We start from the raw sequence: 72,089 nt of genomic DNA on the forward strand, positions 1-72,089 counted from the left end.
TCCAACTTGAAAGGCAAAGGGGTCGGTATTGTCCTTATTTCACCTTGAGATGAGCACATACCAATCTCTATCAAATTAGACTTTGACTGCACCAACAATGTGGCTGAGTATGAAGCCTATATAGCCAGTACATGGACCCTGTACTTTGATGGAGCATCCAACTCGAAAGGCAAAGGGGTCGGTATTGTCCTTATTTGACCTCGAGATGAGCACATACCAATCTCTATCAAATTAGACTTTGACTGCACCAACAATGTGGCTGAGTACGAAGCCTGTATAACCAGTCTGGAAGCCGCCCAATCCTTGGAGATACAAGACCTTGATGTATACGGAGATTCTCTGTTAATCATCTGTCAAACAAATGGAAAATGGCTCACCAAAGAGGATAAGTTGGTTCCATATCACACTTACCTTACGAGCCTGATGAAGAGTTTCCACAATATCAGCTTCACTTACATCTCTAGATTGAGAAACAGGTTCGTTGATGCACTAGCCACTCTTGCGTCTATGGTTGATATCCCGGTTAGGGTTAAGGTTCATCCTTTGGCAATAAAATGACATGTCGTCCCGACATGCATACACATGGTTCAGATAGCAGCCAAATGTCCAGATGAGAAACCTTGGTATTTCGATATCAAAAATCTTATCTCAGGTAGGGGACACCCCCTAGAAGCCTCTTTAAAGGAAAGAAGAGCGTTACAGAAACTGGCGTCCAGGTATGTCATTTGTGGAGGAGACCTATACCGGAGGTCATTCAATGGAGTCCAGCTCCTTTGTGTTGATGAAGATAGAGCCACAAAAATCTTAGAACATGTTCACTTTGGTGTCTTTGGTCCTCATATGAATGACAAAATGTTAGCACGGAAGATCCTTCGTCTTGGTTACTTCTGGACTACCCTTGAAGCAGATTGCTTTTCATTTGTCAAAACATGTCACTTATGTCAGATCCATGATAATCTGATATATGTGCCACCGTCAGAGCTTCATTCGCTCGCATCTCCGTGGCCATTCTCAGTCTGGGGTATTGACATCAGTGGTAAGATCTTGCCCAAGTCATCTAGTGGGCACGAATACATACTTGTCGCAATCGATTACTTCATTAAATGGATCGAAGCACAGTCGTACACTTCAATATCATCTTCACCAGTTGTAAAATTCATCAGCGCCAACATCATCTGTAGATACAGAGTCCCTCACGAGAAGATATCAGATAATGGTTCGCATTTCAAGAAAGAAGTAGCATCGTTGTGTACAGAATTCAGAATCAAACACCATAAGTCTTCTTCATATAGACCTCAGACTAATGGTGCTGTCGAAGCAGCTAACAAGAATATCAAAACTAATCTTCGAAAAATGACCCGTTAATACAAATATTGGTCGAGTAAACTCTTGTTTGCACTTTGGGCATACAGAACGTCTGTCCGCACATCTACTGGAGCCACTCCTTATTCACTCACATATGGCATGGAAGCTGTCCTGGCCATTGAGTTGAAAATAACGTCACTCAGAATCCTGATGGAAAGCGATCTACCAGAATCTGAATGGGCTCGTATTCGTCATCAAGAGTTGTGTATGATGGATGAGAAAAGGTTGAAAGCAACTTACCATTTACAAGGCTATCAGTACAGATTAGAAAGAGCTTTCAATCAGAAGGTTCGAATCCGTGAACTCAGAGAAGGAGATATGGTGCTTAAGGAATGTCTAGCTTCTATTGATCGGAATGAGAAAGGAATGAGAAAAAAACCTTACCCCTTCTCCCCTATTTATAGGGGAGGGGTAAAAAATATCTAGTCGACGGACGAATTTGAGGGTGAATCACCATCATAAAGTTAGGTGATGTCATCCTCGGTCTCCGTGATAGTTCGTCTCTTCCCCGGTCAGTTTAAAACGTGCATAATTTCTTCGTTTGAACTCAGATTTATGAGCGGTCAGGTGCGTTGGATTCGTCATTTCGCATACTTTCCAATGAACCTAATATTGCTTGGTTTTGGGGAGACAAAGTGCCCTTTGGTTGCCAGAAAAAGGCGGGTGCTGTGTTAAAAACAGGCATTTTGGTTGCCGAAAAAGGCGGGTGCTATAAAAACAAGCTTTCTGGTTGTTTCTCCGGGATAACAAAGTTTTTCAAAAATCATTCTCTTTTGTAAATACCCTAAAGAGAGATTGAGAGAAACACAACTAGTGCTCTGAGACTCGTCATAAGGTTTGTAAGCCCAAGGGCTCCCATGGGTTAAAAAACTCACCTTACCTTCTTGTTTTGATGCTAGCAAACCCAAATTGATTAACATTTAGGGACTAATGTGTTGCTTTGAGGTGTTGTGCTCTATACAGGAATTTGATATGTCATATCGCCATTACACAACTCATTATAACACATGGCTTACGGATCCAGAGACAAATGATCAAGGAGCTTGCACCCACATTGGAGACATCACCATTTGGAGATGTTCAAGACAAGAAGCTCAAGATGAAGATCCCTCAAGCATACCTAGCAAGTGTCAAGAAGAAGCTTGGAGATGAACCAACATGGTGACACCTCATGTACCTCTCAACATGTCTTGAAGAGTGGAGGGAGTCACAAGAGCCAAATCAAGTTCAAGATGTTCACTCGCAAGTTGAAGAAGTCCAAGGAAGTGCGAAGGAGCCGATACATTCAAAGAAGACTCAATGGTATCATTTTTAGAATGTATTTAGAGTCCTCTTGATTTTATGAAGAATACACTTTCAAAGGTTTTCAAATGGTTTTCATAAATAACTTTTTGCATCTTTGGAAACCATACACACATTCAAAAATATGTTTGAAACCCCAGGACTAAAGCCCAAAGACCATGGCCCAAAGCCCCTGATTTTATATGTTAAAATGGATTTTCAAACAAGGCCGGTCGACAGGGGTGTCCCGGACGACCGCGAAAGCAAGGCTGGAAATCCAGCACTTGGCTTCAAATAGCGGGCCGGTCGACCTGGGTGATCCGCGCGACCGCAGAAATGGTTCTGTTGAAACAGAACCATTCCAGCATGGTTTGGGCGGGCGACCGCCATGGGCCGGTCGACTGCGGATAGGTTTTTGAGCGAAAATTTTAATCAACCAGGTAGCCCTTGCCAGGCGACCGTCATAGGCCGGTCGACCTCGACGGTAAAAATTTGAAAATAAAAAAAGGTGACCCAGATCAGGGCGGGCGACCACCACTATCTGGCAAACTAGCCGTTGGGGCCTGCGCATGTTGCTTTTTCTCAACCAGTTAATTACTGTTTTGCCCCCAAACGGTCATATTTGTGTATGGACTATATATACCCTATCTAAACCTTTCTAAATAACCTTTTGCAAGATTAAATCTTATCCTTTTGAACCTAAACTTTCACATCAAAGGTTTTATCCTCTTCTATGCTTTGAACTTGTGATTCTACATTTATCAAGAGGAACTCCATAGGGCTTTTACATTTTATCTATTCCTTAGAGTGTTTGTGAGCTTAAGAGTTTATAATCCGCCTATCAAGAGGCAAAGAGAGTTTTTATTATAGTTCTTCATTTGTATTGAGGGTCTACGATTCGGCCCGGTAACAAAGGTGAATCCATTGTAAGAGGGAGTGTCCCCTCGCAAGGCTTTGTGCAGAAAGGGTTTGTCACCTTTGGAGATTGGAGAACTTGGTGTACGACTTGAAGATTCGCCATTGAAGAATCTCCTCTTTTAGTGGAGTCCCCAAGGAGGTAAAACTTGGAAGAGTGGAGTAGGTCTTGTGATAGACCGAACCACTATAAATCTTGTGGCTTGTGGTTGCTTCTTCTTCTCCTTTCCTTTGCACATTGGTGATTGGTAATCTCTACCCTTAGTTGTGTTTATGTTTTGTTGAACAAGGGTTAGAGAACATAAATGATAAAGTAATATCTAAACCCTAACTTTCATTATCTTGCTCATTGTAACAAGGGTTAGATTAATCATTGCTTAATTAGTGAATTAATTTTTAACACCACATCTAATTAAGCCAAGAATTTTTAATTGACCAATTCACCCCCCCTCTTGGGTTGTCACACTTGTATTTCAAGGTTCTTCATCGCGACACCTATCATTAATACTGCCTTGACAAAATTGGGTGTCTACAACCACCATCTCAGATTACTTCGCAGTTATCGGCGTATCACTCCACGTCGAACAGGAATCTTTCTTGGACAATCTTGCTACTCCCAAAGATCCAACCACAATACTTACAATCTCTCCACCTGGCATCGACGATCGCTCCAACCACGGCTCTGATACCACTTGTTGAGAATCCGTTTAGCACATCAATCTGATCATGCACAGATTAGACGGAAAAGTAGAAGTAAACAAAAAAGCCATAAGATGAACACCAAGATTTTATGTGGTTCGGCCAAACCTACTCCACGGGCGAGAAACACGATCTTCCACTATGAGAAAAACAATATAAAAGGATTACATAGGATTTAACCCAAAACCCACAACTCGCAACCCTTTCCTTCCTTCTCAAACCCAAGATCGTACCCACGAGATAACTCGAAAAGATCCCAAGAGAAAGCCCCAAGAAGAAACCCTAAGAGGAATCTAAGAAGAAACCCAAAGAGAAAAACCTTATTTCTCGTCAATATCTCTATCTCCCTCTTCCTTTCTTTCTCTCTCCTCTCTTTCTCTTTTGCTTTCGCTCTCTTGATTTTGTAGCCACACTCCCACGAGAGCCTCTCGTTTTTATTTTCTTTTTATGTATCCTATAGGTGTGTAGAAAGCCTAAAAGAATACACTTTCTATATTGCCTTGCCTTCCCACCCATGCAACGGTGGTGGGAAGTAAGGCAACTTTCCACAACATGCATGAACTTAATTAAAGAGGAAAGTGTGTTGAGAGAGAAAGAATAGAATGACTCACTTATCAAGATTCAAAATCATTCCAAATCTTAAGTTCCATAGGGTAAATGATTACATGGTAATTAGTTCAACATGTTTTGGTTTACCCTTGAATTAATTTCAGTTCTTGCTGATTAGGGGTTGGAAAACCGAACTCTGTTGAGAAAATAAAGGCGAAAGTGACCAAGCATGTGGTCAGTTTTACCTTTTTCTTCCTGTGGTGGGGATTCGAGCTCTCTTCCTTTCTTAATTTACCACGAGATTTCAGTTTTGTCCACAGCCCTGTTTTTTTAAGTATTCTCTTAACTAAAATTGTATTTCATTGACCAAATTTCTCATAGAATTCTTCTCCCTATCTTGCCTTTTTTCCAATTGCATTACATTTTTTGCTCACCAATCTTCATAATTTGCTTACAGAAATCTTTCTTCTTCATGACTTTTTCGAATGTATTCAACCTAACTTGCTACCATTCAAAAAATATAAAAATGCAACCTCACTTGCTAAGAATGCGACCTGTTTCCATCCGACTCAATGGTATCAGGCAAGAACCATCTATCTAGACGTGCCTTTGCTTTCTCTACCTGCATAAAGAAGCAAGATTGAAATGAAAGACTCTACTTCAGACACGAAATGAAGTGCAGTTAAATAAACAAGACTCCCTCTTTCTATTTCTCTGTTCATTGAAAAAAACCTTTGATTTAATTAACACATAATTCAGTGCAAATTATTGTCTCAGATATTTTAGTATCCCTGTCCTAGACAGCCATCTAATGGTTATGTAAATATCCCATGCTGTAATTTGGTCTGGGAATTTTATATGGTTTTACTTCACTAGAAATAGCATACTATATTCAACTGCACTGGAATTTTGGTGGAAGTGATTAATAGAAAATATCACAGTCAAAAGCTCAAAAACTCTGACTTGCAAAGCCGATAAGCTCATGACTAAATAAAGAACTCAAGGGCATTCTTCAATTGAAATCAGTAAATTGCAGATGTCAAATGGGGAGAACACAATTCTGAAACTGATGTGAGACCCAACTCAGATTCACTTTTAGATAATAGGCTTTTCTCTCTTACCTGAAGATCCCAATCTGTTCTCCTAGTTATGCAAATAAGCACAAATGTTTGTGCTGCAATTCCACATATCATGCCAATCCAAATACCCTGAAAAGAAACAAAAAACTGGAATGAGAGAGAGAGAGAGGGTAAATGAACTGTAGGAGAGAGAGAGAGTAAATGAAATGTAGTCTCTTACTCTAACTTGTAGAGAGGTAAGATATCCAAGCAACAGTCCTAGAGGAATCCCTATCACATAGTAGCAACCAATGTTTACATATGCTACAATACTTTGCCAACCAGCCCCCAAAGCTACCCCTGCTCGTTACACGACAAAGACAAGTTTTATTATTGAAAGTGATATTGACAATGCATCAGTTTATAAACCCAGAACCTTCTTTCCTTTGGACCTCTTAACTTGGTTGCTATACTCGGGAGTTAGGAATTGTAAAAACCATTGAAAAAGAAGCTGGAAATAAAGAAGTGGGTGTATGTATTAAAATGAGTGTCAATTAAGCTTCCTTTGTACTAGGATGTTGCCGAGTGAGATGCACGAGACTGAACAATGTATTTTAGCCTACAAGTATACCAATTGAAAAACTGATTTTGAAACAAACAACTATATATATATATATATATATATATATATATATATATATATATATATAGAGGAAATGCTTTGTGTGCAGCTGCACAGATAGCTTATCTGTGCATGGCTGCCACAAACCATGGGGGCCCATCTTTTTGGAGGGATCTAAAGCATTCATTTGGAAGGCCCTTCCATGGTTAGGGTGTGTACCAAAAATCAGCCCTATAGGATCATCCTAACCTTGCCATTTGTGGAGGGCAAAAAGGCAAAAACAGGTTTGTCCATTTTCCCCTTCAACTTTGATTGGGTTAGGATGATCCTATAGGGCTGATTTTTGGTACACCCCCTATCCATGGAAGGGCCTTCCAAATGAATGCTTTGGATCCCTCCAAAAATGTGGGCTTCCCATGGTTTGTGGCAGCCATGCACAGATAGCTTTAAGCTATCTGTGCAGCTGCACACAAACCATTTCCTCATATATATATATATATATATATATATATATATATATATAGGAATACACAATTTTTTTGGTGCGCTTAAGTGGTTATAACGCCTCCCATTCGTTTAAATGTTTGGGTCCCGCTTAAGTGAACTAATGGAAGGCGTTATAACCACTTAAGTGCACCAAAAAAATGGTGCGCTTAAGCGCATCAACACTTTTCTCATATATATATATATATATATATATATATATATATATATGGGGGTGAGGTTTCTGAGCTATAGCTCAGGCTAAGCAAGCCACTATAAATACACCATCTCATGTTGTTTCACTCATCCTACGCATTCATTCTATAGCACCTCACACAGATAGGGTCTTCCTAACAAGCCATCCCCATACCATAATCCTAACCATTCAATCTATAGGAGCCTAATTTATAGCCATCCATTTTAAACCTCCACAAATCATAACACTAACCATAACCCATAATCATAACCATAACCATAACTATAATCCTACCTATAACCTACAGAATGAATGGTTGGATGAGTCAAACAACTATGGGAGATGGTGTATTTAGAGGGCTGCTCAGGCTGCGCGATACCACAGAAACCTTTTCCTGTGTGTGTGTGTGTGTGTGTGTGTGTGTGTGTGTGAGAAATATCTTAGCAGAGCTCACAAACCATAAGGGAGGGAGGGAAAATTATTTGGATGATCCAAAGCATTCATTTGATAGGCCCTCATATTGATAGGGTGTGCCAAAAAAATCAGCTCCATAAGATCATCCTAACCCTTCAAACTGTGGAGGCAAAATATGCACAAATTTGTAAACGTTTATACACGTCCATTTTTAACTCCACAAATCGTAGGGTTAGGATGATCCTATGGAACTGATTTTTTGGGCACACCCTATCTATATGAGGTCCTATCAAATGAATTCTTTGGATCATCCAAACAATGCCACTCCCCCCCCCCCCCCCCTCCATGGTTCTTGAGCTCTCCTCAGATAAGCTTATCTGAGCAACTGCTCACAAACCATGTCCTCTCTCTCTCTCTCTCTCTCTCTCTCTCTATATATATATATATATATATATATATATATATATATAGAACATTTCCTACACACTTGTGTAGGTAAGTTACCTACACACTACCTTAAAATACAGTGGGGGCCCACATTGTTTGGGTGATCCAAACAATTCATTTGAATGATCCTCACATAGATAGGGTGTCCACAAAAAATCAGATCCATAGGATCATCCTAACCATTCAAACTATGGAGGCAAAAAATGGACTAATTTGTGAAGGTTTATACACGTCCATTTTACCTCCACAAATCGTAGGGTTGGGATGATCCTATGGATCTGATTTTTTGTGGACACCCTATCTATGTGAGGACCATTCAAATGAATTGTTTGGATCACCCAAACAATGTGGGCCCCCACTGTATTTTAAGGTAGTGTGTAGGTAACTTACCTACACAAGTGTGTAGGAAATGTTCTCTCATATATATATATATATATATATATTGAAGGTAGACTGTGCATTTTAGTCTATGAGAGAGAGAGAGATCCCTCAGATGAAAATGTTTATGAATGAAGTGCAATACTTAGAAGACTAGATGATGATGTGTCAGAGAGAGGGAGAGAGAGAGAGAGAGAGAGAGAGAGAGAGCTAACCAATAAAAAGGCCCTAGAAAATCAAAGAAAAGATCGAAAAACTATAGGGAGAAGCCATTTAAAAAAAAAAACAAATGAAGTATCTGGTGCACCCTGTTTCATCTTCTTTTGTAGTTCATTTATATAGCAAAGAAAATGTATAGCTTGCCTGAAAGTACTGGTTGAATGCTGTTGAGCAAGACTGAGAATGCTACATAAACCCTGAGGCTTGCCACTTCTTTAGCCACCTCTTCACTGCTGCTGAAAGCATAAGAAATGGCCTTCCCAAAAACCAGAAACAAAACGAAAAACACCACACCAATAGCTAACGAAGTGCTCAACACCACTTTAACTGCAAATTTCGCAGCTTTTGCATCTCCTCTCCCCAATTCGTTTGCCACCCGCACACTATGAAAAATGAGAGGAGCAAATAAACGACGCAAAAAGACCATAAAAAATAAACACATATTATACGAGGAACACAATGGCATATGCACCAAACTTTTGGTGTATACGCCATTCCCCACAATTTGACCCTCCCAAGCAGGGAGTTATTTTTTGAACAGGTGAAGTGCTCTAATACTTGTGGCCAACATCTGAAAAGAATATGCACCTAATTGAGGCAGTAGGGATCAGTTTCATATAGGCACCCAAAAGAGAGAGCTGTTCTACAGGTAGTAAATAAAAGCATACCAAGTTGCTGACAGAAAGCCGAAATGGATCATGAGTTCCCAAGTAGTGATGCTGAGGCTGCCAATATATGCTTAGTTAGTAGTGTTATTAGTTTTTTTACCCATGAAATTGAAGAAAAATATGGTTGAAAAGGGTAAGTCATTCCCTCTTACCAGATAGAGAAAGCAGATAAGGATACCTCTGCATTTTTCATGTACCCCACTACTAAAATCAACACCGAATTGTACCATAGCTCTACGCTGTTACAAACACCCAAAACCATCTTAAACATAAAAATTCTACCAGTCCAAATATATCAACGTATAAACTTGAGTTAGAAACCTCCAATTGTGTTCTTGTCACAGCCTAATATGCATCCATTAGCTAGCTGACTACCCTAACTTAGCAAGATCTTATTTATTGTTTAGATTATAATTGAATGAATCTTTCATACTGTAGCTTAGGAAGCTTTTATTTTTGTCGTAAATATGCTAGAATGACAGGCACCCTTGCAAAAAATGGGGCAAAGGGCGCCCCCATTGGTCAAAATCCATTAGTGACAGTTATGATTGTGATTTTTTGTGCCAACATTAGTGGATTTTGACCAATGGGGGTGCCCTTTCACCCAATTTTTGCAAGTGCGCCTGTCATTTTAGCATTCCTCAATATAAAATGACAGGCGCACTTGCAAAATGTGTAGCGTATTGGGGTTATGGCCTATGGCCATATTTATTCTTTACATTTACTACTTGACCGTACGCTATCTTGGAACTTCCTACATGCATGGAGATTGTCGTGCCCCTTGTCCATTCAATGATGCTACATTTGGACTCACTACGTTGAGACATGGTTCATTGACTACTACATTGGAAGCTTGCTACTTTGAATTTGCTTATTGGAAATTTACTCTCTAAAGTGTTTAAATCATAGTTGTCGGAAACTCCTTGGTGGGTGGGAAACCCGTTTCCCCTAAAATGCGTTTCTCGTGGGTGGGAAACTCGTTTCTCCTAAAACGAGAAAAACACGTTTCGGAAACGTCTCCAAAATATGATACAAAATTGGAGAAATGTTTCTGAAACACATAGGAAACATATGGAAAACTTATGTAAATAATGTGTAAACACGTGATAAATGTATGCAACACTCATAGAAAACAAATATGAAACGTGTAGGAAACATGTATGGAACTTAAAAAATTCATTTTGGAAAAAACACATCATTTCCTAAGACATTTCTCGTACGATTTTCTATTGTTTCTCGTTTCTCGTTTCCCCTATATTTTTTTTCATGCGTTTCCCGTTTCCATTTCACGTTTCGTTTCCCGAATTCTTTTCCCACCCTAGTAACCATGGTTTAAATACTTAGGACTTAGTGTTTTGTTTTGGAATTGTATAAGTTATTTACTTTTATTATGTTTTGAAGGATTTAAAACTCACAAGCGCCCTCGTAGAAATGGTGGAGAAGGGTGCCACCATTGAATCCACACCATAGTTATTGTTAGGCCTAAAATCGGTAACAGATACGGCAGTGACGTAAGAGCTGAGCTGGAGGACCTGAGGAGCTGAAGTGAAGGAACTGAGTCCTGCACAAGAGCGCACGAGGTCAGGAGACCAACCCGGAGTCGTTGCTCCGGACGGGCCCTTCGACACTCAAGTCAGTATGAGCACGAGTCCAAAGCCAAAAATTTAAGAGTGGTGGTTCAGAAGGTATTACCCCTTCCTTTGAGCCTTGAGAGGCCTTTTATAGAGGGAGGCATGGGGTGGTTGAATTACCTACCCCAGGACAGGTGTGGGCCCTTCTGTGGGTTTAGGTTTACCTACTCTCAGGTAATTACCGCCTTACCCCTGGGCCAGTGTTGAATTCGAGGTAAGCCCCTTAAGGGCCAAGTGTCGATAGCTAATTGGTCGCTGCTTTTCATACCCTATCAGTTGCCCCCCAGTTCTCCAAGTCATTGAACAGATTTGGGGAAGTAGGAGGCTATGCCCCGGAGCGACTAGAAAAATGAAGCGAAAGGATCTGTCCGGCCAAGCCATCTGGGCAGCCTGGGACGGGCAGAAACTTGGAGTGAAATCTGTCCGGAAAAGTCATCTGGGCGGCCTGGGACGGGCAGAAACTAGGAGTGAAATCTGTTCGGCCAAATCATCTTGGCGGCCTGGGACGGGCATAAACTTGGGGTGAAATCTGTCCAGATAAACCATCTGGGTGGCCTGGGACGGGCAGAAACTTGGAGTGAAATCTGTCCGGCCAAGTCATCTGGGCGGCCTGGGACGGGCAGAAACTTGGAGTGAAATCTCTCCGGATAAACCATCTGGGGGGCCTGGGACGGGCAAAAACTTGGAGAGAAATCTGTCCGGCCAAGTCATCTGGGCGGCCTGGGAAGGGCAGAAACTTTGAGTGAAATCTGTCAGGCCAAGTCATCTGGGCGGCTTGGGACAGGCATAACCTTGGAGTGAAATCTGTTCGGCCAAGTCATCTGGGCGGCCTGGGACGGGCATAAACTTGGAGTGAAATCTGTCCGACCAAGTCATCTGTCCGGCTTGGCCCGGACAAAATTTTGTCTTTTAGCTGACGCGTCATATTCTGTCCGGCTTGGGCCAGGCAGATTTTTGTCATTTAGCGAATGCATCATATTTTGTCCGGCTTGGGTCGGGCAGATTTTTGTCTTGTAGCGGACGCGTCATATTCTGTTCGGCTTTGGACGGACACATTTTTCTCGTTTAGCGAATGCGTCATATTCTGTCCGGCTTGGGCCGGGCAAATTTTTGTCTTTTAGCGGACGCGTCATATTCTGTCCGGCTTTGGACAGACACATCTTTGTCGTTTAGCGAATGCGTCATATTCTTTCAGGCTTGGGCCGGGCAGATTTTTGTCTTGTAACGGATGCGTCATATTCTGTCCGGCTTTGGACGGACACATTTTATAGACGAGCACAGTTACTTACAAGGTATCCCGTACTCAAGCACTTCGTTGGTCAATCCTTAACCCCTTGGAGATTTTTCCCGCACCCGTATCGTACGCGCGTAGTCTATACGGGCGCATTTACTCATGCCCTCGCCTCGAAGTGTGTGCCCTTCATTAATGAGGAACACATGGCGCTTCCAGGACCGCGAATGCGAACCGCCTCAAGCTTCAAGCATATAAAAGGAGGTTTTCACCTTTCACACTTTCATTTTCACTTTTTACTTTCGCCTCTTTGCTTTCTTTTATCTCTTCTGCTCTACCTGTTCGGTTCGGGTAGCTTGTGGTTGTGGCCATCTGCGAGCTAGGAGTGTTTCTCTTCAGACCGGTAATCTTCTTTCAGCGCGTCTTTATTTCATTCTTTTCCTGTGTCCCTTATGTCCGGTAGTACCTCTAGTTCGGAGTCCGGTTCTGAGTCCGGTTCTAGGTCCTCTTCAGGGGAGTCCGCCTCTTCTAGTAGTTCAGGGTCTAGCTCGTCAGAGAGGACTCAAACTAATCCGACCAGGATTCCCGGCCAGTATATAGCGAGTCTTGATGTTAGCATAGAGGTCGTAGATAGTGGGGACGAGGTGATTTTGGATCTGAATACCACACCACCCCCAACTGATAGTTATTTCCGGGCAGAGGTGAGTGCGGGTAGTGACGCCGCCGAGGCGTCCACCACATTTCTTCCGGGCCAGGCCGTCGAGGTCACTGCTAGGGCTCGGATGGACGCCGATCCCAAATATAATATTCAGGCTCTTTACGAGGAGAACATCCTTGATGAGTCTAGACTAGGGGACATCTATATAGGTATTGTGTTCCCCAAAGGTTCAGGCTGAGGGCTGCGACATAGGAAGACAGGGCTTGCAACGACAGTAGCGACGTCTGTATATATGATGAGTCGTTAAGAGCCGGGCTCAGGTTCCCTTTGCATCCATTCTTTACCGCAGTCCTTCGATATTACGGCATGGCTCCGGCTCAGGTCGCGCCGAACTCATGGATGACGCTGATCGGGTTCATATACCTCGTCCAGGGTCGGCTTCGAAGGACTTGTCCGTACCACTATTTCGGATGTGTGCGCACCTAAAGAGGCATAAGGACGGAGGTTGGATTTACATCAGCCAACGCCCCAAGGTGAAAATGATTACTGGCATTCCATCCTCCATACACCTATGCAAGAACAGGTTCTTTTATGTCGAGGACGTCGAGCCCACTGAGCCCTGGCCAGTTCCTTTGAAGTGGGACACCCCTGACACACTTGTGCTGAGCCGCAAGCCGCTCTTGGAGGGCAAGGATGTGAGAACGTTCGCCCTAGTCTGTGAGGAGTTACACCGAGAGGGCCTCATTCACTGTGCGGACTTCTCTACGGAAGAGGTTCTGGTCGGGCTTGGCATTAGTACTGCGACTCCGGCACGTATGTGGCTAGTCTTGCTCTTGAGCTCCTCTTTTCTCTTCTTTGTCCCTGACCGGTTTTTGTTTGTCCTGTTGAATTTCAGAAATGCAGACGCAGTCCCAGCTGGATAAGGTGAGGCAAGGGGCCTTTGGTAGGGGCCAGGGCCAGCAAGGCCAGAAAAGGAAAGCCCCTGAGATTTCAAGTCCAGCACCTACTAAGGACACACCGCCCCCCAAGGGGAAGCCCACAGTGAAGCTGGTCGGCTCCTTCGGCCGGGGAGCGGGGACTCCCAAGCCAGGGGACGCGGCTGCCGGAGCCCGTCCCACCCCCGCGAGGTCCGGGGACAACGTTTTCCGGCCTAACTGGGCCGTTCAGAAGAGTGACACCGGCCTGAGTGATAGCCGGGTGGCTAGGGAGATCATCACCAAAGGCCAACTGAACCAGGATCAGCTCCAGGTTCTAAACGAGCCTCCAGATGCGGCCGACGAGGCCATCTTCTCCTCGCTTTATCAGATCGGTGTGTATTATCATGACTTCTGCGAGAAGAGTCGGAAGTTCTCTGCCGCGATCACCAAGTCCGAGGAGGAGAACGACAAGCTAATACGTGAGGCAGCCGAGCTCCATAGGTCCATTAAGGAGAGGGACGAGGAGATAAGGAGGCTTAAGTCTGAAAATGCCACCCAGAAGCAGAAGGCCACTGAGGCCCTCGAATCGCAGAGAGGGAGAGCCCGGGAGAGGCAGATAGCGGCCGTGGCAGAGGCCGTGCAGAAGAAGGAGGACGAGCTAATTAGCTTGTCCACGGAATCATACAAGCTGGGGTTCATTGATCTGGTGGGCCTTATTCTTCCTGACCCACCAGTGGCCGACGACGACGAGCAGGACGCCACCGCAGCAGCTGAGGCCCTGGCGCTAGACCCTCCGCGGAACGGTGGTCATGGGGTGTCTTGAATCCCCCCTCCCCCTTGTTTCCTTTTTGGCACCGCTTACAGATTCTTTGTAATAGGCCTTGGAGGCCCCACTTTTTGTAATGGCCCTTAGAGGCCCTACTTTTTGTAATGGCCCTTAGAGGCCCTACTTTTTATGAATAGAAATTACCTTTTGCTGTCCACTGTCTCCGCTCATGTCTGCCTCTGGCTAATATTAATTAACTCAACATTGGGCCAATAATAGTTGTAAAACAGTTTGTTTCCGAACAGAACGGCACTCTAGGCAGGCATTCAAGTTTTCATTGACTCGGGTCTTTTAGAGACGAACCGGTCCTGTTCCTGACCAAGAGTGCGCTCCTAGTCTTTGTGGAGACGAGCCGAGGTGAACCAAGCAGCGAGTACCCAAGTTTTAGCGAACTGGGTTTCTGAGTAGGGTTGGTTTTTCTGTCCGAGCCCATTCTTGACCAGGAGTGCTCTCCCGGTCTTTGTGGAGATGAGCCGAGGCGAACAAAGCAGCGAGTACCCAAGTTTTAGTGAACTGGGTTTCCGAGTATGGTTGGTTTTTCTGTCAGGGCCCGTTCCTGACCAGGAGTGCACTCCCGGTCTTTGTGGAGACGACCTGAGGCGAACCAAGCAGCGAGTACCCAAGTTTTAGCGAACTGGGTTTCCGAGTAAGGCTGGTTTTTTTGTCCGGGCCCGTTCCTGACCAGGAGTGCGCTCCCGGTCTTTGTGGAGACGAGCCGAGGCGAACCAAGCAGGGAGTACCCAAGTTTTAGTGAACTGGGTTTCCGAGTAGGGTTGGTTTTTCTGTCCAGGCCCGTTCCTGACCAGGAGTGCGCTCCCAGTCTTTGTGGAGACGAGCCGAGGCGAACCAAGCAGCGAGTACCCAAGTTTTAGTGAACTGGGTTTCCGAGTAGGGTTGGTTTTTCTGTCCGGACCCGTTCCTGACCAGGAGTGCGCTCCCGGTCTTTGTGGAGACGAGCCGAGGCGAACCAAGCAGCAAGTACCCAAGTTCTAGTGAACTGGGTTTCCGAGGCGGAGTGCTAGGAGATTTACAAAGAAACAGTATCCTTCATCATTCACATTCAAAATTTTACAACGGTATTTGCTCTCACGCCAAGCTGTCAGCTATTGATAGTATTCTCGGAGGTTCCTTGAATTCCAGGCGTGGGGTAGTTGGTGCTCCCCAAGTGTCTCCAGTTTGTAACTGCCCGGGCGAATTGTCTCTTACACTCGGTACGGCCCCTCCCAGGTCGGGGAGAGTTTGCCTACCTATTTCGGTTGGGAGATAGCAGCCTTTCTCAGGACTAGGTCTCCTGCTTGGAATTCTCTTGGGTGTATCTTCAGGTCGTGATAGTGGGATACATTCTGTTTGTAGGTCGCGACCCTGATTCAGGATTCTTCTCGGGCTTCCTCTAGCAAGTAGAGGTTTGCGCGGAGCCCATCTCCATTGGTCTGCTCATTGAAGTTGGTGATTCTGGGAGACGGGACGCCAACATCGACGGGTATTACGGCCTCAGTTCCAAAAGACAAGTTGAATGGCGATTCCCCCGTAGCGGTGCGCGGGGTGGTACGATACGCCCAGAGGAGGTGATAAAGTTCATCTGCCCATCGGCCTGCCTTCTCGTTCAGCCTCTTTTTGATTCCCTAGAGTAGGATTTTGTTCGTTACTTCGGGTTGCCCATTCGTCTAAGGGTGTGCCACTGAAGTGAATCTCTGCTCGATCTTAAAGTCAGAGCAGAATTTCCGAAAGTTCCGGCAGTCGAACTGTCTGCCGTTGTCCGTTATCAAGACGCAGGGTATCCCAAATTTGTAAACGACTGACTTCCAGAAGAAGGTTTGCACGTTTTGCTCTGTGATCTGGGCCAGAGGTTCAGCCTCCATCCACTTGGTAAAATAGTCAATGGCTACCACGACGAACTCACGTCTCCCGGAGGCGGGCGGAAAGGGGCCCAAGATGTCCATCCCCCATACTGCGAAAGGGAGCGGGCTGATGATCGGGGCCATGGACACAGCAGGTTGATGGATGGTGGGAGAGAACTTTTGGCATCTCTCGCACCTTTTGACCAGGTCCAGAGCGTCTTGCCTCAAGGTTGGCCAGTACAGGCCTCTTAGCAGTACTTTGATGGCCAAGGCCTTGCCCCTCAGGTGTTCTCTGCAAATTCCTTCGTGCGTCTCTTGCAGAGTGTATGCGGCGTTGCTTGGCCGGAGGCATTTTAGGTATGAAAGGGTGTACGACCTTTTGTACAGACTCTCACCATCTAAGGAAAATCGGGCTGCTCTCTGTATCACTTTGCGGGCTTCCTTCTTAGCTTCGGGAAGCTTCCCACTACACAGGTACTCAATGATTTCGTCCATCCAGCACGGCTCGTGCTCGACCTGCATCACTTCGACAGCCTCATTTTCGATACGGGATTTCTTTAGAAATTCCATACATATACTCCCAAGAGTGGTGTAACCGGATGCTGCCAGCTTAGACAGCACATCCGCTTTTGTGTTCTCTGTTCTAAGGATTCTGATGACCTCGAAGTTTTTGAACTTGCCGGCCAACTGGCGCACCTTGGAGAGGTACTTGATCATGTGCTCGTCGCGGGCCTCATAGACTCCTTGGATCTGGTTTGCGACCAGCTGGGAGTCGCAATACGCCTTCAGCCTTTGGGCACTGGTCTGGACTGCTAGGTTCATTCCGGCGATGAGAGCCTCGTATTCTGCCTCATTGTTGGACGCACGGAACCCGAACCTCAGCGCATAATCCAGAACAAAGTTATCGAGCCCAGTGAGAACCAAACCGGCTCCACAACCAACCTTGTTTGAAGATCCGTCCACATATACTTCCCAGAGCGGTTCGTTGGAAGATGGATCCTGTTCTGCCGGTACAGGGATGTTTTCCGTTCTCATTGGTCCAGTCTCAGCTTCTGTCCGTTCCCCAGTTGTAGTTGCATTCTCTACAAACGGGGTTTGGACAACTTCGGATTCGATGCTTCGCTGGTGGATGGTGCACTCGGCCACGAAATCTGCCAGCACTTGGGCCTTTATCGCCGGCCTAGGCAGGTACTGGATATCAAATTCGCTCAGCTCCACGGCCCATTTCACAAGTCGCCCTGAGATGTTTGGTCTGTGGAGAACCTGCCTGAGCGGCTGATCTGTCAGGACCTTTATTGTGTGGGCTTGAAAGTACAGCCTCAATTTTCTGGCTGCCATGATCAGGGCGTACGCCAATTTCTCGACCCGCTGGTACCTGATCTCGGCATCATGCAGGACCTTGCTGACATAGTAGATCGGTTTCTGTTGGTTATGCTCTTCTCGAACCAGCACGGCTGCCAATGCCATGGGGCTTACGGACAGGTACAGGAGCAGCTCCTCCCCCGGCTCTGGCTTTGTCAACAGTGGTGGGGAGGACAAGTACTGCTTCAACTCCTCGAACGCGATCTGGCACTCCTCTATCCAGGGTGCTGTCTTAATTCCTTTGACAGCGTTGACGAAAGGCAGGCATCTCTCTGCAGACTTTGAGATGAAGCACCCCAGTGCGGCCACCATACCGGTTAGACGCTATACTTCTCTAATGGTTTTTGGTGGAGTGAGCTCCACCACGGCCTTGATCTTCTCTGGATTGGCCACTATCCCTCTTCGGCTTACCATAAATCCTAAGAATTTTCCCGAGCTGACACCGAAAGTGCACTTGGTGGGGTTGAGCTTCATGTTGTGTTCCCTTAGGACCTAGAACGTCTCTTGCAGGTCAGAGACATGATCTTGTGCGCTTCGGATTTTGACCAACATGTCATCTACATAGACCTCCATGTTGTGGCCGATTTGCTTTTCGAAGAGCTTGTTTACGAGTCTCTGATATGTTGCCCCGGCATTCTTCAGGCCGAAAAGCATGACGCGGTAGCAATACGTCCCCTGGTCTATTATGAAGGAAGTCTTTGGTATATCTGATTCATACATTCTGATCTGGTTGTACCTGGAGAAGGCGTCCATGAAGCTCAGCAGTTCATGACCTGCGATGGCATCTATAAGCTGGTTGATTTTTGGGAGCGGGTAGCTGTCCTTGGGACAAGCTTTGTTCAGGTCGGTAAAATCAACACAGGTCCTCCACTTCCCATTGGCTTTCTTTACCAAGACCATGTTCGCCAGCTAGTCCGGATATTGAATTTCTTGAATGAAGTCAGCTCTCAAGAGCCTCTCCACTTCTTCCTTGATCGTCTGCCTTCTTTCCAGGGCAAAATGTCTTCTTTTTTGTTTCACCGGCCTGCAGGTTGGATCAACACCGAGTCTGTGCGTGCTGACCTTCGGGTCTATGCCGGGCATGTCTGCGGGAGCCCATGCAAAGACGTCTACATTGTCTTGAACAAACTGGGTAAGGCTCTGCCGGGTGCTACTGCCTAGAGAGGAGCCGATTTGAATGACCTTCTCACTATCGCCTTCGCACAGAGGGATGGAGATGAGGTCTTCGGCGGGCTGATTCACCTGGGCTTCATCTCTCAGATCAAGAAGCTCCATCGACAGCGACTCTGAGGCATTCTTGCCTTTGAGTGCCATAGCATAACACTCCCTGGACTATGGTTGATCTCCTCTGACTTCACCCACGCCGTTTGGTGTTATAAACTTCATTTTCTGGTGATATGCTGAGGAGACGGCGCAGATGAGGTTCTGGCCAGGTCGTCCTAAGATAGCGTTGTAGACCAAGGTGGCCCGTACTACCAAGAAGTTGACCATCGCGAAGGCTTGACAGGGCGGCTCCCCGACGAGGACTGGGAGTTCAATCTGTCCTTCTACTTTCACGATCTCTCCTGAGAAACCGAACAGATCGGAGTTCGCCGGCCTTAAGCGGTCGTCTTCTATCATCATTTGCTTAAAAGCATGATAGTACAAGATGTCAGCCGAACTCCCATTGTCGACAAGGATTTTCTTCAACTCCTAGTTTGCGACGAGCATGCTTGGGACCAGTGCGTCGTCGTGAGGTAGTATCAAGTTGTCGAGATCCGCATCTGAAAAGGCGATTTCCTTCTCGGTCTTCATCTTTTTGCTGCATGTGTGCACGACATTGACTCGGTGTGCGTAGGCTTTTCGAGCAGCAGATGATGTGCCCCCGGCTGCCGGTCCGCCCATAATTGTGTTGATGACCCCCTTGGGCTGGGATCGGTGTATCTCCGGCCGTGGACTCCATGGTGGGGGAGATTGATTCCGCGCAGGGGGCGGCTGTGACCGCCGGGGGCTCTGGCCCTGGAGACTCTTCTCCCTGCATTCTCTTCTGTGGCCGTCATTTTTGACATATTTTTTCAAGTATCCCCGACCGATCAGCAGCTCGATTTCTTCCTTGAGCTGCTAGCATTCTTCTGTGTCGTGCCCGTGGTCCCTGTGAAACCTACAATACTTTGACTTGTCCCTCTTGTTTCTCTTGGAGATCATCCTGGTCGGCCACCTTACGAATTCTTCTCCTTTGATCGCGACCAATATGTGTCTCCGGGAGGTGTTGATAGGGGTAAAGTTTTCCTCCCTCCTCTGGGGAGACCTTTCTCTTCTAGGGGCCTTATCATCCCTATGCTGCTTGGTAGGGTTCTTTTCTTCAGAGGTTCTCCTCCGGTTTGAGTCTAAGGCCGCCAGAGTCTGCTCAACGGTTATGAACTCCTCGGCTCCAGCCATCAGATCCGCCAGTGAGCGCGGGTTTTGGCGAGCCACTGATCGGCAGAAATCATTGGATTTGGCCCCTGCGAGAAGTGCGTTCATGGCGGCTGAAGGATCCAAATTTGGAACTTGGAGAGCCTCTCTGTTGAAATGGCTGACGAATGTTTTCAGAGGTTCATTATCCTCCTGCCGCAAGGCCATCAAGGATGTTGTCGTTTTCCTTGGCCTCCGTCTGCTCATAAAATGGCGGACCAGGTCGTCCCCAAAGTCCTCAAAGTTGCTAATGGAGTTCGGCTTGATCCTCGAGTACCAGTCCCGGGCTGCACTGGTCAGTGTGGTCAGGAATGCTCTGCAGAGGAACCCGTCAGAGGAGCCGTGGAGGAGCATCATAGTCCTGAACATCTCTAGGTGGTCCACAGGGTCGGTGGTTCCGTCATATTGTGGAACCGTCGGCATTTTGAACCCCCTGGGTGCTGGCGTGTTCATAACATCGCCTGTAAACGGCGGTCTGCTTGAGAATGCCCTTGCAGCAGGCCGGCCTTGATCCTTTGCCAGCTCTTTCATACGGTGGTCTATCTCTTCTATCCTCCGCAGCATTGGATCAGCCCTCCTGTCTGCTCGGTCCACTGATCTGTTTCTCTCCATAGAGGGACTGGGTGCGGAGTCGGAGTGACTTTCCGAGCCTTTTTTACGATGTCTGGGCCTCTCTAAGGGTGCACGGTCCTCCTGAGCTCGGTGCCTCTACACTGAGCGAGAACGTGACCTGTGGTGGTGGTGAGGTTCCGTGTGGGCATGCCTGTCCTAGAATGATGAACTCTCCTCGTAGAGTGGTGGGTCCGATCTCTACTGAGAGGTGCGGGCTCCCTCCTGTGGGCGTCCGACCTTTCCTGCGCAGGCCTTGAGGCTGCTGGGTGATGCTGGGGAGGCACTTGGATCAGATTCTGGTATTGACCAACAAGAGTGGTCATTTGTTGAAAGAGAGCTTGAACTTGCTCCGGAGTGGGAGCAGGGTTGAGGTGTTCCGAATGAGCCGTGCTCTACTCCGCTATTGCTGAAGGAGCCACTATCTGTGAGGCCACTCGTTCGCTCTGAGTCCTGCGAGGCACTTCAGCTTGGGCTGTCCGAGCAGTCGGTACCCGGGCGCTCCTCCGTCCTGCCATTTTATAAACGGGATTTGAACAGCTTTTAGTTCGTGGTCCCACGGATGGCGCCAATCTGTTAGGCCTAAATTCGGTAACAGATACGGCAGTGACGTAAGAGCTGAGCTGGAGGACCTGAGGAGCTGAAGTGAAGGAACTGAGTCCTGCACAAGAGCGCACGAGGTCAGGAGACCAACCCGGAGTCGTTGCTCCGGATGGGCCCTTCGACACTCAAGTCAGTATGAGCAGGAGTGCAGAGCCAAAAATTTAAGAGTGGTGGTTCAGAAGTTATTACCCCTTGTTTTGAGCCTTGAGAGGCCTTTTATAAAGGGAGGCCTGGGGTGATTGAATTACCTACCCCAGGACAGGTGTCGGCCCTTATGTGGGTTTAGGTTTACCTACTCTCAGGTAATTACCGGATTACCCCTGGCCAGTGCTGAATTCGCGGTGGGCCCCTTAAGGGCCACGTGTCGATAGCTAATTGGTCGTTGCTTTTTATACCCCATCAGTTAGTGCATTTATTGTGGCTCTAAAAACGATAGATGCAATGATGTGGATCCAATAATGCCGCCCTTGTCCACCTTTTCTACAAGGGCTCATGTGAGTTTAGCATCCCTCATGTTTTACATTTGATAGTGTGTGTGATTTCTTAGGAAAGCTAAGTATGCTTAAGTAGTGTTAATCTCTTATTTGACATGTAGCCTATATTTTGGGCCTTGTATCTTCTACTACAAGCCATTTTAGTGAAATTCGAAGTCTTTTGACTAGTACAACAACTTGGCTTTCATTCTTTGTGTGTTTGGTATCAAGAGAACATGTTTCTTCTAATCTCATCTTCTCCGTCCATCTAATCGGTTTCATTAGAATCACCTTATGGGTGTGTTTTCTTTATGTAGCTCATTCATATTGAGGCTCAATATTTAGCACCATGATAGTAGCCATTTTAAATTGGAGATAAGCTCATTTATTTTCCATTATAGTTAAAAATCTAGTGAACATAAAAGGGAAAATCAGGAGTCAAAGTTTACCATATCATGACACCAGAAGATACAGAGAGCTTTGCCACTGGCCAGAGATCATAAAATGCACTCTTAGAGAATCCTCTCCATGTTTCGGGGCACCATCCTCCGAAAACATACACGAATTCTCCTATGAGTGTGAGCCAATTTGCAAAAACCATCGAACCCATGGCACCAGAAATTCCCAAGTTTAACCTGTAAACAGCCACCCACGAAAGGAGTAGCTGGAGCGCAAACGAGGTACTCGCTAGCCATGCAATGATCATGTTCTTTTGTTGGGCTTGCAGAAACATTTGCAAAGTGAAGTAAAACGCAAAGTAGAATATAATGGGGATCAACCATAGGGAGATAGCATTAGCGGCTTCTGCTATTTTTGTGTCCTCGCCAAGAATAAAAAGAATTGGGGTTGCAAAGATGTAGAGAGGTAGCATAAGGGTCGCGACAGCAAGCAAAAAAATCCACGACCTCTGCATATAGATTCCCAGCATGTGGTATTGTCGTGCTCCATATGCCTGGCCACACAAAGTCTGAAGCGCACTCGCCATTCCCAACTGCAAAGAAAATAAATGTGTAGATTGTTACGTGACTAGATGGGTCCCGCTTAAGGTGAAATAAATTAGTTTAGATATTTGTTATTCTTAGATTTTGCTCTCTAGTTGTTTAGTATAGGTAGGAGTCTTAGAGATAAGGGTTATCTATATTAGGGATTTTCTATAAATAACATGTACGTAGCCTTAAATGAATGAAGAATTTTAACCCCGAAATTGTGTTTTTGCATAAGGAGGAACCAATTGTTCCCTCGAAGTGGGTCAAGAGACCGATCTTCCCTATAAGAAGACCAATCATGTTGCGAACCAATTCGGGTTCATAACAATTGGTATCAAATCAATCAATCCTGTGTCCTGGCTGCATCTTGGGAGATTTTGGATTTTGTACATGATGATTTTTGAAAGATCAATGCACTTGTTTTGGAATTGATGGGAGGGTATCGATGTATTGTGGAAGGCTTGAACAAAATCAACATATCGATAATCTTGACAATGTTAATGTTCGGTTAGAGAAAAGTGCAAGAATTGATGGTGAAAAGGATGGATTAGATGAACACATTATCGAAGAGTATATTGATTTTATTCAACTATTCGATCATTCTGCCATTTCGATGCTACTCCATGAAAAATCGTATTTCTTTCCAACTTGGAATATAAGAGATTTTGAAGGCGGGGTTCGAATGATTGCAACTCCTATTTTTGAAGAACTTGAAAGGCTAATATCAACTATGTTTTTCAACAAGATTATATCCAATAAGATTTGGGACCCCGGTGGAATAAATTAGTTTCTCTAATAATCCAACCTTGAGGGCAAGGTTGATTTCAAGGTTGATGGAATTTTATGTGACTAGATGGGTCCCGCTTATGGTGAAATAAATTAGTTTAGATATTTGTTATTTTAGATTTTTCTTTGGGGAGTGATAAATCGACTCCCCATGTGTCTTTCTCTCTCCTCTAGGTTAGAGAGAGAAAGAGGAGAGAGATAGACACATGGGGAGTCGATTTATCCATTAGGGGAGTCGATTTATCACTGCCCTTTTCTTTCTAGTTGTTTAGTACAGGTAGGAGTCTTGGAGACGAGAGTTATCAAGATTACGGATTTTCTATCAGTAACATATGCATAGAGCCTTAAATGAATGAATAATTTTATCCCAAAAAGTTTGTTTTCTGCACAAGCAGGACTGAACCGTCCCTCGAAGTGGGTCAAGAGGCTGATCTTCCCTCTAAGAAGAACAATCAAGTTGTGAACCAATTCGGGTTCGTAACATCCATAAAAGGCCAAGACCAGCCACCACGATTGCTACCTTAAAAGTACGAGAATTTGTATGTAATATATAGTTTTTGGTTATAAGTCGGTGGGAAAGTGATGCCCTTAAAAAGCAATGGATACATGACGTGCACAAAGAAGACAATCAGTAATATCCGAAATTGTCAGGCCGGATTCTCTTCGGGCACCGGTTTATGGGTCGCATCTTTTAAGTAGATAGACTCTCTACCGGGCCTCTTCGGGCACCGGTTTATGGGTCGTATCTTTTAAGTAGATAGACTCTCTACCGAGCCTCTTTGGGCATCGGTTTATGGGTCGTATCTTTCAAATAGATGGACTCTATACCTGGCCTCTTCGGGCACCGGTTTATAGGTCGTATCTTTTAAGTAAACAGACTCTCTACCGAGCCTCTTTGGGCACCGGTTTATGGGTCGTATCTTTCAAATAGATAAACTCTCTACCGGGCCTTTTCGGGCACCGGTTTATGGGTCGTATCTTTTAAGTAAACAGACTCTCTACCTAGCCTCTTTGGGGGCACCGGTTTATGGGTCGTATCTTTTATCCTTCGTTCGTAGCTTGTTTGATTTGGAGATTTATTAATGCTGGGGAGTAATTGCTTTTGTGGATGGATAATCGAAAAGGAGATTTCATTACTTGGGGAGAATGATCACATTTCTACAATATCACAAAGACAAAGAACAAACACATATTTATTGGAAATAAGAAAATTGAAACGAACTACATTACTGGTAAAACTCTTTCAGATTCGAAATGTGCCAAGTGCGGGGAATGGGGTTGCCCTCTAAGTCTTCCAATTGATACGATCCTGGCTGGAAAGTACGGGATACGGGGTAGGGTCCCTCCCAGGTGGGAGCCAATTTTCCTGAGCTACGAGAGTCGGAGACTTCGGATTGTCGTAGCACCAAGTCGCCCGTCCTTATCGCTCTTTCCTTCATCCTAGAGTTGTAGTATCAGGTGACTCTGTGCTGATACACGGCCATCCTGACTCGGGCTTTTCCTCTAGTTTCTTCGACGAGGTCGAGGCTACCCCTTAGGTGGTTGGGATTAGCCCTCTAGTTGTAAGCCTCAAGCTTTGGAGAGTGGGCTCCAATCTCAACGAGTATGACCGCATCTACCCCGAAGGCGAGGCTGAATGGAGACTCTCCTGTCGCGGTTCGATAGGCCCAGAGGAGATTCGGTAATTCTTCTGCCCATAAGCCCCGGTTATTTTCTGCGCGTTTCTTCAATCCCTGTAAGAGAGTTCGATTGGTTACTTCCACTTCTCCGTTAGCTTGCAGATGGCCGACTTAGGTGAACCGTTGTTCGATACCGAGTTTTTCGCAAAAGTCTTTGAACCGCCTGCTCGTAAATTGGGTTCCGTTGTCAGTTACAAGGACCCGTGGAATACCGAACCTACAAATGATATCATGATAGAAGAAGTTTTCTGTTTCTTTGGAAGTAATTTTCTTCACTGCCTTGGCTTCAACCCTTTTAGGGAAGTAGTCAATGGCGACATACATCATTTGGTGCCCCTTGGTCGAGTTTGGAAAAGGCCCTAACAAATCCATTCCTCACATAGCAAATGGGACTGGATTTGAGATGGGTTTGTAGGGAATTACAGGGAGACGAGGTACGGTAGCGAACTTCTGGCATTGCTCGCATTTTCTGACGAAATCAGATGTGTCTTGGTGAAGGGTTGGCCAGAAAAAACCTCGGCGAAGGATCTTGTGAGCTAACACCTTTCCTCCCGAGTGATTGCCACAGATTCCTTCGCGGACTTCTCTCGTGGCGAGTTCTGCAGTGGAGGGTGGGACGCATTTCAATAAAGGCCATGAAAAGGACCGCTTGTACAGCTCCTGTCCATCGAAGATGTAATCGGCCTTGGCAACCAGGCGTCGAGCTTCCTTTCTATCCGAGGGTACGACACCGTCTTTTAAGTATCGTACTATAGGATCCATCCAACTAGGTTCCTCGTTGAGTTGTAGGATTTCTTCTCTCTCAATGCTAGGTTGAGGGAGGATCTCGGTATAGATGTTTCCTAGTTCAAACATTCCGGACGAGGCCATCTTGGAGAGAGCGTCAGCGCGGGTATTTAAGGTCCGGGGAACGTGTACTATCTAGAATTCTTCAAAGGTGGAGATTTCCTTTCTCACCTTTTCTAGGTATTTGATCATCCACTCTTCTTTAGCTTCGCTGAAGCCATTTACTTGGCTGACCACCAATTGTGAATCACTATGGACTCTGATCCGATTGACTCGTAATTCGGCGGCGAGAGCTATTCCAGCGATCAAAGCTTCGTATTCCGCCTCATTATTGGATGCTTTGAAATCTAGTCGCAGGGCGTACTCAGCAATAAAATTGTCCGTCCCTGTTATGACCAAGCCGGCACCACTGCCCCCAGCGTTGGAGGAGCCATCCACATACAACTCCACAGTGGATCTTGGCTCTGCTGGTCTAGAGTCGGTTCTTCGGCCGTGAGACTTGGTTCTTCGGATTCCTCTGTCAGTACCGTACGTTCCACAATAAAATCTGCCAGCACTTGGGATTTGATTGCTGGACGGGGCTTTATCTTGATGTCGAATTCGCCAATTCAATGGCCCAATTAATCAGGTGTCCTGAAGTTTCGGTCTTCTGCAATATCCTTCGGAGAGGCTGGTCGGCGAGTACGGTAATAGGATAAGCCTGAAAATACGGGCGGAGCTTTCTTGCCGACATGACGACAGCAAAGGCGAATTTTTCAATCTCCTAGTATCAGGTTTCGGCGTCATGAAGCACTCTACTGACATAGTAAATAGGTTGCTCCATTTTTTCTTCCTGCCGAACGAGTACAGAACTTACCGCGACGGGCCCAACTGCTGGTCGAAGGCCGTCTGACATTCCTCTGTCCATCGAAAGTCTTTCACACTTCAGAGAGTTTTAAAGAAGGGCAGTCACCTTTTAGCAGATTTAGACATAAACCTGTTGAGGGCCGCGGTTCTGCCGGTGAGTCTTTGGACATCTCTGACTTCCTTCAGCGCTGTCATTCCTAACAGTGCTTTTATTTTCTCGCGATTGGCCTCAATTCCTCGTTGGCTAACCATGAAGCCTAGGAATTTTGCGGAGGTAACCCCAAAAGTACACTTGGCGGGGTTCAACTTCATTCGGTTCCGTCGGAGTACGGCGAAGGCCTCTTCAAGGTCGGCGATGTGGTTCTGTGCTTTGAGGATTTTAACGAGCATGTCGTAGACATATACTTCCATGTTCTTCCCAATTTATTCGGCAAAAATCTTATTGACGAGACGTTGGTACGTGGCGCCAGCGTTGTTTAGGCCGAAAGGCATGACTTCCTAACAAAACAACCCTTGGTCGGTGACGAAGGAAGTTTTTAGAATCTCGGGACTGTACATCTGAATCTGGTTGTACCTGGAGAAAGCATCCATGAAGCTTAGCATCTCATGCCCGGCGGTGGCATCAATGAGGTGATCGATCCTCAGTAACGGGTAACAATCTTTGGGACATGCTTTGTTGAGATCCGTGAAATCTATGCAAATTCGCCACTTGCTGTTGGATTTCCTGACCATCACAACGTTGGCAAGCCACTCCGGGTAGCAAATTTCTCTGACAAATTTGGCATCGAGGAGTTTATCTACTCCTTCCTTGATGTGCTTTTGTCGTTCGGCAGCGAAATTGCGTTTCTTTTGTTTGACCGGCTTGGAGTTTGGGTCCACGTTCAGCTTGTGGACTGCTACATCGGAGGGAATTCCCTGCATATCGGAGGCAGACCAGGCGAAGATATCCGAGTTAGTCTTTAAGAAATTGACGAGGTCAGTTTTAAGCTTACCTGACAGGAGAGAACCTATTTGGACGGTTTGTTCGTCGGAGCAGGGGAACAGAGGAATTTCCGTGAGTTCCTCAACCAGTTCTCCCTGCTTTACCACAACCAGAGGGTCGGAACCACCAACGGAGAAAGTTTCTTTGGCGGCCTTTTTCTTTTTCAGCACGGCGACGTAGCACTTGTGGGCTTTCTCCTGGTCACGGATAACTTTTCTGACACCAGGTTTTGTGGGAAACTTTATTTTCAAATGGGCAGTGGAAACCACTGCCCCCAGTTCATTCAGCGTTGGCCTTCCGATGATCCCATTATAAGTGCAAGGGACGCGAACTATTATGAAGGTTTGCATGATGGTGCGCTGGGTCGGGTGAGCTCCAAATGTTACGGGCAGTTTGATTTTCCCTCATACCTTGATTTCTCCTCCGGAGAATCCAAAGATGGACCAGTCAATAGGCTCCAGCCTATCACTACTGATGTCCATTTCGATGAAGGCGTCCTGATGGAGGACATTGACCGAGCTTCCAATGTCTATCAAGATTCGCCCCACGTTAAAGTTGGCGATGGTTAGTCGGACTACCACAGCGTCATCATGCTGCCGATCTATCGTTCCATAATCTGCCTCGGTAAAGGTGATGGGTACACTGGTACTTGGGTCAATCCTTGACTTCTTGGGGGGGTTTTCTATGGAGTTGATTTGTCCCGCATAAAGGGTGCGTCCTTCCTCGGTAGGTCCTCCAGACGCCGAACCTCCATAGATGGTGTCAATATTTCTAGTGATCTTAGGTGCTTTCTCCTGATCCGAAGCTCTTTGCCTACTGCTTTCCGCCCGGTGGTTTGGAGAGCGACGATGTTCGTCCGGCCGGTGTATTTAGGATCTGGGTCGTTGCTGGCTCCTTGGGAGATTTTGAAGGTAACGATCAATCCGGCCAAGTCCCGCGAGCCTTTCGATTTCATTCTTCAGATGATAACAATTGTCGGTGGTGTGCCCATGATCTTGGTGAAAAGGACAATATTTGCTGGAGTTTTTACCTTTTCCCGAGTTTCTCATTCTTTCGGGCCAGTGTATGGGTTATCTATCGCGGATTTCGTGCAGGATATTTGAGATGGTGTTGTTCAATGGAGTGTGGTTGACCCTATCAAACTGGGGATGTGGGGAGCGACGATTCTGTCAATCGTTGTGCCTTGCCTGCTTATGACTCAGTAGCGCCCTAGAGTCGTCTTTCCGCTTTTCGTTTCCTTGGGTGTTCTCCAACTCCCTTTCCATGGCAAATGATTCCTCATTATTGATGTATCTATCCGCAGTGGCCATGAGTTCTTGGAGGTCACGAGGAGGATTCACATTCAAGGCGACTTTCAAGTCTCTATCTAGGACAGCATGGAGGAGTGCGGCACGAACCATATCGAAGTTCGGTTCATTAATTTGGTGGAGTTCCACTCGGAACCGACTGATGAACTTCCGTAATGTTTCGTCCTTTCCTTGCCGTAAAGTCAGAAGAGCATCGGCTGGCTTCTTTCGGGGCCGATTGTTAACGAAATAAGCGACAAACTCCTTTCCTAGTTCGTGGAATGACTCGATGGAGTTGGGCCTTAACCGACTGTACCAGTTGCTAGCATCTTTCTTTAGGTAGGCGGAAAAGGCTTTGCACATCGTGGTGTCTGAGGCATTCCTGATTACCATCGCACGGCGGTAAGTTCGGAGAAACTCAAGAGGGTCAGATGACCCGTCATAGATGTCTAACCGAGGCATGTCAGAATTCATAACAACGATGGCATTAGAGATTCTTGGAACGAATAGATAAGTGATTTCGCTATCCCATTCTGCTAGGAGCTCCGGGTCGCAGGGCGCCTTCATTTGTTGTTGGAGTTATCTTATCTGGCGTTGGAGATCGGCCATGACAGTGGGGTTTTCTTTTGCTTGATTGTTTCTCGTATCCGATCATCGTCCCGATGGGCTAGATTCGCTGGTTCCATCATCGCGTTGTCACCTCTTCGATGGCGATTATCACGGCGATAGTCGGGTGGCAGGCTGGTGACTGAGGTAGACCATTGCTAACGTTGGCGGGGTCTTTGACTTCGAGGATTTCGTCCTTCTGAGGATCCTTGCGCCTCTGAAATCTCGACAGGATGAATTTCTTCGCCCGGTGGGGTTTATAGGCTGAGGTGGCACTGCTGGTTGGGGAGAGATCCTTTGGACTACTAGTTACAGGGCGGCCGCGATGCTTCCAAGTTGCTGTGTGAGTTGGTTGAAGACGGTCATTGTTACCGGAGAGTCGCCGGAAGTAACCATCTCTCCCGTCTCCTCCAGTGGTTCGCGGTCTCGTTGACTTGCTTGGCTTCTCGTAACCATTCTACCACTAGGTTGGGAGGTAGCTATCGACTTTGGCATAGTCGTGCCCCACGAATGGCGCCAATCTAATAACGACAAAAATCTGACTGCACTAACTAGCTTCGCAGAACCTGAAATCCTGCGCTCACAGAAAAAGCGTCAGTGGGCCCGAAGTTGTGGCTCCGGACGGCCACTTCGACACTCAAGTCAGAGATGGGCAATCATAGACAACGGACGGGGAATGGGAGAGGGTTCAATCAAGTTACCAGACCAAAGGAGGAGAGGGAGAATTGAATGCCCTCTGGTTGAGTGTATAGACCCCTTTTTATAGGGGAGGAGATTCGCGATCTTGAAGATATCAATTAGGCCTTTAATTTAGCCCACGTGGGGCGCAACGGATGGAGAATAAAATCAGGGAGATACGATTTCCTGCGATTCCGGGCGGAGATCGTGGATGGTGATTTAGGCGGGATGTTTTGAATTCAAAAGCCACGCCTTACGTATAACGGCTATTCGGATTAGTCGCTTGGGGGCGAGATCCCCGTGATTGTGTTCGATTTCCCTGGTAGCTCGGTACCGGTCAAGGGAGAAGTATCAAGGAGGTCCGATCAATGTTCGCTACGGAGTGTTGCTACGGGGGTTGTATTGATCCAGTTGAATGGTGGAGAAGGGGTTTGAGGGTCGGTACCGTGAATGCTGATTTTTACCCGCCATCTTCACCCATGGTAATTCGTGGAGTCGATTGATGAGATTCGTGACCGTGTGGAGGGGAATTCGATCCTCTTTTAGCACGACCAACGCTAGGCTAATGATGAGGCAGATCAGCTTTCCATACTAGAGTTAACTAGGCGAGGGTGGAGATTTTTTATTATCTTTCTCCTTGATCTTAGTTTATATTTTCATCTTTTATTGTTCTTTCTTACTAAAATCTTTTAATCAATCCCGGTCGCAGAGGTACCCCACGCCGCCCCCACGCCCTCCCCAACCACCCGACACACACCTCCCCGTTTTATTGTTTTAATATACTCCACGTCATCATGTCAAACAAAAACCACAGTGCCATTAATAAATTAAGAGGTGAGGGGCACCCTTACAAAAATTGGATTAAATAGCGGCCCCATTGGTTCAAACGTCACAGAGTGCATTTATAATAATAGGTAAATGTCAGAGAGCATTTGTTGCACATTGTGACTTTCAACCAACGCCGGCACCCTTTCATACGATTTCTGAAAGGGCGCCCTTCTGTGCATTCATCATAAATTAAGTATTAAATTATTAAAAATAAAATATTTTAAGAAAATGTTGACAAAAGGCTAAAATATTTTTTTTTTTGAAAAAAATAAAAGAAAAATGGAACAACCTATTAATTTTCATAAAGAAAATCATCAACATCAGTCAAAAGAAATTCACGAAATCAACAGTCTGAAATTAATTTTTTATTAGTTAATAACTTTATTTTCAGTTAATAACTTAACTTGCTAATTTGGAAGTGTTAAAGTTTGGTAAATGATATCACCACTACCGTATTTTGATAATCGCACTTCTCACTATATTAGAAAGTGCGGTATGCCCCCCACCATAGGATGATCCAAACCGTCAATTAGATGGGCCACAGCCTAAATAGGTTGTGCCCCAAAAAATATTTCCATATGTTGATCCTAACCCTCCGATCTATAGAGGGTCAAGATCAACCCTCTAATATTCAGTCCCATCGGAGGGTTAGGAACTTAGGATCAACATATGGAAATTAGTATGTAAGTGAGTGAACTGCCCCGCTTGCATTCAACCAGCCAATTCAAACGGTTCACTCACTTAAATCAGATTACCGAGTGACACAATTGTTAAATTAACTAAACCGTACCAGAATTCCGTTTGCAAATCGCAAGAGAACGGTTTGAACGAGGGCATAAGCAGCGAGCTCCAGTCCACTAATGTGGCCTAGAAACGCTTGAGTCAACACCAACATCCCAAAAGATGAAATTCTTATCAGTATTGAAGGTGCTGCAACCCTCCATAGCTTCCCCGACTCTGTAAAAAACCTTCTCTTCAAGTCCCCTCCCTCCTCCTCCCTTGAACCCAGAAGCATATCCTCCATCGATCCAGTTTCCATTTTTTTTAATCTCATAAACACCTTGACGTACCTAACACATGAAAAACCAAACAGAAAATTGCAATTCCTTTTTAGGAAATCATGCCTCTCTATATGTAGGAATTCAGTAACCCGTCGAAAGGTTTGACGTTGAGTCTGAGGGGCTTATGAACGTGTAAAAAACCACCCCTCTTCCCACTATCTCCTGGATCTAAGGTATTATTAAAATTAGTGATATGACAACCACTTTATTTCTGGCACATGGTTTTCGTATGCCCTAAAGTATCTCATTAATGCAGTGGGAAGAATGCTATAATCAAAAACCAGGTCAATCATCCCTATTCATAACATGGGATTTGCTAGGGACCACCGCATAAAGGCTTTTTGCAGCTGGCTGTTGCATGTGAAAATAGCCACCTCACATGAATCAAATGAATAAGACAAAATCTGCTGAATAGATGCCCCCTGTAGAAAATCGGGCTGGGGTTGCCTGATTCTAATAAGATGCCTTTTCTAGAAAACTAGAATCACTATTAATCTTGAGTTTCTTAGATTGATTGCAATTAGTCTTAATGAGTGTTTAAATAGAACACTTAGAAGGGAGAAGGGGTTAAAATAGAAAGAGAATAACGTCATCATAAGAAGGAAAGAGATAAGGATGGAAATCCTAACTTCTAAATCTAACTTAGTTGCACAATATATCCAAACTATCTAATCTACCACACACCAATCCAAAAGTAAAGGTTTCCTTACAATCACCTACGATTGAAAAGATGGACTCTTGTACGCCGCGGAAGTGCATGATTTAGTTGTGTCGTAAAGGAACTGCATGACGAACTCACATGCACTGGGACCCCTGGTTCGATATGTGACTGACCTATGTTGGTATAAATGAACAAAGAGTTATGAACTCCAAGGACATAGTGCAGTTTCGTTCTGTGAAATAACATCATGATTTTTGGATTTACCTTGCCTTGCAAAATCTTACCAGTTTTATTGATATTGATGATCATAAGTGGAAATGTCTCGAGGAAGATACGGGCGTGTGACAGATCTTTTTTCTAACCCTAGGACCATACAACCCCCACCCCAGAGAGAGTCGTTCAGTGAGGAGCCCCATCATATAAGGGGTGGTGATACGGTGCCAGACGTTCCTCCTGTTGCGGAGGGAGCTAGCCAGGAGCCCCAACAGGAACGTCCAGGGTCTCCTACCCTAGGTCAGATGATGAGGACTCTTTTGGGGGTAGTTACCTGTCATAAGAGCAAATCCAGCCAAGGCAGGGAAATTATCTTTCAGAATTTTAGAGGATGGCGATGCCATTTGAGAAGACCATTGATCCACTGGTAGTAGAGTTGTAAGCCCAAGGGTTCCCATGGGTTAATCATTCAGCTTACCTTCTTGTTTTGATGCCAGCAAACCAAATTGATTAGCATTTATGGACTGATGTGTTGCTTTGAGGTGTTGTGTTGTATACAGGAATTCCATGCCATAATCGCCATTACACAACTCTTAACAACACATGACTTGTGGATCAAGAATCAAAGGAACCAAGAGCTTGTACCTACATTGGAGTCATCCTCATTTGAAGATGCTATGAACACCTTATGCCCCTAAGACTACAATCTAGTCTTCAAGTAAGTATGCTAGAGAGGACCATAAGCAAACTAATCAAATCACAAAAATGATTTTGGAGTTTTATATCTATCACCTGGAGGGGAAGTGAGAGTTATTAGGATCTGTTGATGGCGAGATCTGGATGAAAACTTTGGCTGGGTTCTGAGAAAATAGGAGTTTAATGTGGTAAAGAATGTGGTAATTAAGGTGAACGGCTAGTAATGATCAAAGGTAAAGTAATAATTTGACAATGGTGGAGGCAAATCAATGATCAGATTCTACAGAATTGCTCAAAACTGGCGTGATTTTTCATTGGAAATAAGGATATACGATCAAAGATTCACAGAGGAGAATGAATCCTTACTGAATTTGATAAGAATGGTAAAGATTGCAGTGGAATTGATCGGTGAGATGCAACATAATTTCGCCCAAGATCAGAATTTTATAAAGATGGCTAAGATGCAGTCCAAATAGGACTTGAAGCAGAAAGCGGTTAAATGGGATCAGGAATGTCTTTATTGAAATGGAGTAATGAAAAGGTCAATCCCCTCTATTCCAATAAATGATACCCTTATGACCCAGTTGGTTTTCATGTCTACATGCCCTTTTTTTCTAGGAAGAATCTTCCAACACATAAAACAGAACATGGATTTGAACTATAAAGAGATAAGCTGATCTTTAAAACATACAGAGCATAGGCTGCACCACAAATGAATGAACTGAACTTTTACCACAACTAAAACATATAGTGCTATCATTGAAGAGAGGGACTGAACTTGCACCCCTACTAATACATACAGTGCTAACAACAAAGTGAAGGACTGAACTTGTACTACTACTAATATGCATAGAGCTACAATCAAAATTTTACTTCATGCGATTTTGTGAACATAAATTCTACTCATGGCTTTCATAACCTGACTAAAAGATGATGCTTTCCTGGTTCAAAATTGCCTTCTAAACACATATGCCTAAAAAAAATCTCATCATCAATCAATAGAACACACTCTATCTTTTATGTGCTTACACATGTATATAGTGAATATAGAGCATGCTAAATCAAAAAAGGAAAAATTAAGAACTTCACATGATTCTCTTTCAATATCTCATTCAGGTGGTTATGCTAAAATCATCATCAAATAATTCAATATGACTTTCAAATCAAATAAATAAAACTGATCTTCTAAAAAAAAATTAATTAAAACTAGAAAAGAAGAAAGGTTACCTGTAACTGCTCCTTATTTCCACTTCCAATTCGAGAAGAAAATTAGTTAAAAGCTGATTTTGCTTACTTCTGAATGTTTGAATCCAACGCAACTTGTAGAAATCACCTAAGATTGAGATCCTCCAAGCTAAATACTTCTTTTCTCAAACCTTTTCCTTCTCCTCCTTGTGTTGGAATAGAGTTCCAGTGAAATCTGAGATTCAGCTCCTCCTTCTCCTTCTTATACAATGATCAATGTTAAAAGAAACCTTTTACCAGAAAATTTGATGCTCTGTAGTTCTATCCAGCAGTTTTAGGGTTTAACAAGGTGTAGACTTAGGGGTTTTATCACAGAAGAAACAGGTTCCATATGGGGAATAAAGACAACAGGAAAATGGAGCATGCGTAACCGGAGTATGACCGAAATTCAGGCGAGTTCGCCGGAGAAGAAAAATCAGAGAAGAGAAGGGAGACAAAGTTAGAGTTAGAAAAATTGTAATCAACACAAAAATAAGAAGATCCGATGGTTAATAGAAGAAGAAGTAATATTTGAAGAAGATTTGAGGACGGCCGGAGCTTGCCCGGAGGCTTGCCAGAGAAGATGACCGGAAGAGAAGATCTGAAAATTCCCTTTGCTCTCTCTCTCTCTCTCTCTCTCTCTCTCTCTCTCTCTCTCTCTCTCTCTCTCGGCTAGCAAACCCTAGATTCGTAAAAAATTAGGGGTTTAGCTCTGTATTTATAGGCATTTTTTAGAATTGATATCGACACCACCATTTGATGGGCGCGCAGTTTGCGCGAAAAAATGATAGGTGCACGACACAATCGTGTCTTTTCTGCCCCAGGCCGCGACCTTTCCAGGATACATTCAATCCCCTTCAGGATAAATTCACCCCCCTTCTGTTTTACACCACGATGCTTTCTGAGGTTCGTTCGCTGGGCAAATTAGCTCGGATTTCGAAGAAATTTTGCTGGGACCTTGGTGGGACCCTAACCTAGCTTAGGGTGTAATTTGGGGTCCTACCTCACTGATTTGATGGGGTTTTGATTAAACAAGATATAAAAGGGGTTCGGTCAAAATGGGGTGTCTACACCAATGTACCATTTATCGATTAGTATTAGATGTAAATAACTTCTTAATGATTGTTATATCAGTTTAAAAAATAATTATAAAGCATAAAATAAAGTAATGCTATTTTTTCATTCAATTTTTTATTTCGCTTTTGTTGCCTATTATTGGTTGCTTCCACAAGATAGTGCTTGACACATGTAACACAATGGAAATGCCTTCTTACTGATTGTTATCCAATGTTTCTATCATTCTTAGGTTGGTCCCACCATTTTGTCACTTATGCTTTGATGGAGTGGGGGCCCACATTTTACACCCATGCGTAGCATGGGTCCGAATACTAGTATATGCTAAGCCTGTAGGAGTCCAAAATGTCATTCGCTTCTTCGTGGAAATTTTTTTATCGGAAAAGTATTTCTCCTTCAAATTCGCCCATTAATTTTTGTTTGCCGCCCGCCCCGCATAACGCTATTATTTTCAACTTGCCGCCCTAATACAAAATTGAATTTGCTCGTTCCCTCAATTACGGCCCTTTTTCCTCACCTCTATCACTAAATCCTATCTCCAGTTCTCCACACGACATTCGTTTTCCCCTAACTAAATCCCACGTTTTAGATCTTTTCCTTTCCAATGCATTACTGCTTTCTATTTTGGGTTTTAATGGTCCTTTAATTTTGATGAGAAGGATAGGAACTGATGGGATGCAAAAACTCCAGCCTACCACATGCCGCCACCTGTCCCACCACCTGTCCTGGAGTAGGTGAACTCCAGCCTACCACAGGCCACCACCTGTCCCGCCACCTGTCCTGGAGTAGGTGAACTCCAGCCTATCACAGGCCACCACCTGTCCCGGAGTAGGTGAACTCCAGCCTACCACCTGTCCCGCCACCTGTCCTGGAGTAGGTGAACTCCAGCCTATCACAGGCCACCACCTGTCCCGCCACCTGTCCCGGAGTAGGTGAACTCCAGCCTACCACAGGCCACCACCTGTCATGGAGTAGGTGAACTCCAGCCTATCACAGGCCACCACCTGTCCCGGAGTAGGTGAACTCCAGCCTATAGCAGGCCGCCACCTGTCCTCGCACATGTCATCCCACGTCACCACGTTTCCCTCTATAAAAGGGAGTTCAAAGCTCAAACCAAGGGTAATGAAAAATCTCCTCTCCACCCAAAACTCTTAAACTAGCTCTGCACTCCTGCTCATACTGACTTGAGTGTCGAAGGGCCTGTCCGGAGTAACACCCGGGTTGGTCTTCTGACCTCGCTCGCCTTTGTGCAGGACTCAGCTCTCTTAGCAGGACTCAGTCCCTTCACTCTGCTTTACTCCGGTCCCTCAGGACTCAGTCCCTCTGGTCATCCAGCTCAGCTCTTACGTCACTGCCGTACCTGTTACCGATTTTCGGCCTAACAGATTGGCGCCATCCGTGGGACCCCAGAACTAAAAGCTGTTCAGATCTCTCACAAAAATGGCAGGGCGCAAGAATGCGCGGGTACCAGCTGCACGGACTGATCGAGCCGTGCTGCCTCGCAGAACTCGAAGTGAGCGAATCGCCTCGCTGGTGGTGGCAGCCTCTGCTACAGCTGAACAGAACCCTGCTCGCTCAGAACACCTCAATCCTACACCTACTCCGGAACAAGTTCAAGCCCTTTTCCAATAGATGACGGCTCTTGTCGGTCAGTACCAGCAGCTGCTCCAAGCACCTCCCCACCCTCCTCCGGAAGCTCCGCGACCTATGTAGGGAAGGTCGAATATCCTCAGGGGAGAGACAGCGCGCCAAGGGGAAGGCCGGGCACATCACTTAAGGCAAGTCTGTCACTCCACAGCCAGGCATGCACAGAGAGAGCCTCACCGCCGTTCGGAGGTCGCGGCCCCGCTCTGCGCAAAGGCGCCGAGTTCACGAAGAACGTGCACCACAAGCAAAGTCCCAACCCCGTTGTAGGAGTCCGGAAAGTCAGTCCGGCTCCGCGGCGAGCCAATCGGTGGAGAGAAACAGGTCACCAGACTGTAGAGCTGACCTAATGCTGCAAAGAATGGAAGAAATGGATCACCGAATAGAGGAATTGGCAAAGGATCAGAGTCGGCCCGCCTCCAGGGCGTTCTCAAGCAGAACGCTGTTCACTGACGATGTCATGGGTGCCCTAGCACCCAGAGGATTCAAAATGCCAACCGTCCCGCAGTACGACGGGACCACTGACCCAGTGGACCACCTGGAGACGTTCAGGACAATGATGCTCCTCCACGGCGCATCCGATGGCTTCCTCTGCAGAGCATTCCCGACCACACTGACTGGTGCGGCAAGAGACTGGTACTCCAGGATCAAACCAAACTCCATCAGCAACTTCGATGACTTCGAGGAAGATCTGGTCCGCCACTTCATGAGTAGCCGCAGGCCAAGGAAAACAACAGCATCCTTGATGGTCTTGCGACAGGACGACAATGAGCCTCTGAAAGTGTTCGTCCGCCGCTTCAACAGGGAGGCACTTTAAGTGCCAAATCTAGATCCCTCAGCCGCTATGAATGCGCTCCTCGCGGGTGCTAGATCCAATGACTTCCGTCGGTCAGTAGCTCGCCAAAATCCGCACTCACTGGCGAACCTAATGGCCGGAGCTGAGGAGTACATAACGGTGGAAGAGACACTGGCAGCCCTCGACTGAAATCGGAGGAGAACCTCTGAAGACAAAAACCCTACCAAGCAGCGTAGGGAGGATAAAGCCCCCAGAAGAGAGAAGTCTCCACAGAGAAGAGAAGAGAACTTCACGCCTCTCAACACCTCCCGAAAACACATACTGGCCGCCATCAGCGGAGAAGAATTCGTGAGGTGGCCAGCTAGAATGATCTCCAAAGGAAATAGAAGGGACCCATCAAAGTACGGTCGGTTCCACAGGGACCACGGCCACGACACGGACGAATGCTGGCAGCTCAAGGAGGAAATCGAGCAGTTGATTGGCCGAGGCTATTTGAAAAAATACGTCCGAAGTGACGACCGCAAAACGGAGCGCAGAGAGAAGAGTCCTCAGGGCCATAGCCCTTGACGGTCGCAGCCGCCCCCTACCCGGAACAAGTCCCCGCTGCCATCCAGTTCGCAACAAGAGGCACCGCGATCTCAGCCAAGGGGGGTCATCGGTACGATCATGGGTGGACCTACCGCTGGGGGCACATCCTCCGCTGCTCGAAAAGCATATGCACGACGAGTTAACGCCGTGCACACATACAGCAAGAAGACAAAGATGGAGAATGAAATCTCATTTTCAGACGCAGACATGGACAACCTGATATTGCCTCACGACGACGCACTGGTCTTAACCATGCTCGTCGCCAACTGGGAAGTGAAGAAAATCGTTGTAGACAACGGGAGTTCGGCGGACATCTTGTACTATCACGCTTTCCAGAAAATGATGATAGATGACGACTGCTTGAAGCTGGCGAACTCATACCTGTTTAGTTTCTCAGGAGAGGTTGTGAAAGTGGAGGGGCAGATTGAACTCCCAGTCCTTGTCGGAGAACCGCCCTGTCAAGCGTTCACCATGGTCAATTTCCTGGTAGTGAGGGCCACTTCGGTCTATAACGCTATCTTAGGACGGCCTGGCCAGAACCTGATTCGTGCGGTGGCTTCAGCTTATCACCAGAAGATGAAATTCATAACGCCAAACGGTGTGGGTGAAGTTCGGGGAGACCAACCCCAGTCCAGTGAGTGCTATGCAATGGCACTAAAAGGCAAAAATGCAGTGGAGTCGCTGCCAATTGAGCTACTCGATGTAAGGACAAACTCCGGAGGACTCTACCCGCCGAAGACCTCATCTCCATCCCACTGTGCCCAGAAGATAATGATAAAGTCGCTCTGATCGGCTCCTCTCTAAGCAGCAGCATCCAGCGCCACCTTACCAAGTTTCTTCAAGACAATGCGGATGTCTTTGCGTGGGCTCCCGTTGACATGCCTGGTATTGACCCGAAGATCAGCACGCACAGACTTGGTGTTGATTCGACTTGTAGGCCGGTGAAACAGAAAAGAAGGCATTTCGCTTTCGAAAGACAGCAGGCGATAAAAGAAGAAGTGGAGAGGCTTTTAAAGGCCGACTTCATTCGAGAAATACAGTACCCGGACTGGTTGGCAAACGTAGTCTTGGTGAAGAAAACAAATGGAAAGTGGAGGACCTGCGTTGATTTCACTGATCTGAACAAGGCCTGTCCCAAGGACAGTTATCCGCTCCCAAAAATCGACCAGGTCATTGACGCCACCGCAGGTCACGAGCTGCTGAGCTTCATGGATGCCTTCTCCGGGTATAACCAGATCAGGATGTATGAATCAGACGTACCAAAGACTTCGTTTGTGACAGATCAAGGAACCTACTGCTACCGTGTCATGCCCTTCGGCCTCAAAAATGCCGGGGCCACATATCAGAGGTTCGTGAACAGACTTTTCCAGAATCGGATCGGCCGTAACATGGAAGTCTATGTTGACGATATGCTGGTCAAAAGCCGAAGTGCACAGGATCACGTGTCAGATCTGAGAGAAACATTTCAGGTCCTAAAAAAATACAGCATGAAGCTAAACCCCACCAAATGCACTTTCGGCGTAGGCTCAGAAAAGTTCTTGGGGTTTATGGTAAGTCAGCGAGGGATAGAGGCCAATCCAGAGAAGATCAAGGCCGTGGTGGAGCTCACTCCACCGAACACTATTAGAGAGGTACAGCGGCTCACATGAATGATAGCCGTGCTGGGGCGCTTCATCTCGAAATCCGCAGAGAGGTCCCTACCCTTCTTCAACGCAGTCAAAGGACTCAAGACTGCGCCATGGATAGAGGAATGCCAGACCGCGTTCGAAGAGTTGAAGCAATATTTGTCCTCCCCGCCACTATTGACAAAGTCGGAACCAGGTGAAGAGCTACTCCTGTATCTCTCCGTGAGCCCTACGGCTCTGGCAGCTGTCCTAGTTCGTGAAGAGCACCGCCAGCAAAAACCTATCTATTATGTCAGGAAAGTTCTTCATGATGCCGAAATTAGGTACCAGCGGGTCCAAAAATTGGCTTACGCACTGGTAATAGCGGCCAGGAAGTTGAGGCCGTATTTTCAAGCTCACACTATAAAAGTCCTAACCGATCAGCCGCTCAGGCAAGTTCTCCATCGACCAGACATCTCGGGACGACTCGTAAAATGGACCGTGGAGCTGAGCGAGTTCGACATCCAGTACGTGCCAAGGCCAGCGATCAAGGATCAAGTGCTGGCAGACTTCGTAGCTGAGTGCACCATCCCCCAGCAGATCACCGAATCTGAAGTTGTTCAAACCCCAGTTGTGGAGAAGTCAATCACGACTGAGGAATGCACAGCAAGGGGGACTGAAGCAGAAGTCATCCCCTCACCAGCAGAGCGGGGTCTATCAACCGCCTAACCACTCTGGGAAGTGTACGTGGACGGGTCTTCGAACAAGGGTGGCTGTGGAGCCGGTCTGATTCTCACCGGGCCTGATAACTTCACTGCAGATTACGCCTTGAGATTCGGATTTCACGCGTCCAACAATGAGGCAGAGTATGAAGCCCTCCTCGCCGGAATAAATCTCGCAGTCCAGACCAGAGCCTAGAGGCTTAAAGCGTACTGCGACTCCCAGCTGGTTGCAAATCAGATTCAAGGAGTCTATGAGGCCCGCGACGAGCGTATGGTCAAATACCTCTCCAAGGTCCGCCAGCTAGCTAGCAAGTTCAAAAGCTTTGAGGTCGTCAGAATCCCCAGAACAGAGAATACAAAAGCAGATGTGCTGTCCAAGCTGGCCGTCTCCGGATACACCACCCTCAGGAGTATTTGTATGGAGTTCTTACAGAAATCTAGTATCGAAAGTGAGGCCGCTGAAGTAATGCAGGTGGAGCACGAGTCGTGCTGGATGGACGAAATCATAGAATACCTGCGCAGTGGTAAACTTCCTGAAACCAAGAAGGAAGCCCGCAAAGTGATACAGAGAGCCGCCCGGTTTTCCCTCAGTGATGAGAGTCTGTACAAAAGATCGTACACCCTCCCATACCTGAAGTGTCTCCGGCCAGGCGACGCCGCTTACACCCTGCAAGAGACGCACGAAGGAATCTGAGGAGAACATCTGGGGGGCAAGGCCCTGGCAATCAAAGTGCTACTCAGAGGTCTGTACTGGCCTACCCTAAGACAAGACGCACTGAATCTGGTTAGAAGGTGCGAGAGATGCCAAAAATTCTCTCCCACCATCCACCAGCCTGCCGTGGCGATGGCCCCAATCATCAGCCCACTCCCCTTCGCAGTATGGGGGATGGACACCCTGGGCCCCTTTCCACCGCCCTCCGGGAAACGCACGTTTGTGGTAGTGGCGATTGACTATTTTACCAAATGAGTGGAGGCTGAACCTCTAGCCCAGATCACAGAGCAAAACGTGCAGAACTTCTTCTGAAAGTCAGTAGTTTGCCGATTTGGGATTCCCCGCGTTTTTATAACAGACAACGGTAAACAGTTCGACTGTCGGAACTTTCGGAAGTTTTGCTTTGACTTAAAAATCGAACAGAGGTTTACTTCAGTAGCTCACCCGCAGACCAATGGGCAGACGGAAGTGACGAACCGAATCCGACTGCAGGGGATAAAAAAGAGGCTAGATGACAAGGCCGGCCGATGGGCGGATGAGCTTTATCATGTCCTGTGGGCGTATCGCACCACTCCGCGCACACCAACGGGTGAATCACCATTCAACCTGTCCTTTGGTACGGAGGCGGTAATACCGGTCGATGTAGGCACCCTGTCTCCCAGAGTCACCAGCTTTAATGAACGACTCAATGGTGATAGGCTCCGTGCAAATCTCGACTTAGTGGAGGAGACCAGGGAAGAATCCCGAATCAGAGTCGCCGCCTACAAGCAGAAAGTATCCAACTACCATGATTCGAAGATACGCTCCAGAGAATTCCGGACAGGAGATTTAGTCCTGAGAAAAGCTGTCGTTTCCCAACCAACGAAAGTCGAAAAACTCTCTCCGACCTGGGAGGGGCCGTATCGAGTGAAAGAAGTTATTCGCCCAGGAAGCTATAAGCTGGAGACACTGGAGGAGTACCTATTATCCCACGCATGGAACTCCAAGAATCTCAGAAAATACTATCAGTAGCTAAAACGTCAGGCGTGAAAGGTGATTTTGTAAATATAAATACATGTTAAATATGCATAGTATGGAAACTCTTTTGCAGATCTCTACGCCTCTTGGAAACCCAGTTCACTAAAAACTTGGGTACTCATATTTGGAAACTCAGTTCGCTAAAACTTGAGTACTCATATCTAGAAACCCAGTTCGCTAAAACTTGGGTATTCATATCTGGAAACCCAGTTTGCTAAAACTTGGGTACTCATATTTGGAAACCCAGTTCGTTAAAACTTGGGTATTTATATCTGGAAACCCAGTTCGCTAAAACTTGGGTACTCATATCTGGAAACCCAGTTCGCTAAAACTTGGGTATTTATATCCGGAAACGGAAACCCAGTTCGCTAAAACTTGGGTACTCATATCTGGAAACCCAGTTCGCTAAAACTTGGGTACTCATATCTGGAAACCCAGTTCGCTAAAACTTGGGTACTCATATCTGGAAACCCAGTTCGCTAAAACTTAGGTATTTATATCTGGAAACCCAGTTCGCTCAAACTTGGGTACTCATATCTGGAAACCCAGTTCGCTCAAACTTGGGTATTTATATCTGGAAACCCAGTTCGCTCAAACTTGGGTACTCATATCTGGAAACCCAGTTCGCTAAAACTTGGGTACTCATATTTGGAAACCCAGTTCGCTAAAACTTGGGTACTCATATTTGGAAACCCAGTTCACTAAAACTTGAGAACTCGCCAGATGAGTTTATCTTGAATGGTATTTATCAAAGGCCGACGAGAGAACAGGTAGACACCAAATTATAATTTCCATTCATCAAAAGTGGGGCCTCGAAGGACCATTACAAAAATAATCAGATAAGACGGCTCAAGAGGCCTCCTGGCTGTCACCCCGTTGTAATTCCTCCTCCGGAACCACTACGGCAGCGGTGGTGACCGGCTCCTCGTCGACAAGCGTCGGTGCTTCAGGAAGGTTCAGGCGGGTCAAGGTCGCGATCGGGTTGGACGCTTTGACCTGCTCGAGACAGTCGAAGTATCCAATCTTGTAGGCCTCACTGAACAAACTGAAAAGTTCGTCCTCCCGCTTTTGTATGGCCTCTGCGACGGCCTCCTTAACGGCCGCTATCTGTCTCTCCTTGGCTCTCTCCCTCTGGGCGTTAAGGGCTTCGGCTGCTTTTTGCTTCTGAAGGGTCAGCTCCTCCCTAAGCAGCTTCTTCTCCGCCTCCACCCGTCCGATACTTGTTTGAAGCTCCTTAGCCTCCATCGCCAGCTTCCCATTCTCTACTTCTGACTTCGTGATTGCTTCAGAGAACTACTTACTCTTCCCTTGAAGATCATTGAAGTATACTCCAATCTACAGACACAGACAAGCAAGTGTTAACACAAGAAAGCGAAGCAAAAGACGGACAGAAAATGAGCATACTCGTTGGCCATCGTACCTGATAGAGTGAAGAAAATACGGCATCTTCGGCCGTAGCTGGCGGTTCGTGGAGAACCTACTGCTTGTCTTTGCTGAGGAAACACTTGCTCTGGATCTCAACAGCTACTCGGCTCTCTCCAAGGCCAGTATCATTTTTCTGAACGGCCCAGTTGGGCCGAAAAACATTATCTCCCACCTTCGCTGGGGGAGGACGGGCTCCGGCTCCAGCAGATGCGCCACCGGATTTTGAAGAGCCAGTTCATTGGCCAAAAGGACCAACTAGTTTCACCGTGGTTCTGCCTTTGGGAGGCGGTGGAGGCGCAGTGTCTTGGGTATAAGCCGGACTCGCCATCTCGGCTGCTTTCCTTTTTTGGCTCTGCTGGGCCACTTGCTGAGCCCCCAGCTAAGCCCTTGGAAGAGCCCCTTGCCTTATTCTCTCAATTGTTGATTGTTGCTTCATCTCTGCAAGTGAACATAAACAGAGCAGTCAGAAGCGAAAAGAAAAAACAAACAGAGTTCAGAACAAGTCTAGCCACATACGTGCCGGAGTCGCACTACTAAGACCAAGCGCGACCAAAATTGGTTCCCCCGAGAACTCTCCGCAATGAATGAGGCCCCCTCGTTCCATCTCCTCACGCATTAGGGTAAACGTCTTCACATCGTCGGCCTCAAGATACGGCTTGCGACTCAACGCAACTGTGTCAGGGACATCCCATGTTAGAGGAACCGGCCAGGGCTCGCCGGACTCCCTATCCTAAACATAGAAGAATCTGTTCTTCCACAAGTGTATGGAGGAAGGAATGCCAGTGATTATTTTCAACTCTGGGCGTTGACTAATGTAAATCCAGCCCCCCTCCTTATGCCCCTTTAAGTGTGCACAAGCGCGGAATAACGGCACAGATAAGCCTCTCTCTAGCCGGCCCTGGACAAGATAGACAAAGCCCGTCAGTAACCTCCACGAGTTCGGGGCAACCTGAGCTGGGGCCAGTCCATAATATTGAAGCACCGCGATGAAGAACGGGTGCAAGGGGAACCTGAGTCCAGCCCTCAACAACTCATCATAGATACAGAGGTCCGTGCTTTCGTTACAGGCCCTATCTCCCTCTGTCGCTACCCTCATCCCAAACCTCGGAGGTACACAGTATTTGTCTCTGATGTCCTTCATCATGGACTCATCAAGATGGTTCTCCTCGACAAGAGCCCGCATGTTGTATTTGGGGTTCGCCTCCATCCGGGCCCTAGCTACAACCTCAACGGCCCGACCAGGAAGAAACGTTGTGGACGCCTCAGCGATGTCACTACCAACACTCCCTCCTACTCGAAGATAACTATCCATTGGGAGTGGTTTAACATTCAGATCCAAAATCACCTCGTCCTGATTTCCCCCGTCATAGCTATCTCCAATTTCTACTCTAACGTCCGGACTAACCAATACAGGATCCTGAACCGGACTAGACTCTGAGCTACTGGAAGAGGACTCTGAACCGGACTTCGAGCCAGACTCAGAACTAGAGCTAATATGGGACATGATGAAGAAAAAAGAAAAGCTGAGAAGAATACCAAGCAGAGTAGAAAGCTCCTAGTCCGCGTGCGACTCCAACCACGCACCTCGCAAACCGAACTGGCAGAGCAGAGAGAAGAAGAAAAGGAGGAGAAGTAAAAAGAGAAAAGTGAAAAATAAGAAGGTAAAAACCTCCTTTTATAGCCTTACCCAAGGCGGTGTGCATTTAATGAAGAGCACATACTTCGAGGGCATTTGAATGGTGCCACGTGTATGACGGACACACACTTCTAGGCGAAGGGGTGGGGGAATACGCCCGTATCTCCAAGAAGCTAAGGGCCTAAGGGTCTCCGGACTGGATATGACGCGTTCCGCTAAACGACAAAAGTCAGTCCGGCCCAAGCCGGACTAGATATGACGCGTTCCGCTAAACGACAAAAGTCAGTCCGGCCCAAGCCGGACTGGATATGACGCGTTTCGCTAAACGACAAAAGTCAGTCCGGCCCAAGCCGGACTGGATATGACGCGTCCGCTAGGCGACAAAAGTCAGTCCGGCCCAAGCCAGACTGGATATGACGCGTCGTTAAATGCCAGTCCGGCCCAAGCCAAACTCACTTCCAGGCCGGACTGACGAATGTCCGGACTGAATTCCGGACTCATTTCCAGCAGATTTCCGGACTCATTTCCGGACTGGATATGGCGCGTCGTTAGAAGCCAGTCCGGCCCAAGCCGAACTCATTTCCAGCTAATTTCCGGACTCATTTCCAGCAGATTTCCAAACTCATTTCCAGCAGATTTCCGGACTCATTTCCAGCTAATTTTCAGACTCATTTCCGGACTCATTTCCTGCAGATTTCCGGACTCATCTCCAACAAATTTCTAGACAGACTTCGCCCATTCAGGAATGTAATTCACCACACTTCCCCAAGTCACTACAATGACTTGGAGAACTGGGGGGCAACTGATGGGATGCAAAAACTCCAGCCTACCACAGGCCACCACCTGTCCTGCCACCTGTCCTGGAGTAGGTGAACTCCAGCCTACCACAGGCCACCACCTGTCCCGCCACCTGTCCTGGAGTAGGTGAACTCCAGCCTATCACAGGCCACCACCTGTCCTGGAGTAGGTGAACTCCAGCCTATCACAGGCCACCACCTGTCCCGCCACCTGTCCCGGAGTAGGTGAACTCCAGCCTACCACAGGCCACCACCTGTCCCGCCACCTGTCCTGGAGTAGGTGAACTCCAACCTATCACAGGCCACCACCTGTCCCGCCACCTATCCCGGAGTAGGTGAACTTCAGCCTATAGCAGGCCGCCACCTGTCCTCGCACAGGTCATCCCACGTCACCACGTTTCCCTCTATAAAAGGGAGTTCAAAGCTCAAACCAAGGGTAATGAAAAACCTCCTCTCCACCCAAAACCCTTAAACTAGATCTGCACTCCTGCTCATACTGACTTGAGTGTCGAAGGGCCTGTCCGGAGTAACACCCAGGTTGGTCTTCTGACCTCGCTCGCCTTTGTGCAGGACTCAGCTCTCTCAGCAGGTGTAGGACCCGATCCCGCGAGAGGGGTGGGGCGCAAGCCGCCACGCTCTCTCTTGGTCTCTCGTACCCACGCGAATGGCGTGTACTTTTTATTATTGATTTTAATTACCCAACCAAGCAGGCAGCAACCAAGCCATAGGGTGCAAACAAACGTGCAACCCAGTACCCATAAGGGCAGGGGTAAGCTGCCGAGCCTAGTAAGGTGTGATTTAATTCATCTTTTCTGTGAACTTGGGATCACTAAGGCAATCCGAATTCCACGCAAAAGAGAGTGACAGAGTCGCCACCTAGATGAGGGAACTATGACCCATAATTGACCAAAAATCTAGACTCGTTACCTGGTTACGAGAATGGAAGGTATGGGGAGTTACCACCACATGCACCATTCCTGCCCGATAATCGGTCTTCAATTCCAAAAGTTAACTCTTTCGAATTTCTTTTAAATGGCTCATTTAACTCTATATTAATGTGCGAACTATGTGACATGCATCCTAAGATCTAATTTCAATGTAATTCCTAAATGTGTAACTTGATTTTCTTAATTTGTTTGAATTCAATCTAAGTGAAAGTTCTCCTAAACTTCTAATTACATGGAAAGTTCTAAGTGATTTAATTACTTTTAATTTAAGGATTAATGTACAAAATCCCACTTATGTGTGGAGCCGACTCGTGATTGGTATGCCATCAAGCATCCAAGCTGCCTACGTACCCAAGCCTCACTAGGATCAGAGTCGACGTAGTTCGGTGCACCTAAGCTAAACTATTTATGCCTAACTCATCTAAGACACCGATCTAGACTGGATTGACTGTTTCAACAGTTTTAAGAGAAGTTATTTAATTCAAGTTGAAGGTTTTATTATCCTAGGACTTCATCTAAGATGCTATATGATCCTATCTAAGTGCAAGTTGCCCCTTAGACTAATGTAGGTTAACCTACATCCTAGGTAACTAGGCTTGTCCTAGAGAAAAATTGGGTGACTAGTGTAACTAGATCTATGGCACGGTTGCTATCCATAGCAAACGCCCGTGATGAGGCTGGACTCCTAACTCTAGAACCCCTTAAAACATATGACACGACATGACGTAAGTGTTCCTAAGGGGCCCTAAAGGTGCCTAAAGGAATTTTGACTCCAAAAGCTCTTAGGAATTTCGAATTCTTCTGGACTTGTTGAGACTTTTATGAGTTTTCTTGAAGCTTTTTATTATCTGAAGGTATTTATTGTGTTTGGTAGCTTTTAAAGTTGTTTATTTAGAAGGTTTTAGTTTCACTTGAGATTTTTAGTGGTCTTTTGGTTAATGGCTTTTAACGGATTTAGAGTGATGGTTTTTTTACATGGGTAAATTTTAGATTTGTGACTTTTAGGTTGGGTATATTTTAAATTAATGTCTTTTAATTTTGGTTTAGAGAACGATATTAAAACAAAAATGTTTTGACAAGTGCACAAATTCGACAAAACCTTAACCATTTAAAGATTTAGCAAATTCATCCCACTAAAACTGTCATAATTCTTTAACCACTTAGCCAAATTTAACGTACGAATATGCGTTGGAAAGATATTTGAAAGGGCTGCAACTTTGTAGTTTACCATTTTCTGTAAATCTGTGGTTTAAATGCTCGAAATCTTGTCACAAGACGGGCAGCCAGCACTATAGCGGGAATGATATTGACACCACCACGTTTTGTCTTATCATTTCTTATCGAATGATGGGCTGTGATTATCACTTGGGAAGGTACGTTGTGTATTTTTTTTTAACTGAAAAAGGGGTTGTGACTATCAAGTTGAGAAGGGTTGTTTTGCTTATCAATTTGGAAAGGGGAGGGGTGTTGTCATAAAAAGAGGCTCGAATGGGCTAATGTTGCAATTGGATTTTATATTTTAAGGGTTATTTGGGAATGGAAAATATATTCTAGGGGGCTGTTTGGGAATGAAATTTGTAATTCGAGTTACTGTTTATTGGTGGATTTTAATTTCCAAAGAAGGTTTGTTAGTGGATTTTATGTGTTTTCGAATTGGATGGGTGTGGCTTTATCAAAAGTGGAATTGGTGGACTGTTGGGGGCCGCAAAAGTTGGTTCTAAGATTGAGTGAGGGTTGCAAAATTGGGTTCTTGGGCTGTGTTAAATGAATTGTAAATCTGGGTTTTATGTATGTGAAAAATGGGCTCACAATTATAAATGAATTTGGAAAGGGGCTTGCTCTCAAAATGTATCGAGAATTGGGTTGGCTGATTTTGGCTGTAAAAGTTGATTTTGAGTGGAGAATTTAATTGGGTTTTTGGCTGCGAATATCAATAGGGAGTGGGGTTTTGTAATCCAAATTAGATAGGTTTTCTTAATTCATGTAAAATTCAAGTTTTCTTTCATTTAAATGTTTAAAATTTTTAATGAATTGTTTTTCCAAAACAAATCCGAAATTCCTAAAAAGCTAATGATTTTAAGATCCCACCCTAAATAAGTTCTAATGACCCTAAAGCATTAATTATATTTAGCATGAGTGAATACATTACAAAAAGCAAAAATCGTATGCATAAACATAGAATCAACCATGAGAAAGACAAAACTGACAAGAAACTTAATATGGTAAAGATGAAGAATATACGCCTAAACAAGGGATGATCAGTACGGCATAAAACAAAAAACAAAAGAAATAAGCATAGAGTAATATGATATGGGACTTACCTTTGTTCAGATGATGGGAAAAAAAAACAAAAGTTGTAGAGGGATCAGACCCCAGCAGCACTCTGTCCCCTCTTCCTCCTTAATATGTGACCGGCTTCCCCTCCCTTACAAGAGTGAAAGAGAGTTCTTTTTTTTTATCCCCCCATCCATCGTGTGTCCTCTGCTCCAGGTTCCATTCTCTCCCCCCCCATAGGTAAGAAAGGATGTTGCCATAGTTATCCTTCCCCCAAACGTCCCCATCCCAACGAGAGAATATAGCTTCTTTTCTTAACCAAAGAAATTGTCGAATTTATTGGGAGAATAAGATTGCCTAGATCTTTATTATATGGAAAGAGAGATGTTGGTTGAATTACAGATTACCACAAATAACTTGCTAGCATCAAATAAAGGAAAAAGAACAAATCAAGCTCCCTAACGTGACTGCAAATTTGCCTTCCTTGAACTATTGCCAATTGGCCATAACACTCCCTTTCTAAAAATCCAAATTGCCCAGAAATGGCGATCCCCTAGATGATCCAAACCGTGGGCTTTCAGGTAAATGGGTTACACTTCTCAAATTATTCCCAAAACTGATCCAAGCCATCCAATTGATTGGATTGCATTATAAATAAGTTGTGCTCTTTAAATTATCTTCATCAGGTAATCTAAGCCAACCGATTGGTGGGCCACTATAATATAGACGGACTACAATGTAGATTGGTTGTACCTCTAGAAATCAACACCTTGGGACGATCCAAACCATCCAAACGATAGGCTAAAATGTAAATTGGTTGTGATAACGCCATAGCAGGCCCCTCCTCACAAGATGATCAAACTGTTCATTTTATGGGCCACAACATAAATAGATTGTGACGACTAAATCACTTTAGTGGATGATCGTAAATCGCTCCCTTGATTGGCCGCCACCTTAAGCTTGAATTACGGCAATAATGGGCCCATGCTAGATTGGCCGAAATACACTACGGCAACCATGGAAGTCAGTTTTGCTTATTTGATCCAAATAAATTCAAAAACTCATATTTTTCGTGAAAATAATGCAGGGCACACTTGCTTGATTCAAATCTAATCAAAATATTCAATGCGGCCCAATCACAACAAGAAGCAAGATCCACACACAAACCACAAACGACAAAACCAAGGAGAGAGAGAGACTTTTATTCAATATAATATTCAAAGTAATGTAGAATTGTACACCACTTCTATTCTTCTTTTTTAATCGGACTCCACTCTCACGAGACAGTGTTACTCGTTTTCTTTCTCAGTCACGTTATTCCTCTCTACTACTAACGTATTGGCATCATGCCCTTTTTATAACACAGAACTTAGCAATCCTAATAGGAGTCTAACTCTACTAACTACACACAAAACAGCCACATGTCATCCTATTTGAACTCAAACTCTTTTCTAGAATCCCACAAATCCTAAAATAGTTCCAACTCCTAGTTTAACTAGGATTGAACCATATGGGCTCACACGCCTTAATTCGCACCGCGCCGGCCTGTCTCGTCCGGCACCTGTGTACACGAGTCGGCGATGACTCTCAACACTCCCCCTCAACGCCGACTCCCTACCGGTCAAGCAAAGTACCTTCTGTACTTCACAAACTTCTTGTAGCTCAACCCTTCGAAAGTATCATGAAACTTCGCTATCTCAACCATGCTCTCGGAGCTTGATTCGGCCCATGTAACATCTTTTGCAACTTGCACACGTATTGTGAATTCTTAGTACTCTCAAACCCCCTGGGTTGCTCCATGAAATTTTTTTGATCCAATTCACTGGCAAAGAATGCATTCTTCACGTACATCTGTCATAACTTCCACCCTTTACAAGCAGCAAGGGTAATGAGCACACGTACCGTAGTGATTTTGGCTACTGGACTGAACGTCTCATCATAATCAAGTCCATACTTCTGAGAAAATCCTCGAGCAACAAGTCTCATCTTGAACCTTTCTACCGAACCATCCGCTTTGGTCTTTACCTTGTACACCCACTTATATGAAATAGGTGACGCTCCACCAGGTAGTGGTACTAGATCCCACGTTTCATTGTTCTTCAAGGCTAAGATCTCATCTTCCATTGCTTCCATTTAGGAACACCTTGGGCTTCTTCAAAAGACGTCGGTTCGGTAATATCGACTTCCTCAACTGATGTTGCTACATATGTCACAGCTTCAAACTTTGGAATTTCTGAGTTTTATTCTCTGGACATCACCTCCTCTTGAGGTTCTGTAGATTTGGCATCGCCTCCGCTAAAGTCGTCATCGAACGGAACGACTGACATGTCACAATTACTCGTGTCCACCAAGCTGCTCTGACAAGTACAGAGGTAGTAGAAAAGCCTTTGTTGCTTTTGATCTCTTGATTTTCTACAATTGATGACCCCTTTCCCCTCCCCTTCTTCTCCTTCATTACCATATTGAGGGTTAAACGCAAAAAAGGTATGAAAAAATTCCGTTTCATCTCTCTATATTTTCATTATCTTTCTATTGTAGGTATAAGAGTATGATGAAGAGAGAGGGAAGGGTTTTGGGTCTGGGTCTGCATGAGAAGAACCCATTCTTGGTTTGATGATTTGAAGTCTCATCACTAACCAGCACTAGCACTATGGAAAACCTTTCACCAAATTCTTTGTTGGGGTTGGTGTGGAAAAAGCCCATAGAAAAAAATGAGAAGATATTTTGAACTGTTTGGAGACATTTTTGAGGCCGTGATCTGAAGATTTGAAGAATATGGAGTCATCATGGCTATCTTTCTTTTTCTGTCACCCTCTTTCTCTATATACCTTTTTTTCAATTTTGCTGATTTCGGTAAGTAACTTCCTGTAATCTTGTGGTCGATTCTTCAAGGAGGGTATGCATGGATCCAAACCCTGTATAGACCTGAGCACCACCGCCACTACTTCCTCATTCTCTTCTTCATGTCATTTATCCTCATTATGGGTGAGTATTTTATCTTTTTATTGGAAAAATTCCTCAATAGTTACAAATAATTGGCCACAGGCTAGGGCTTTTTTCTAATTGAGCAATGCAATGGATGCAATGAAACTTTGAAGGAGCTGTCTTTACCATAATGCAGACGCCGATCGATTTGGCATCTGCATTATATTAAGTTACTTTTGTGATAGCAGTGAAAACTATACCTTTTTCTGTCCACTGTAGTAACTAATGTCATAGACTCATAGGCGATCTCCATGGTATTTTCTATTTCGAAACAAGGAAAAATATATTAAACTTATGTGTTGATATTTCTACCCAATATGCTTTTTTCACCCAATATTTATGCTGTTCTAAGTCGGGGCCTCTTACTTTGCAACCCATATTTTGATGTGGTGGGGCCACCATTTATACCCATGCATAGCATGGGCCTTAAATACTAGTATATATCTAATACTATATAGCAGAAGAGAAAAGGGAGAATTATTGTCCATTTAACACGTCAATGGGGATGATTTTTACCGTTTTTTGCCCTCCCCACATACATGTACATACTATCTATGTGAGGGTAAAATCGTAATCTACATACAAAAAGTACCGACACGGTACGTATCTATGACAATTACGGAAAAAAACTACCGAGAAGAGGTAAAGACATATGACAATGACGAAAGAACTACTTTATATTACTCATGCAGGACACTTGCAAAATATTTACGGATTCCGGGCACCTGAAGAGGAACAACAATTGTGGAAACCTCTATTGATTGGAGGGCTAGGATCAGCCTATATCGATTGGAAGGCTAGGATCAACCTATGGAAATGATTTTACGGGCACAACCAATTGATGTTGTGCTCCATCACATGGACGGTTTGGATCAACCTATAAAGCCAAATAATTTCAATCTTACCCCCCTCCTTTATGTTTTTTTAATAAAAAAATCTATAGGGTGATCTTAACCATCCGATTTAAGAGGAACAACATATTATGGAAACCTCTATAGATTGGAGGGCTAGGATCAGCCTATGGAAATGATTTTTGGGGCACAACCTATTTATGTTGTGTTCCATCACATGGACGGTTTGGATCAACCTATGATGTAGTTCGTACAGTTCTTTGTCGGTCCGTGCATCGCACGGGTTTTTTTAATAGTATATATATATATATATATATATGCTATTATATAGCAGAAGAGAAAAGGAGAGAATTTTCTCCATTTAACACGTCAATGTGGATGATTTTTACCATTTTTGGCCCTCCCCACATATCTGTACATACTAGCTATGTGAGGGTAAAAAAGGTATCAATGTTCGAAATTATTTGCAAAATATGTGGCATTAACACGTCGGTGGTAATTTTGAATCTTGATTTGCTAGCCACCTTCTCCAAATGCTACGTCTCACCCATCATTTTGCAATTGTATGTATTCAGAGATTTGTCTTATTAGATGTGATGAAAAACTGCACCGAAATACTATTGCTTGAAATGTTGCTAGCAATAATAAGCAAAGAAAGAAGCTAGCAATAATAATCAGTACGCAGTAAAGTTTGGGAGGGAAGTTGAACAACGGGTACCTGGATATGACAATTACGGAAAAAACTACAAAGAAGAGTTATCAAAATATGACAATTATAAAAAAAATACTTTTCCTTATTAATTTTTTGAGGATATTACGAATTCCGCACACCTTTAAAAATATTTACAAATTCCGAGCACCTTCAGAGGAACAACAGATTATGGAAACCTCTATAGATTGGAGGGCTAGGATCATCCTATGGAAATGATTTTACGGGCACAACCTATTGATTTTGTGTTCCATCACATGGACGGTTTGGATCAACCTATGATGTGGTCCGTACAGTTCTTTATCGGCCCGTGCATCGCACGGGGTTTTTTACTAGTATATATATATATATATATATATATATATATATATATATATATATGAGAAAACGGTTCCTACACACATGTGTAGATAAGTTATCTACACACTAGCTTAAAATACAGTGGGGGCCACATTATTTGGGTGATCCAAACCATTCATTTTTAAGGCCCTCTCATAGATAGGGTGTCCACAAAAATTTAGAACCATAGGATCATACTAACCATTCGAACTTTGGAGGCAAAAAATGAACTAATTTGTGAAGGTTTAAAGACATCCATTTTACCTCCACAAATCGTAGGGTTGGGATGATCCTATGGATCTGATTTTTTGTAGACACCCTATCTATGTGATATATATATATATATATATATATATATATATATATATATGAGAAAAGTGTTTCTAGTCCGGCCAACTAGAGATCATTCGTTAGTCCGCCACCCAAAAACACATGGGTCCCACATATTTTGTGGTGATCTAAAGCATTCATTTGATAGGCCTCATCATAGATAGGATGTCCACAAAAATTCAGCTTCATAGGATCTTCTTAACCCTTCGATTTGTGGAGTTAAAAAATGGACAGATTTGTGGCGGTTTATAGCCGCTAGCTTAAAATACAGTGGGGGCCCACATTGTTTTGGTGATCCAAGCCATCCATTTTAAAGGCCCTCACATAGATAGGGTGTCTACAAAAATTCAGATCCATAGGATCCTCCCAACCCTACGATTTGTGGAGGTAAAATGGATGTCTTTAAACCTTCACAAATTAGTCCATTTTTTGCCTCCACAGTTCGAATGGTTAGGATGATCGTATGGATCTGATTTTTTGTGGACACCCTATCTATGTGAGGGCCTTAAAAATGAATGGTTTGGATCACCCAAATAATGTGGCCCCCACTGTATTTTAAGCTAGTGTGTAGATAACTTATCTACACATGTGTAGGAACCGTTTTCTATATATATATATATATATATAGAGAGAGAGAGAGAGAGAGAGAGAATATATATATCTATTATTATTAAGCAGATACGAAAAGTCAGTGATTTTTTTCATTTTTCCGAAAAAACTATTAGATTGACGAGTGTACTTTGACCCTTTTTTACCCGGTTTTCTCTTGCTTCAAACTATGAAATTCCCACTTATCCTTATATGTCTTTTGTACGGGTGTTTTTTCCTCCCTCTAATCGACAAAAAAAAATTAGGGAAAACTACTAATAACCCCCTAGATAAAAACGTATCTACAAGAATCCCCTCAAAATTTTCTTAATTACCAATAGCACCTCGATGCCTTTTAAATTTTTTTCTTTTATCCATTTTACCCCTAGTTCTAGATACTTAGAAATCCCTAAAATCTCTCATTTCACAGCCTAAAAATCTCGCTTACAAGGCAACATCTCTTGCAAGATTCATATGGTGTAAGCCCGTATGGTCCATTATTTTTCAAAAAGTATTGTACGTGTGTCACACTGTGGGATGATGCGAACCGTCCATTTGATGGGCCCACCGTAGTATGATCCAACCATTCATTTGATAGGCACACCGTTCTATGATCCAACCATCCATTTGATGGGCAACGATGTAAATAGTATGTGGCCCAAAAATAATTTCCATAAGATAATCCCAACCCTCTGTTCTATTGAGGAACTGCATATTATGGAAACTGCTATAAATATGACGGTTGGGATCATCCTATGGAAGTGATTTTTGGGCCACAATCTATTTAAGTTGTGGCTCATCAAATGGATGGTTTGGATCATACAACGGTGTGCCCATCAAATGGACGGTTAGATCATACTATGGTGTGCCCATCAAATGAACGGTTTCGAGCATCCAATGGTAGTGGTACGTACTGTTTTTTTTTTTTTGAATAATAATGGTCTGTTCGAGCTTACACCATGTCACCATCTTGCCTTTATGAGAGAGAGAGAGAGAGAGAGAGAGAGAGAGAGGATTTTCAAAGGATTTAATTTTGCCGCAGCTCCGTTTGGTTGGTGGGTTATTTTTTTTCCTAAGATTTATGTGGGAGAATATTTAGTGGTCATATCAGCTTTTTCTTGCTTACATTAGCAAAATCTTGTCTTGAAAATGGTGGTCTCTCTTTCTCTCTCTACCCTCTCTCTCCACTCATCATATTATCTTTCTCTAATTAATGCTTGTCCCCTCATTTGTCTCCTACCTTTACCCACATAAATCCCAGGAAAAGAAAAAAACCCGCCAACCAAATGGAGCTGCAGGAGAGATTTTTAGGGATTTCTAAGGGTAATATAATGAAGGGTATAATGGGTAAAAGAAAATAAAAGCTATTTTAGGCTCAAAATTGTATCACCGGTGGTTATGAACAAATGGAGGGGATTCTAGCAGATTTGTTTTAATCTAGGGAGTGTTTAGTAGTTTTCCCAAAAAATTACTTCCAGTCTTGAGAAATCAAAACTCATCCCGTGGGGTCCACTTCATCTACCCACGCAAGTTTCTGTCGATATTCCAAACACCCATGTCTCTCTCTCTCTCTCTCTCTCTCTCTCTCTCTCTATATATATATATATATATATATATATATATATATATGAAAAAGAAAATTTAAAAAAAAAATTCTTTTATATGATGTAAGCCCTTATAGATACGGGTGTTTTTTCCTACCTCTAAATGAGAAACAAATAAGGATAAGGAAATTAGAGAATTTTATTCCTTTTCTCTGAAAAAGCTAATATGCTGACAAGTGTACTTTCAAAGCATTTGCCCGGTCAGCTTAGCTTCAAATTGGCAAATGTCCTCTGATTTCTACGTGTCACTTTCTCAGTAGGTTGGGATAATCTTATAAAAATTAACTAGTAAAAAACCCATGCAATGCGGACCATATCATAGGTTGATCCAAACCGTCCATGTGATGGAACAAAACATAAATAGGTCATGCCCCAAAAATCATTTCCATAGGCTGATCCTAGCCCTCCAATCTATAGAGGTTTCAATAGTATGTTGTCCCTCTTAAGTCAGATGGTTAAGATCACCCTATAGATTTCTTATTAAAAAAGCATAAAGAAGGGGCGTAGGATTGAGATTATGTGGCTTTAACGGGTGCCTTTGTTAAAAAGCATAAAGGAGGGGTAGGATTAAAAATATGTGGGTTGAATGGGTGCCTTTGTTAAAAAAAAGTCAAAAAATGTGATGTGTAATTGTCATAGAATTTTCAAATAATTCAAAAAATCCTGGTTTTTCTTCCCGGCTTATTATAGTAGATAGGTCATATTTCAAACTATAGAATAAGAAAATCTGATCTGCTATAAGTTATCTAAAACCAAGATGATGTTTGCCATGACACCAAGCTGTGCATTTATTCACTGAATTGATGACTCTACATTCCTTCTTCCCAAAGCTTACTCTATGTCACCATCATCACTATAATTATACGCTCCGTTTGATGTAATTGATGACTCAAAGAACACCATCTTCACCTACGCAACATGCTATCCAAATGAGAAGAAGGAAAAGGGAAATGATATATTCGACCATTTTTATTTCCCAAGTCACTCGTTCTAGTGTAAAAAAATAGTTAAAAATATATAGAAACAATATTTTTAACCACGACGTGCGATGCATGACACAACCAAAAAAAGGAGTATGATAACCCGACGTGCAATGCACGACACGACAAAAAAACGGACTATGATAACACCAAAAAAATTAGTTAAATATATGTAGAAACAATAAGCAAAAAAGTATGCATAACCACGTACCAAGTAATGAAAAAAATTCAAAAGAACGAGTTTTCTAATTACTTTTTCTGTAAAAAAAATATATGCACGATACGGCGGAAAAAAAGTTTATGATACAAAATTTCGTAATTAATTTTATTGTAAAAAAATAAAAAATATGCATGACACGGCCAAAAAAAAGTAATTGATACAAAATTTCGTAATTAATTTTTGTGTAAAAAAAATATATGCACGACACAGCAAAAAAAAAGTATATGACACGAAAAAATGTTATTTAAAAAATATGTAGAAAAAATAAGTAAAAAAGTAGCTAAAAATAAAAAAATAAAAGCATCATATACATTTTCTAAAAATATATGCTTTTTATATTTTCTAATGCTTTTTAACAAAGGGGCGGGGTAGGATTGAAATTATGTGGGTTTAATGGGTGCCTTTGTTAAAAGGCATAAAGGAGGGGGTAGGATTGAAAATATGTGGGTTGAATGGGTGCTATTGTTAAAAAGCATAAGGGAGGGGGTAGGATTGAAAATATGTGGGTTGAATGGGTGCTATTGTTAAAAAGCATAAGGGAGTGGGTAGGATTGAAAATATGTGGGTTGAATGGGTGCCTTTATTAAAAAGCATGAAGGAGGGGTAGGATTGAAAATATGTGAGTTGAATGGGTGCCTTTGTTAGAAAAAGTCAAAAAAGTGAGGTGTAAATTCCATAGATTTTTCAAAAAATAAAAAAAGCTTGGGCTTTTCCTCCCAGCTTATTATAGTAGATTCTTCAACCTCAATTGGTGACCATCAGATGGACGGTTTTGATCATCCTATGAAATGGTATAAATATCCATTTTATATAAAATTTCCCCTTAAAGAAAATGGGTAATGATATGCTCTAAAATGCTAAACAAAAAATGGTTCAAGGAACTTAGTTTTCCTTTGGATTGCAAAAAACATTTTTTATGAAAAAAAATTTGTTGGAAATTTTTTTTTCTTTCCAAAATTCAATGGGAAATGATAAGATTATGATTAATTTGGAATGAAATTTTCCTCAATTGAATGCCCCTCTAACTTCTATGTAAATAGGGTTGGTTAAGTTATATTTTTTTCTGTGTAAAAAACGATTTCTCAGGCAATTTCACAGCTAGCTTTTGCGTGTGAGAACAGCCACAGAGGTTGATCTTTTGGCTCATCTGAGGTGGATGTTCTCATGTGCAAAAGCCAGCCACGAAATAGCTTTCCGAGAAACTGTTTAAGAACTTTTTTTCCTTTTTCAAACTTTTCCACCCCAGTTTGGATTGCAAGAAAAACATTTTTTATGGAAAAAAATTCATGGGAAAAAATATCTTTCCAAGATTTAGAGGGATATTTCCAATCCCACTCATTTTCTTAGTTTCGTATTACCATTTGAGAGGCTTTTGTAAATTTTCTTAGTTTTCTATTACCATTTTAGAGGCTTTGTTATGCCGTTCTTCTTTTTTCTTGTTAAATAACTATTAAGGCGTACTTTTATCACCATTAAGTTTTTTTTCTCGCCAGCGCATCGCGCAGGGTGCTTTACTAGCATATATATAGCTAGAGAAAAAAGGAATTTCTTTTCTTTTTCTATGAGATTTACACATCAATATTACTCTTTTACCATTAACCCCTTTGCTGATATTTAACATCTATCTCTATGATAAATTATTTGAGGGTAAAATCGTAATCTACATACGAAAAGTACCGACCCAGGGTACCTGTGAAATTCCTTTTTCTATGAGATTTACACATCAGCATTACTCTTTTACCATTAACCCCTTTGCTGATATCTAACATCTATCTCTATGATAAATTATTTGAGGGTAAAATCATAATCTACATACGAAAAGTACCGACCCGGGTTCCTGTCTATGACAATTACAAAAAAAACTAGCAAGAAGAGGTAAAGACATATGACAATGACGAAAGAACTACTTTATATTACTCATGCAAGACACTTGCAAAATATTGACGGATTCCGGGCACTTGAAGAGGAACAACAATTATGGAAACCTCTATCGATTGGAGGGCTAGGATCAACCTATATCGATTGGAGGGCTAGGATCAGCCTATGGAAATGATTTTACGGGCACAACCGATTGATGTTGTGTTCCATCACATGGACGGTTTGGATCAACCTATAACCCGCTATAGATCAGAGGGTTCGGGTCAACCTATGAAAGTTATTTTTGGGACACAACCTATGTAGGCAGTGGCCCATCTAATGGACTGTTTGGATCATCCTATGGTACGACCATACCGTACATTTTAATAAAGTGAGGAGTGTGATCATCAAAATACTGTGAGTAGTGCCATTATAAAATATGGTAGTGAGGACATTAGCACTATATATAATTTGAAACCATCATTGTTACTTGGATGTTCCCACGCGGGTCGGGTTCAACCCGAATTTGGGTTGGGTCGGGTTAAGCTTTTTCGCAAGTCGGGTTGGGTTGGGTTGGGAAAAATCAACTCGAATTGGAAATCGGGTCAGGTTGGGTTGGGCTGTCGGGCAACCCGACCCGACCCGAAACCCGAATTTGGGTTCCATCTGAAGAAGTTCTGTATATGTGTTTTTCTTTTTCAACATTGAAATAGTCTCCACAGTCCACAATGGACGGTTTGGATAATCCTATGGTGCGGGCCATACCGTACTTTAATAAAGTGAGGAGTGTGATCATCAAAATATAGTAGTGCGGCTAACATTTCCTTTTGTTAATTGTTAGTCCCTATTTGGTTTGGATTTTGAGAACCGATTGTGAGTTTAAAACTGATTATTGGTGACTCACTATTGGTTCTCAAAATCCAGAACAACCCGGCTTCAGTTGAGGTGGTCAACAATTGGTACTATATTAAATCAGGTCAACCCGACCCAACCCAACCTGAATTGGAAATCAGGTTGGGTCGGGATAAGGAAATTGCAAATCGGGTTGGATTGGGTTGAACCCAGTCGGGTTGGAAATCGGGAACTACTTTTCCTTATTCACTATGCGCGGGTCAAATTACGAAAAGTTTGATATTACAAATGCAGGACACCTGTAAAAATATTGACGAATTCTTGGCACCTTAAGAGGAACAACAATTATTGAAACCTCTATAGATTGGAGGGCTAGGATCAGCCTATGGAAATTATTTTATGAGCACAACCTATTTATGTTGTGTTCCATCAATGGACAGTTTAGATCAACATATGATGTGGTCTGTACAATTCTTTCTCGGCCCGTGCATCGCACGGGGTTTTTTGCTAGTGTATATATATATTTAGCAGAAGGGAAGAGGAGAGAATTATTTGAATTTCTCCCAAAATTCTATAAGAATTACACATCACTTTTTTTGACATTTTTAACAAAGGCACCCATTCAACCCACATATTTCCAATCCTAACCCCTCCTTTATGCTTTTTACCAAAGGCACCCATTAAAGCCACGTAATTTCAATCCTACCCCCCTCCTTTATGCGTTTTTAATTATGGAAACCTCTATAGATTGGAGTGCTAGGATCAACCTATGGAAATGATTTTACGGGCACAACCTATTGATGTTGTGTTCCATCACATGGACGGTTTGGATCAACCTATGATGTGGTCTGTACAATTCTTTGTCGACCCGTGCATCGCACTAGGATTTTACTAGTATGTATATATATATATATATATATATATATATATGCTAAGTGGTTTCTTAACTCAAGCTCACATAGCTTATCTGAGCTAGAGACTCTAAATTGCGTGGGTGCCTGTGTTGGTTGGGTTATGTTAGATATTGATTCTATAGGACCTAACATAGATAGGGTGTCCCTAAGAAATCATCTCCATAGGATCATGGTTAGCGTTGATTTGTGGAGGTTTAAAATGGACGGCTAGAAATTTGGTCCATTTTGTGCCTGTACAGATCCAATGGTTAGGATGATTGTATGGAGATGGTTTCTTAAGTACACCCTATCTGTGTCAGGATATATGGAATGAATGGGTTGGATGAGTGAAACAACAAGGGAGACGGTATATTTATAGTGGCTAGCTCAGATAAGCTATTTGACCTTTAGGTTAGAAACCACGCCGGGCGATAGCTTATCTGAGCTTGAGCTTAGATAACCTATCGACCCAATTACAATGGTTCCAAATAGAACATGTATACGTTGAAGATAGTATTCATGACCAAATTAAGTTGGTTGCTAAAAAGATCTAATGAGTAATAGCAACGCAATATGTTGGTCGCTAAGCGAGTTTTAGCCTAGCAAATTTATTCTTATCGCTAATAATCACTATTAGCGACCAACATATTTCGTCATTAATGATTGTTTTAGTTGTCTTTTTTGGTTGCCTACAAACCTTCGGCTATGATTGTATGATGTCATTAGCAACGGTTTGATGGGTCGCTAATAGATAACATTTAGCGACGCTCATGTTAATTTGGGTCGCTACAGACTATTAGCGACGATCAAATTAGCGACCACACAACGACCGAAAAAAATGGTCGCTATTACTATTAGTGATGGTAATTTTAGTATTAGTGACCCAATTTAGTGGGTCGCTAATACCAATAATTCTTGTAGTGCCATTCGATCAAGGTGATTTCAACTCCATTTGGATGGCCTTAAGATTGCCTTTTGGATCAAAGGACCTGATGACGTAAACAAAGAAGTGGGCGGCTTGAAAATGGCCTCCGATCACCACATGTCATCGTGCAATTTGAAAATGGCCTCCAATCCTCCGGACCTTGGAGGTCACAACATTTTAGATTTTAGTTCTGCTGAAGCTTTTGAAGTAAGCTTGAGGCAGACGAAACCCCGTCCGAGGCATTCTTCTCATATTTGCAGAGGAGACAAGCTGGGGTCATAAAAATCAACAATTATGCTCCCTGCTGTTGAGCATCAAGGAGAGCTCGATGGTGAAGTCTGGCCGATACTTGCTGACCCAGAGCCTGTTTTTTCCACCATATTGACCTCATTAAATCCGGACCTCCATCCTCTAGTTCTCTACCTGATACCCCAAAATCCAAATCTCTTGCTTCTCAGCTAAGTAGTGGAGCTGATCTCGACCAAGTTTTTAATTCATCCACTCATGTTAAAAGAGGTACTAAACTCCATAAAATCCTTTCTAAACCTCCATGTTTTGTCCCTCTCCCTGGAAAAACCAAAAAGAAAAATTTATCCCCCAACTCCCCGAAAAATCTGGATAAACCTCCTATCCCTTTTGATCCTGCAACTGTTAAGAAGTTTAAACCCCCACCATCTCCTATTCTGAGCAGTTTCTTGACTCTCTCTCACTTCTCACCGAAAAAATTGGTGGAAGGCGAGACCTCGAAGCCGTTTACCTTTCTGGTAACATTTCTTCACCTCCCTGCAACCCCCTGCCCGAAAAGGAGAAAACGTTTTACTCCCTGGGCAATACCCGCTCACCTACCCACCAAGGATCAGACCCATTAGCTTCTGAATCCCTTGTCTTGTCAGACTTCCCTGCTTTAACTGCTGTGAAATCCCCCAAAGGCCAAGAAAATCTTACCCCTTTCTAAATTCCCGCCTAATTGAGGCGGGAAAATTTGAATCTATGAGTAGAATCGGCTGTGGTCAGCAAAAGGTTTTTGTTGATTCAATCAATACTACCCCGGTGGGCCCCACAGAAAAGCAAAACCCCCTGAAAATTTAAATTTCGTTCAAGAGCCGGAAAATCCCACTAAAAAAAGACCTAATATTTGGACCTCTCTTTTTGAATCCAAGGATGCACAGACCTCATCAAAGCTCAAATTCTTCAATCAAACTGAAGCAACTGGACATTCGGGTCTCGATTTTGAGGACGAAGAACTGGAGGATAACGATAAAAAATGGCAAAACTCTCTAGTCGGCTACTTACTGGGGAGACGCCCATATTTTGTAGCTTTGAAAGAGCACTTAAACAGAATATGGAAGGTAAAAGGTTCCTTCCAAATGTACAATCTCCACAATGGCTTCTTTCTGTTTCACTTCAATTCTTCAGAAGATTGTGAAAAATATTTAGATGGAGGAAATTACAGTTTTGGTGGGAGGCCCCTGGTCTTGCAAAGGTGGTCCCTGGAAATGGCCCTGGAGAAACTTTCTCTCTCCACCATTCCAATTTGGATCAGATTCCCAGGTCTTAACCTTTGATTTTGGTCTGCACATTGCCTCAGTAACTAGCTTGTAAGATTGGATTCCCTTTATACATGGATTCGAATACAACAGAAGCAATTCGTCTCAGCTATGCTCGAGTCTGTATTGAAGTTGAAGCAGGAAGCAGCCTCCGAGACCAAATTGAAATTAAAACCTCTCTTGGGACTACTTACCAGAGAGTGGAGTATGAATGGAGGCCTCTTTCCTGCAAGGAATGCAATACCTTCAAAAGTAAGCCCCCTCTTACTGGAAAAGAGCAAAAAAAAGGAGTGGAAACCAAAGTCTCCTTCCCCTATTGCAAATGAAGATGAGGAATCCATCAAAAGTACCCAACCCCCTGAGTCTCATCAGCATTTTCCTTTGTCTCCTCATCAGCCAATTCATTTGAATCCCTCGAGTCCCCCTGAGTCTCATCAGCAAATTTCTTCGATTTCCCATCTGCAAATTCCTTTGAATTCCTCCAATTCCCTAGTTTCAGAAAATTTCTGTTCGGAATATGGGGAGGATCAAAGAAAGGTAAAATCTAGGAAGAGGATTGTTGATTCCCGGCAAAGCAATTCTCCCATTGAACCCTCTTCTAGCTTTCCCGTCAATGAAATTAATCACAATTCACTAGAAATCTCCAATCCTTACTCAATTTTGGAAGCCCTTGAAGGTGATCCTTCCTCTAAAAATGCAGATCCCCCCCCCCATCTGCCCCTCCACCAACTCCTGATGTTTCCCATGTCATCCCTTGCAGCCTGGAACATTAGAGGGATAGGATCCCACACTAAAAGGGGAGACATAAAAAAACTCATCCATGACCACTCCCTCCCCCTGTTTTGTCTCCTTGAAACTAAAGTTTTTCACCCCATGATGGAAAATTGTATTCGAGATATTAGTGATACTTGGAATTACCATGCAAACTACAACCACACTTCAAGAGGTCGTATTTGGATCATAGGATTCTCAAATAGCGCAAGTGAACATTATTGCTGATTCTGCTCAGTTTATTCATGCGGAGGTTCTTTACACTCAAACTCAAACTCATTTTTTTCTAACTGTTGTTTATGCTAGAAACAGGGGAAATGAAAGGCACTCTCTTTGGGATGATCTTAACATCATCTCCCAGCAAATTGAATGCCCTTGGATTGTCCTAGGAGATTTTAATACCATCCGTTACTCTAAGGAAAGATTTGGTGGAGCTGATCCCATTCTTGCAAATCTTGTCGATTTCAATCGCTGTATTGATAACTGTGGCCTAGCTGTCCTCCGATCCATGGGGAATTTCCTCTCTTGGAACAATAGTCCCCAAAATGTGGACCTCAAGCTAAGAAGACTTGATAGAGCCCTGGTAAATATTGAATGGCTTTGTGATTTCCCTCTGTCTATTGCTGATTATAGAGCCCCTTGGCTCTCTGACCACTCTCCCATAATTATCAAAATCAAGCCACCTCTGGTAATGGGAAGAAGCCTTTCAAATTTCTAAATGCTTGGCTGGATAAGAGAGCTTGGTCTACTCCAATTAGTGGGAATCCGATGTACAGATTGGTGCGAAAGCTCAAAGAGGTTAAAGCAGAAATTAAGATCTGGAACAACAGTGTTTTTGGCCGCATTGATATTAAAGCTCCAATTCTTCTTCAGGCATTAGATGTAGCCCAATCAAACCTGAAGTCTAACCCTGCAGACCCCTGTCTTAGGGTAGAAGTCAACCAACCCCAATCGGCCTATGCCTTTGTTGCTAAAAAGGAAGAATCCCTTCTGAGACGAAAGTCTAGAGTTCAATGGCTCAATCTAGGAGACTCAAATTCGAAGTTTTTCCACTCGCCTTTCAAGGCCCGAAGGAACCAAAACTCGATTCATGGTTTGTGTGGTGCCTCTGGGGATGTTACAACCATGGTTTTAAATTTCGACAAATTTCGGCCGAAATAAATGACCATTTCGGTTTTGTGTGGTTTCGGTGTCAGTCTCCACCGACATCCGAAATTTCGGACAGAAATTTCGGATTTCGGTTGAAATTTAATAATGAATAAAATATTGTTTTTTTTTTACCAGATTTCGACCGAAATTTTAAATTTTCAAGGTCCGAAACTGGTACTGAAACCGAAATTTTAAACCTTGGTTACAACTGATCAAAATCAAATTTCTACAATGTTGGTTTCTCATTTCCATTCTCTTCTCAATCAGCATCCTCCCAACTCCACCCCCATAGCCTCTATCCCTTTCCCTTTGAGGAAGATATCTCCGGAGGAAGCTTTCCTTTTAACCAAGCCTTTCACCCAAGAGGACATAAAGAAAGTTATCTTCAGTCAAAATGGAAACAAAGCCCCTGAGCCTGATGGGTTTAATGGAGAATTTTTTTTTAAAATTCTGGTACTTAGTAGGAGATGATACTTCTAAAGCCATCCTTCACTTTTTCAAATCTGGGAAGCTTCTTCCTGAGCTCAATGCAACCTTCATCTCTTTGATCCCAAAATGCTCTGAAGCTTCTAGCCTCGATAAATTCAGACCCATTTCCCTCTGCAACTTCCTGTATAAAACAATTACCAAGCTCATTGTAAACCAGTTGAAACCTCTCATGGGAAAAATTATTGACCCCTTTCAATCAGCTTTTGTCCAAGGCAGGACTATTCAAGACAATATTCTTCTTACCCATGACCTTTGTTATAATTTCCACAGAAAAAGTCCCCTGAAAGCCATGTGCATTAAATGGACCTCAAAAAAGCTTTTGATAGTGTGAAGCATGACTCCATGCTCCTGTTTTTTAGCCAAATTGGCTTCAATGATATTTGGTGCCGCTGGATCCATCAATGTATCTCCTCCCCCTCTTTTTCTGTCCTACTGAATGGTACCCCTGAAGGTTATTTTTGAACCACTAAAGGCATCAGGCAAGGAGACCCTCTATCTCCTCTATTATTCTGTATTGTGATGGAGATGTTTTCCTGCATCATATATTCAGCTGCAAACCTCGGTCATATTTCCACTCCCTTCTCCAGAGCCAATATTTCTATCTCTCACCTATTTTTTGCAGATGATGTTATGATCTTTGAGGAAGCCTCTTCTTTAACAGCCCATGGAATTCTCTCCTGTATAATTCTCTTCAGAGTATGCTCTGGGCTGGAAGTCAGTCTTGCAAAATCTGAGATCTTCTTCACAGGCATTGACGATTCTATAAAGGAAGACATCTGCTCTATTCTCAACATGACAGAAGGAATCCTCCCAATCCAGTATCTTGGCCTCCCATTGGTAACCACTTGGCTTACCTCAATGGATTGCATTCCTCCCATAGAGAAAGTCAGGAAAAGAATCAGCTCTTGGTTAAATAAATTCCTCTCCCGTGCAGGAAGGATTGAACTTGTAAAATCAGTGCTAAACTCATTTCAACTTTACTGGTCCGCCTCCTTCCACATTCCTGCTAAAACGGTTAACTCTATTGAAAAATTACTCAGAGATTTCATCTGGTCTGGCTGTGACCTACAGCAAAAGTATCATCTGGTGGCCTGGAACATTTTGTGTAAGCCAAAAAAAGAAGGTGGGATTGGAATTCGCAGATTATCAAATATAAACAGAGCCTTTCAATGTAAGCATGTCTTGGAATATCGCCCATGGCACGAATACTCCTTGGAATGCTTTGTTCAATGCTAAATATGTGCGAAACAGAAATTTATGGCTGATAAAAATGCCACCAAAGCCCTCTTGGGCTGCGAGAAGCATTTTCAATGCCCAGGACCAAGTCAAGCAGAACATCTTCTACTCCATTGGAGATGGTTCTAAGGTTAATTTCTGGCATCAGCCTTGGGTGCCAAATGGGATCCTTAATCTCTCATCTTTTGAATCGGTTATTAATTTCATTCCTTTAAATGCTTCCGTCAAGGATGTGGTCCATGATGGGCATTGGGAATCAATTTTCAGAGATCCTCATCTTAAAGAGCTGAAGGAAATTGTGTCGTCTGCCATTTTCTCAACCGACAACAAAGACTCTGTCATTTGGAAACCCACAAATGATGGGCTTTTCAGTATAAAAACGCCTGGAATGCTCTGAGGATTCAGCATCAACAAGTTGACTGGGAATCTTCGGGTTTCATGGTAACATCCCTCAGCACAGCTTTATCGTGTGGCAAGCAATTCAAAACAAGTTATGCACAAAAGATAGGCTCCCTTTTCTGAACTCTACAAGTGATTTGAGATGTCATTTATGCCGTACGGATCAAGAAACCAGGGAGCATCTGTTTTTCTCGTGTTCCTTCTTTGCGTGGATCTTGAGATCCATTCTATGACGAATTTCCAACAGAAGAAAGCAATTGAGATTGCTGATGGCGGAGGAGAGCTGGATCAGAAACAACTTCAAAGGAAATCATCAGGCTGCTATCACTGCAAAAATAGCTTTTCGAGTGTCCATTTACCATATATGGCTGGAAAGAAATCAAAGGCTTTTTGAAGGGAAGAATTCGCATAAGCAAGATGCCCTCTGCATCATCCTTCATACCATTCGAAGCCGTGTCTTGCATCTCAACCTGCTAAATAATTCCTCCTCTTCTTGTGCTAAAATAGCAGAAAACTTCAATGTCCCAGTTTTCAACATCGAAAGAGTTCGCAAATTTTGCCGATGGATCCCTCCTGACCCTCCTTTCCTCAAGCTTAATTATGATGCTTCGCTCTCTGTTGGAGAAGCCTCCATGGGAGGAATTATCCAAAATTAGTATGGAGAATCCCTCGGCTGTTACTCTCTTGTCGCGATCCCAGCTTCTATCCATGAACTGGAATTGGAAGCTATTCTTCATGGTATCCTCCTTGCAGTTCAACTGAACGCCAAGCATTTATGGATTGAATCAAACTTTACAAATGCGGTCCAGGTGATCAAGGGTCTTCAGAAATGCCCTTGGAGAAAGATTGGTACTCTCTGTTCCATCAGAACCACCCTTCAGAAATTTGAATCCTGGAAAATTTCGCATGTGTGGAGGGAGGCAAAGATGGCTGCTGACATTTTGTCTAAATGTTTCCATGTCAACGGTGTTTCAATCCTTCCTAATTTTAGGTCCCCTTCTCTAAATGTTGTAATTGTTTCCGATGCGTCGGGAACTATTTATGAAAGATTGTAACCTTCTTATTTTCTATTAATATACCTGGTCGGGGTCCGCCTAACCCCAGCTTACCTACCAAAAAAAAAGAAGTGGGCGGCTCAGTAATTATCTTTTAATAGCATAAAAGTGATTTTCTTTCTAGTATTTCCTATAAAGTAATTATCTTTTGGACTTTATAATCTACTAGTATTCAATCCCATGCTATGCATGGGTGGAAAATGGTGGGCCCCACGCCATCAAAACATGAGGTGTAAGATGATGGGCTCTAGTCAGATGCGTAGATTTGGGTAGAGATGCATAGATTTGGGTAGAGACGGTGGACCCCACCTCATGAATAACCTTAGGGATAAAATAGTGGGCCCCACTTTATACATAGGTTTGGGCAGAGACCGTGAGACCCCATGCTAGCCATTGTCATTAAATATTGGGCCCTACCCATCATAGCATGAGGCATAAAATAGTGGGTCCCATGATATACATGGGTTTGGACAGAGTGATGGGCCCACAAGATCATGTAAAATGGTAGGCCCCACCCATGCTACTCTTGGGTAAAAAATATAGGCGGTCCCATCAAAACATGGTGCAGTGGAAAATATTTTCCATGAAAAAATTTCCTTGGAAAAAGCAAATGATATTTTGAAAAGTTACATGCTTAGTATATATTATATATTATAGATAAATAGATAGATAGATATAGCGTGTACATATAAAAATAAAAGCTGGAACTGAAATTAAGATGGGGCAAATAAAATCAAAAGCCCAACTTACAGCTTCTAGAGAAACAATAATTCATAGATCTGTGCAATTTACAGTTACATCAAATTAATTCCTCAAACTCCTATGTTCATACATGAGGGAAAAAACAGCAAAACAATAGTAGAATACATTGCATTGCCTCTCCATAATGTTGGCAATCTCCGGATGGAAGACCTCTAGTGGACCTTCAATTGTTCCGACCACCATGGTTAAACTCCCATAGTACGAACTTAAGTGGAACAAATCCACATCTTAAATTCAACCGAAACCTCATATACACTCTTGAAGTTGAACCAAGCCTAGAAAATCACATAATGATAAATTTGCTCCATATATGAAGATTCAAGAGAACATTATCAAGACTCTTGAGAATGAACCAAACCTAGAAAATTCCAGATCTTTAATCAGCATCATATATTAAAAAAAAACATATAGAGATTTAGCCATCGATGGTTGAGGAGAAAGAAAAAAGGAATTTTAAATGCGAGATTTCTCCTTCACGTATATTAATTCGGCAAGGATGATTGTAAAGAGGAAAAAGAAAAAGAAATAAGTGATTAAGAAGATTAGAAAAATACCTCCAAAGCATCCATTTTGCTCTGAGATAAGAATATCCTATAAGAGATAAGGTGTACAAAACCATGTAATAAAGGGAATTTCCATTAAAACAGAATCTAGAATAATTGGATTTCCCTTTTTATTTGGCTATTTTTTACTGGATTCAGATCCTGCAAACCCCATTAGAAGGTCTTCTTTACCACCCAAACCAACCCAAAACAGAAAGACAATAAAAGAGAGAGATGGCACGTTTATATTTTAGATAGATTAGATAGATGTGGAAAAACTTGGTCATTAGCAAAACCGAATGAGTGAGGAGGCGGAAAATTCAAATTTCCAATTCAAAATCGAATCCATTGCAAGAAAGTTGGAGAAGTAAAATATAGGAAGTGGGTACCAAAATTTAGGGAACGGATTTAATAGTTAGTCTAAAATAATTGCTGAAAATTAAAATGAGGAGTGAGAAACTTAAAAAATAAATCGTAGGACAGTGTAAAAGGCAACGAAGATAAGGACGGATCTCAATAAATCCCACAGTGATAATGGTGAGAAATTAGTGGGGTAAAACCAAATTAGTAGTTGGCT

General features: G+C 43.8%; 3 protein-coding genes across 5 annotated transcripts in view; 2 read left to right on the top strand and 1 right to left on the bottom strand.

Annotated features, from left to right (window-relative positions):
- LOC143858442 (uncharacterized) overlaps window positions 1-558 on the top strand; it is an 801-nt gene extending 243 nt beyond the window's left edge. Inside the window, exons 1-2 of the mRNA XM_077369094.1 lie at window positions 1-25; window positions 236-558. The exon at window positions 1-25 is cut by the window's left edge and continues 243 nt beyond it. Coding sequence (XP_077225209.1) covers window positions 1-25; window positions 236-558 — 348 coding nt within the window. The remainder of the gene's footprint in view (window positions 26-235) is intronic.
- Window positions 559-5,180: 4,622 nt separating this feature from the next.
- Window positions 5,181-50,621, bottom strand: LOC143858754 (protein DETOXIFICATION 23-like). Of its 3 annotated transcripts, none has more exons than XM_077369465.1 (8): window positions 50,477-50,621; window positions 22,325-22,866; window positions 9,447-9,533; window positions 9,295-9,351; window positions 8,771-9,009; window positions 6,109-6,227; window positions 5,931-6,017; window positions 5,181-5,431 (listed from the first exon to the last, which is right to left on the bottom strand). In XM_077369465.1, exons 2-8 carry the CDS (start codon window positions 22,858-22,860, stop codon window positions 5,351-5,353), a joined length of 1,206 nt encoding a protein of 401 aa, XP_077225580.1. In that variant the 5' UTR covers window positions 22,861-22,866; window positions 50,477-50,621; the 3' UTR covers window positions 5,181-5,350. The 3 variants fall into 3 exon arrangements, with proteins under 3 accessions (XP_077225580.1, XP_077225578.1, XP_077225579.1); XM_077369463.1 differs by lacking the exon at window positions 50,477-50,621 and adding an exon at window positions 32,129-32,626; XM_077369464.1 differs by lacking the exon at window positions 50,477-50,621 and adding an exon at window positions 30,956-31,168.
- On the top strand, window positions 41,893-42,315 carry LOC143858443 (uncharacterized). Its single transcript, XM_077369096.1, has one exon. It carries the CDS (start codon window positions 41,893-41,895, stop codon window positions 42,313-42,315), a length of 423 nt encoding a protein of 140 aa, XP_077225211.1.
- Window positions 50,622-72,089: the final 21,468 nt, after the last annotated feature.

This window comes from Tasmannia lanceolata, unplaced genomic scaffold (assembly GCF_043159265.1).
Source record: "Tasmannia lanceolata isolate RefF3 unplaced genomic scaffold, GAP_Taslan_0.1 ptg000026l, whole genome shotgun sequence".
Taxonomy (NCBI): Eukaryota; Viridiplantae; Streptophyta; class Magnoliopsida; order Canellales; family Winteraceae; genus Tasmannia; species Tasmannia lanceolata.

Coding starts and splice junctions, on each gene's coding strand:
- LOC143858754 (XM_077369463.1), bottom strand. CDS start 32,392: ATGAGATTAAAAAAAATGGAAACTGGATCGATGGAGGATATGCTTCTG. Junction 9,534..22,324: donor TCTTCTGGTGTCATGATATG/GTAAACTTTGAC, acceptor TGTTTGTAACAG/CGTAGAGCTATGGTACAATT. Junction 6,228..8,770: donor CATTCAACCAGTACTTTCAG/GCAAGCTATACA, acceptor TGTAACGAGCAG/GGGTAGCTTTGGGGGCTGGT.
- LOC143858443 (XM_077369096.1), top strand. CDS start 41,893: ATGGTCAAATACCTCTCCAAGGTCCGCCAGCTAGCTAGCAAGTTCAAA.